General features: G+C 38.7%; 1 long non-coding RNA gene across 4 annotated transcripts; it reads left to right on the forward strand.

Moving 5' to 3' along the window:
- The first annotated feature begins 12,517 nt into the window (after positions 1-12,517).
- LOC132077124 (uncharacterized) lies at positions 12,518-49,494 on the forward strand. 4 transcript variants are annotated; one of them, XR_009419001.1, is made up of 4 exons: positions 12,526-12,592; positions 35,170-35,217; positions 36,241-36,303; positions 39,327-39,572. It is a non-coding gene; the product is annotated as an uncharacterized LOC132077124 (long non-coding RNA). The 4 variants fall into 4 exon arrangements; XR_009419003.1 differs by lacking the exons at positions 36,241-36,303; positions 39,327-39,572 and adding an exon at positions 48,888-49,494 and having other exon boundaries at positions 12,518-12,592; XR_009419002.1 differs by lacking the exons at positions 36,241-36,303; positions 39,327-39,572 and adding an exon at positions 48,598-48,855 and having other exon boundaries at positions 12,521-12,592.
- Positions 49,495-72,089: the final 22,595 nt, after the last annotated feature.

Here is a 72,089-nt window from a genome sequence, read left to right on the forward strand (position 1 = left end):
GGAAGCACTTTCTCAGGTTCTCTTGTCTACTGCAACCTCACCCCAAAACAAAAAGGGCTGTATTACAAATAGCCAGATGTGCAAAAGTTATGCTTGCTACCTCAGAACCACTGAGATGTCAACGGGAGGTCACAGACAGGAATGACCTCTTCCAAAATTAGCCGTGGCAGTATAGAATGTAGCAGGTCCCTCTTGTTGGTACCTGCCAGACAGTATTACTCTCTATGGGAAGAATCATGTTAGTGCTGCCCAAAGGCAGTGGCTGTCATTGTAAATAGTCAGTGATTTCAGTAAAAAACCCCACCATGGCCAGCCTTGCCTTGTCAGAGGGACCTGAGTGGGGGTTGGAGTGCCAGACCTTGCTGGAACTGTGGCCTCAGTTCTCCCCTCCGTTCCTCAGTGGTGATTTCTGCGCCGGTATGAACAAAATGCCAAGGCAAGCACATCCTTGACAGGTGCTATTAGGACCGGGGAATGTTTCACCTGTTGCAATTACACCTTGAAACTTTTCTACACTTTTCTGCAGAGGTGGAATTTCCCAAATGAAATTATATTTTCCAACTGTATTGCAAGTTTGAGGCATTTCACCCATTTACATACTCCTTCAATCTGTCATCATTGATGCTAGAAGGGAAAAACCTGAAATAGAGAGGGAAAGCTGACAAGTCCTAAAATTAAAAAGTTATTGATTAAGCCATTTGACTTGTTCTTTCATTCCAGTATTGTACTCCAGGAAACAAATGTTTAATTTATTTTGGATAAAGGGATTCAATTTGTGATAATGCCATGGAAATATAATTTCCTTACAAACTCAGATTTCTCATAGAAAAATATTAATGAGTCTTTTCCATTACACTAAAAATACCATGTACAAGAGCTGGTTGAATAGTGCCCAGACAATGTTTTTGAACATTTGTCAGAATTGTGCTCCTTTCAAGAAAATTCATGTCCCATTGTACTATTTGCCAACATTTACATGAACAGTTTTTGTTTAGGTAAAGATTGGCTGATTCCCTAAAAATTATCAGTCCATTTAAAACCAAAGAATAGACAGTATCAGGTCATTAAATGGCCAAGCACAATCTTCATTGCTAATAATAAATATTTTACTTTGCAAGCAACTTTTAAGATCAAAATTGTTCATTAAAAATGCAAACGTACTTGATATTATGCAAAGCATAATTTAGGTATTATTCATCTTCAGAAAGAGTATCAATGCCTCTTTGCATTGATAAATTTGATTATTAAATATATTGCCAGAACTCTGACTTTGTCCACAAATACTCATTAAAAGGAAAAAATTCAGAACATTATCACAAATCCTTCCCTGCAATTAATGAAACATCATGTATTGTTTAAGAACTTTTTTTCTCACTCCAAAATGTTTTATTTTCAAAACACAAGGAAACAGAAAGACCTTAGTATTATCCTATTTATGCCTATTGCAATGGCAACATTACAGTAGTAATCAGAGTGCTCAGTCATAATTGGGCCTTCTTTGTACATAGTGCTAGTAAAAGACATTAATTTCATGAAGTACATAACCTAAAGTTATTTCAACAAAATAAATGCCTTTGAAATTGTGAGAACATAGTTCATCAACTCTTCCCTAAATTACATAGTACAGTTTACCAGCAAGTGCTGCATTCTCTATTAAAATTTGACATATTATAATTTCATAATTAGTGGTTCTTTTAGGCTGGAGGAATTGCTGTTTGTTTTTTTTTAAAGTATCATAACGCTTTTCAAAAATTATTTTACCTTGTTTTTTTTTAAAGAAGTTTTAAGGACTGGGGGAAAAACTTCTAAAATGAGGCATGAGTGTCACTGATGCAGTAAGTTACAGCTGAGTCTGTAAAAACTCTGAAACAGTACTCTTGAAAGGTAGGATTTGTAAAATAGTTTAGATGTCCCATGATAATAATCTGAAAAATTTAAATAACTGATTTTGTAATTATTTTATTAATGCTAAAATTGATTAGAAAAGAAAGGGATAGTAAAATATCAGTGGTCTCACAAGGTGGATTTAATAACAAAGTCTGATTTCAATAAGCAGGGAGGTGGGTTACCCCAAGTTCTAGGATTCAGCCATGGAGCTCGGCTCCACGTACACCAGGGATGTGACTTCACTCCCTCTGGCCCATGTTAAGACCTCCCCAATTAAAGATGCTCTCATGCTCCTCTGGCTGAGCAGCTGTCAAAGAAGGAGGTGGGCAGGACCAGCGGAAAGCAACCAGTGCACGTCATTCCACCCTGCTCGGCAGCCTCCTCTGGGAAAGAGAGCTGCTGATCAAACACAGAACAGCTCTAGCAAGCTCCCAGTTTATGGTTCACTGTGGACTGGTCACTGCTCTCAGCCCAGGCTTGCCATAGCCACTCTCCTGTTAGCTTGCAGGGAGGAGGCATCAAACCCAGCTCCTTGATATTCTGCTCTACAAAGTGAAGGAAAATATTTTCCATATCACTGCAACTTTGTTCTCAAGAACAACAGATCTGGACAAACCCAACTCTAAAACTGAATGAAAGTTCTGGATTCAAATAGTTATTTTGGATGAAGTTCCAGCTAAGGGCCATATAACTTTGATGATAGTTGCCTATGTGCTCGAATGAAATTCTAAATATAAACCCCCTTAAACACTGAGACAGTTCAGCTTGATTTTCCTGTGTCTTTCCAGTGAACCCAACAGTAGTTTTAAGTTTATAATGAATTTTAGATTTGGTTGTAAACATTTTCACCATGTTTCTTGTGCATTATTTCATTTTCTATGAACTTAGTAATTAATTGTTGGGGATTTTAGTAAATCTGTTGGAGGTTTCTTGTAAAACCTCCAATTTTAGCTATGTTTGTTTTTAGAGCCAATAAATCCCTACTGTGTTTTATAAGACAGATTACTCAAGCTAAGATATTTATTAATATGTTGAACTGTGTTGGTGTTTTGTTTTATTTTATTTCTTGAAGAACTGTCATAAAAGTTGTAGATATTCAGTCATATTAATTAAAAAGCATAGTACTCATCAGGTCAAGCCAGTAGTTTCCTTTACCTACAATCATCCAAAACATATTCTTATTCCTTTCCTTCTTTTTCACTCAGCCTCCTAATATTGTCAGGATTGATGTCATCATTTATCCACTCCAGAATGCTCAATTCCCTGGAAACGAATTGGTGGGAGAGAGACATTTGCAACAAGAAGCCAAATTTATTTTAACAATTTTGGGTTTTATAAAAAACAGTATGTTTCATGAAACAGTGGTACCTAATATTTCTTTACACTGGTAGTTTTCTCCTTGTTGACTCGTCCTTCATTCATTCTCCCGCCCCCTTAGCAAAATAAGAAAAACAGATTACTGTAAATTTTGGCACAGAAGGATATTTGCATCATTTTCTTAGAAGTCACGTGCTTTGGATTTCCTCTTGTTTATGATATATTGAAATGCCTTCCAGATGTTCTTAATTATAAAAAGTTTTCAGGAAAGCAAAGTAATCCGTAATAAAATTTCCTCTACATTTTTTAAAATAGCCAATAAATTAGTGTACTGTAGCTTATCAAACTGCCACATAATTCTGCATTTGACCCCAGCACAGTAAGGTCTGGCATTTCCTTAAGACAGCTAGTTTGGGCAGAGGCAAAGCAGGCATAGTTTCAGTTCCTCTTCCTGGGGCCAAGCCAGCTGGGCGAGTGCTCATTGGTGCGAGTGGCTCCGGCTTCCTCCACAAACACAGCCACCTCTGCTGCACTTGGAGAAGCAGATGTGTGACATGGGGGATGCCAAAGCTTGGAGTCAGGACAGAGACAAAGAGAAAACATTTTAGCTGCTTCTTTGTGTTGCTGATGCTGTGCTGCATGAGATTTTCATTTATACATTTTGGGCAGGTGCCCAGATTGCTGTGGTGAAATCTAAGTGAAAACACAATAAAAATAAGATTTGTTCAATTTTCAAGGACATCTATATGTGGAGGGGGGAAGGTTTTAATCATAAAAGGCATTTTTAAATGGTTCAAGAACTAAATGAATGGCAACAGTTCTGAATTCTTAAAAATCTTTCTGGAAGCTACCTCTTGTATACAGTCATCTGTTTATTTATCCTAATGACACACCTGGTGAAGGTGCTTACTCTAAGCCTGTATTTGTATAAGGACTTAAGGTAGGAACAGTAATGGGAAATAGAAACCAACTTTGCCATTTCTGTGATTTTTCAAGCTCTGTGTGTATGTGTGTGTGGTAGGTTTCTTTTCTCAGAAATAATCAAGATCTGAAAGAAAGTTATAGTTCCACAAATATTTGATGAAAGAGTTATTAGGCTGTTGGATCACAGGTTTAGTGGCCCGCACATATCTTTAAATTTGTTCTGCCAAAAGATCTCGCTCTGAGAAACAGGAATTTAAGCACACGTCCTGAAAGACAGAAAAGAGTAAGCATGTGCATTTGGTTCCAGCCAGGTATAGGAATTCTGTAGCCCTCTGAGGTGAATGTGAAGCATTAGGTCTAGGAATATGATATAGAAGCTCTAAAAGTGGGAAAGCATACAGCATTCTAATGGACTAGATCCTCTTGCCTGACAGAATCACTTCTCTTCCAGAGGTGGGAAGGGAAGGAATCAAGCAAAAAAGAGGTTTGTATATTTGGGGGATTATTTTTCCCAGAGTGTCTAAACACAGCAGGACTTGTAATAAAAGGAAATTACTGTTAATGTAGCTATTCCACTCTCAGGTGGCATAAATGTTGTCTGAATGGTGAAAGTGATCTCTGTTGGCTTCCACCACTCGAGGCTCTTGCCTTTTCTCACTAATTTTCCTTGAGTACTATTTCATCAGCCAGATTTGCAAGGAACAGTAAATAACCATGCAAAGCTCCAAGCTTTTTTTTTTTTTTTTTGCATTAAAAGAGTAAAAGCAAATATTTCACCTTGCTATTGAATCTATTTGTATTTGTTGTAAAAGCAGCACAGCGCAGAATTTGGACCCAGTTTTAGCAGAGAGGAGACAGAATGCTAAGAAATATGTTAAGACAAATTTCCTTTGTGTGCCTATTAAAAACAGTAACTAATGGTAATCTTGCCATCAAACTAGAAAATGACAATCAATGATAAACAAGCTGAATTTTTTAAATGCTCATGGAAGTAAGATAAATGTGATTTAGAGCTTATCTGTGTAAGGGTGGTGGAAGAACATAAGAAGGAAGGAGGCAACCACAGACCTCACTACAGTGGCAACCATGGCTGAGAACTTTGACCAAATCTTGAAAGGGATATAAAATGCTAGTGCCACCACCCCTCAAAAAATCACCCCCAAGAATTATCCCATGTTTTCAGATGTCAGAACCTGTTGGTTTTCATTCTTAGAGTACTTTAAGAGCTGTAGATCCATTTATTTTTTGGGAAGAGTCAGGTGGCACTGCCAATGTTGTCATCCATTCCTCCTCTGCCTGCCCTCCATGAATGCTGTTGTCCATACTCAGGCAAAGCTGCCACTGAGACAGCTTTAAAGTGAAGTTTAGGCTTGAGTTTGGCTGAGATGAAGAGTATCACTTACCTAACAATGTCTCATCTGCTGCAGTAAGTTTCTGTGGTATTTGACTCTTTTTTTTTTTTTTTTAATGGTAAGGCAGGAAAATCTCTTGTCCTTCAGATACAGTGGCAGTGAAGACCCTTAAAGAAAGCAGTGAAGTTGAGATGAACCACATTTTTAGAAAACAACAAATTATTAAATATTTGACTGCATTTGTTTATTTGCTGAACACTAGTAGTACCTGTAGTGCTAGAGTTACTGTGGAGTCAGTGTAAAGCTGGGTCTCTTCCCTCCTAAATATTTCCCACATAGGGAGTAAGAAAATTACATTGCTAAGGAGAATTTTCATGGGAGACAGAGCAACCTTGGTGATCACAGTCTGATGTCTGGTCTTGCTGTTACCAGCATTGGCAAGGTGGGGAGAATGGAGCTAGGTAAAAGCAGTCAAAGCCAATCAGACATTTCAATCAATCTGATAAAATTCTTTACTGATTCAACCTTTTGTTAAATCAGCCAGCTGTTACCTAATCGTGTTCTACAGTGAAAAGCTGGTGCTGTAGTGTCCAGTCTTGGTGTCTTTGAAGCAGCAGAGATTAGCAGTGCTAATTTTTTTTTAATGAGGTTTTGCTCAGATTCCTTTTTTTTCCACTACTCTTTTCTTTCCCTAGAGGTTTATCTCCTTCCCAGATGGGTGTCCTGCTCCCAGAGGAGTTTGCTGTCTGTCTTGGTTTGAAAGAAAGGCATCTCCTAAGGAAGGTGGTAACCTACTCTGGAATAGAAAATGGGACCCCCTTCCCTCAAAATTGTTATAACCCCGAAATTATGGGGCTTTCAGGCAAACATATGGGTAAAGGAATAACAGTTCTTTACTAGTGTGTATATAGTGTGTATATGTACATAACAATACATATACAATACAATAACAAGGTAAACAAACAACAGCGAACAAACACAGAGACCCAGTCCCAAAGGCAGAGACCCGGCCCCAGCCTTCCTTCAGTGCAGTTCCGGTCACAGCCTGCGGGGGCGCTGCTGGCTCCCGGCCGGGCAGGGCCGGTGCGATTCCCCCACACCTCTAGGGGGCGCTGTGGCGCGAGCTCAGCCCTGTCTTTCTCACAGGGTAATGGTGGGTGGGTTGGTGGAAGGGATGGAAAAGGGGCTTCGTTTACAAACTCACAGCAGGCAGCAGGTCCCAGTGCCCGTGCAGATAGGGAAATGAGCTGTAGCAGGAACCTCAGAAGCAGGAAGAGTAGGAGAAGACAGGATGGAACCCCGTGGTGGTGGTGAATTCTCCCCACAGTGATCACAATCGGTCTCCCCTCCGATGTCCAGAGTGAGAGCGCTAGAAGCTGGGCCCAGCTCCTTCCCTCCAGCCTAAAATCTCCAGGTAACTCTGCCCTTCCCCACAGAACCCCCCCCCCCCCCCCCCCCCAAGATAAGAGAGTAGCCAGCTGCACCCTTGTCCCTCCTCTTTCTCCCAGTGACATCTTTTGTTCTCCTAAGTATGCATAGTTATTGTCTCTTAGCAACAAATGGGAGAAAATTCCCTAAGAGAAAGAAAAAAAAAGAAAGGAAAAATCTTAATTCCCAACACTGTCCCTGCAGGATGTCACTGGCAGAACTGTCCCACTGAGGGGGAAGTGGTGGCACTGCTCTGCGAAGCGACGGTGGGTCCTTCTCAGCTGTGATGTGTCAGCAGCAGTTTTTCAGCAGGGCCTGTCCTGTAGGCACAGTTTCACAGGCACAGATGGGCTCCAACTATGAGTGTACAAACTTGTTCTCTCACAGTGCTGAGCTGGCCACCCAGGGCCTCGGACCCCAGGTGTTTCACAGAGAAACCTGAGGAACTCGTCAGAGAAAAGCTGAGCTACAGGTAACAGAGAAGTTGTTGCTTTCTCTGGAGAAAGGATTTATAGTATTTTCTGTTGTTTTTGCTGAACTAGAGCTGTAGAAGCCACATACTGAGGGCAGTGAGGGGGGCAGAATCAATGCGAGTGTCTTGGTCTCTGGATGTGTTCAGTGGTCTAAAGCACCTAGAAACTGGCATTTATTTTCATATTTCATTTGCCCTTTGCAGCTGCAAAAGGCAGCAGAGCAAAGGAGCAATGGGCTCAAAGCCTTTTGCAGTGTTTGTGGGAGTGTGCTTAAGAGTCCTTAGCCTACCTGTGGGAATAGGGCTGGGGAGGAACTTGTGGGATATTTGCTGTCTGGCTCATCCATCAAGGAATGTTTATTTGTTCATTAATTGCTTTTATGAAGATTGTATGGACTGCACATGCAGTTCCTCACTGCTCAGTCTTTGTTCAGAGTTTACAAGCCATGACTTGATGGCAGTACAACAGCATAGCCTGCCTCCTGCTCTTTGAGCTCATGGTGTACAGCAGGGTGCTGCAGGAGACTCTGTAAGGACAAGATACAGCACTGTGCCTTTGTAGGAACAGTTTTATGCTTTTGGTTGGTTGTGTGGGTTTTTTCTTTATTTAAATTTTTTGAAGTGTATAAATAGGACTTTGATATTTTCATTGCAATGTACTAGAAAAGCAATTGCATTAAGGGGACTGTCCACACAAAATTACAAAATTGCATGCTGGTGTAGCTTTCTGTGTGCATTAAATTTCTGTTAAAAAAGAAACAAAGATGCATACAAGAGGTGAAAAGAGTCACCCAGGAGGACTTCAGAGGTACAAGGATGGACTGAGGAAAGCTAAAGCCCTTGGGGACTTGGATCTCTAAAGGGTGGCAAGAAAGGCTCCTGCAGGTGCATTGTCAGCACAAAGAAGGCAAAATAAAACGTGGGCCCCCTGCTCAGGAGGGTATGAAGGATAAAGAGCCAGGCTCTTCTCAGAACCGTGCAGGCAAAAAAACAAGTGACAAAAGGTACAAACTGAAATACAGAAAATTCTGCTTAAATGGAAAAAGAAAATGTTTTTAATTGTAAGGATGATTGAACCTGAAACAGATTGCCAAAAAATATTGCGGAGTCTCTGTCCTTGGAGACATTCAAAACTGGACTAGACACAGCCATGAGCAACCTGTTCTTGTTGACCCTACTTTGAGCAGGGGTTTCAACTGAGCAGTCTCCAAAGGTACCCTCCAGCCTCAATAATTTTGTAACTCTGTGAAATTCTATAATTTGCAATTTTAACAAATTGCTGTACTAACACTTTGGACTAAATTAATTTCTCTGTAAATCAATTGAGTATTTGTTATCAAAACTCTGTCAACTTAATTTCACCTAGACCTAAGTGTTCCATAAACATTTTATTGAATGAGAGGTCAACAGTAATGTGTGCTGCTTTTGATTCCAATGAAATCGACCTGTGGGGGTTTTTTTTAATAAATAAATAGTCTTTTCTGAATGTGAAACTGGCTGGAAGCAAAAGTGAAACTTGCTTTATTGCTTTTCATTGTTCAAACTGAGAGAAACAGCAAAAGTAAATGGAGGTCATAGGTAGTTCTAAGTAAATTGAATTAAAAATATATTAATTTGTTTACCATAGCAACGCCACTTCCAGTAATATGATGAAGAAATTAGAGTGTTTACTGTCACACCTATTACATTGGCAGAGCCCTTTGATCTTTTGTTTGAGCTTTCTGTAGCTTTTCTTCTTTTTGTCACGATTCCCTTACCCAACTCCAGTACTTCATGGTTGTAAATACCTGTAAGATGCAAGTTGCTGAAATTTGTGACTGTAAGAGGTTGACTTGTGTAAATTATGCAAAGAAAGGGAGTAATTTACTTTGGAATGAATGCAGCCCTGTGCTGTCATTGGCTCCAGGAAGGATGCTCATTTGTGCCCGTGTGTGCTGAGAAGGGTGAAGGCTGAGTTAAAGCAGATCAGGCCTGCTTTATTTTACACACTCCTGTTGTCTTACTGAAAATTCTGCCTGATCCTGCAGTCCATTTGTATTGTTTGGTTTCTAACTTGTACACATTTCTTTTGCTGCTCCCACCCACCGGAGCCACGTTCCTGGCTGCAGCTGCTGGCCAGTAGCAGTGCCTGACTCCTGGGAGCCAGGACCTGTTTTGCCAGCCCTCGCTTTGGTTGGGCTCATTTTAGGTAGCAAATTGTGCAGTGCAGGTTAAATGAATGGATATTACGTAGACTAGTGATACTTCATGGACTTAGAGAGAATCCTGCCCACCAGGCATCTCCCCATCTGCGTGTGGACAGCTGACAGCGGGTTTTAATCACTCCTAAACTGAAAGAGAAGAGGTCTGTGACCCTCTGCATTCCTTACAGAGTGTACAGGAGTGTGTCTCATGTTCTCATGTAGTTCCTTTGGTTGCAGGCTTCCTCCATGCTCTTCATACATGACCTATGGATATTCCCTCATATACTTATTCCATGGACTCCCTCTTCCTTCCCTTGGCAGCGGTGCTGATACTTGGCAGGACCTTTTCTTGCCCCTCTTATTATAAGTGAACTCCCAGTACATGAACAGATTCTTTTTTAACTAATTTACTATGTACAATTTTATCTTATTTGTTTTGTCTTTCTTCCAGCTGCGTCTTGAAAATGATTGACTGTAAAAGGCTTATTTAAAATTTTGAAGTTCCTTTTTAAAGCAACCTCTGGTTCAGCAGTGCATGATGCTATAGTACAACAATACTAAGTCTTTTCTTAATTCTTACATGTTTCTCTTCCTAGTTTCCTTGTGGACTAGGTAAAAAAAAACAATTGCCTCTACTACTTAATGCCTCACAACTCCAAGAAATCACTCCTTCACTGTAATTTTGAATCCCAGCCCAGCTGGTGGTTCTTAGATTTCAGGTTCAGGTTATGAGTTCAGTACTTTCAAATGAATCACTGAGAGCAGTACTTCTGTCTAAGAGTTGTCTTTTTTTTCCTGGAAGGTTTTCCTGGTTTTACGGATGCAGATCCTGAGAAAAGAACATTCTCCTAGAAGTACCAAATAAAAAGAAAAATATTAAAATTTTCAAATTTTCCCCCCTGTTTCTTTAAAGTGCTTGTTCTCTTCTGTTGTTCTATAGTGCAACAAAGATGTGTGGTATATGCTGCCTGTGCATGTAATTGGCCTATTGGTCTTGTTCTTACTTATTTTTGATTTCATCAAGATTTTAATTGAAACTTCAGTGTTTTTGTGAAGGCCTGTATTTTGAGGAGCACTTTTTACCTTTTTTAATGAGCAGTTAGTGGGGTAAAGATTTTCCTTTTTGTCTGCTGTCTGTGGACAGTTCTCTTCAGAAACAAGTTAATGGATAATGTCCCAGTGCTCACCAGGAAGTTTGGGTTTTAATAACCTGCCTGCTTATGAAAACATATTATCAACTCTGAAGACAGAAACAGTGAAAATGTTTAATGAATTGGGATACATTTTCAGCTTTGGTCATTAGCACACAGCCCTGATCTTCATCCTTAGTTTCTTACTGATGCTAGCTGAATTGATGAAGAAGGCTGTGGATTGATTAAATAGGATATAAAGGCAATCACGTAGTTTTTTTTTCTTTATATTTATTCCCAAAGGTGTTTGTTGAGGGCCATGCTGCTTCCTTCCACAGAGGCAGACAGAGGTTCTAAGGTGGTGGTTCCTTTGTTGAACTCTGAAGGGCAGAAATGCTCTTCTGGATAAACTGGCTGAGGATTGTTGCAATTTAATGTAGATAGTTAAACAGGAAACTACCAAGGGAGGCTTTTGAAAAAATCTCCCCTATATGATTACAAATTTAAAAAAGTCAAAATAAATATGGGAAGCATCATCATTTACTTCCAATATTTCACCGATAGTAGTATTCACATCTTAAAAAGATAAAAAATGCAGACAATAATTTTGCGGTCAGATCAATTACTTGCATTGAGTTGACTAAGAGTGAGTATGATTTCAGTGAAAAGTCTTAACTTTAAATTGTTCATATTGAAGCATATAAAGAAGCTTCTCTTTTTTGGATAATAGTGCACACTCTGAAACAAATTTGGCATACTAAAAATATTACTGGAAAGAGTTCACTCTTTTTAGACATATTTAAATGAATCACAGAGTAGTAGATATCTCACATTGGATGTGGAGATTTTGTTTAGTTTTTTTTCAAACCTTAACTTCCTGTGGAGAAAAAGGGTCCAACAAAGAAACAGTGAAAATAAAAACCAGCAGGAACATAAAAAGAAAATTTTGAAAAACTGTCAGCCATCTTCATTCACAAACAGTGAGCCCTGTGCCAGAGAGATTTGATACTCCTCATTTCTGGGAGAACAAACATGGAAAGGAAAGAAAAGACATGTCTGTAGTCTGTTCTGTCTTTCCAGATGGTTGTCACATCCCTACTCCAGAATGGTTACTGAGCTGCTCAGATGAGAACCCTTAACCTGTATTCCTCAAAAAGTGTCTCAATTGATTTAAATAATACTGTCACTATAAGTAGGATTTGTTTTCACTAAAACAGGTGGGGGCATAAAGAAACAGTTCTAGTTAACAGATTTCATATGAGCCCCAGCAATGGGGCAATGACAAGTTGCTGAGGATAGAAACCTTTTCAGCCTATAGAGCTGTGAGGGGAGGAGGATCTGTGTACGCAATTTAGTTGGTGACACTGAAAGGCAAATGATTGAGAAAGGATATGAGATGAGCCATATTAGACCCAAAAGCTCATCTAGCCCCGTTCTTGTCTTGGGTATCATCAGAAGTTGAAGAATGTAGCTATTACCCTCTGAAGTACTATTCTGAACACAAACACACTGTTCTAGCCCTGCTGGGCCAGAAGAGAGGTTTTTCTCCTTGGGATACCTTCACAATTTTTTCCTCAAGAATCCTGTCACAGAACTTGTTTAAACCTTTGCATCCACTGTAGCATTCTTATTCAAGGTGTTCCACTGTAGCTGGATAGAACATAAGAAAATAAAGATAGTGTAGAAAATAATCTTACCCCTAAGGAGCTGCAGCTGGGCCAATTAGCAAAGATTAGGAACAGGCCTGACTTTAACAGGCCACAGCTGTAACCAATGAGAAGAAGATGCTATAAAAGAGTGGGGGTGGCTGGGTGAGAAGGGAATTGGAGTTAGTTGGCTGCTTTGTGAAGAAGAAGGAGTCAGTGCTCTGAGGAGATGTCCATGAGAAACACCAAGAAGGTATGAAAGTTTTGTGATAAAGAGACAATAGTATGGAACCCTTGTGATAAGATGACAGTGTTCCACAGCTTGACTGTACATTACTGTGGTTAGAGTCTGAAATCTGTTTATGTTAGTTGATGCTTCTGAGCTCTTGTGTGGGAAGAAGCAGTGAATGGATCCTCTGTTACTGTTGCTATGCCACTTCCAATTTGATAGGTGTCTATCTTTTCCTCCCTATGGCACGTCTTCCATACTGGACCATGCCAACACATTTGATTGTTTCCTGTCCAGTAGTCGTTCTGCAGATTTTATTATCCTTGACATTCTTCTCCATGCCTTTTCTATTTGTATATCCATTTGAGAAATGGGATCAGAACCAGATAAAAGGGCTCTGTGGGTTTATGCACTGATGCAGTCATGCTCTCTGCTTTCACAGCGACTCCTAAAATTTAATTCACTGTTTTCTTGTCAACTGTTCTTTTAGCTGAGGCTTTCATTATCTGTTATGTTATCTGCATTACTTGTCTGGCTAGTTTGTTACCTACATTGGGCTATCGAGATCTTCCTCTTGGTGCTGTAATGAGCTTGGAAACCATCATTTTAAATGCATAGTCATAATTGTTGATTCCATATGTTTCCCTTTACATTTGCTTGCATTAAATTTCATTGATCAGTTTGTCATGCAGCAATTTGTCTCATAAAGTCCTTTTGCATGTATTCATAGGCAGCCCATGTCTTTGCTTTCTTTAGTCCAGTTTGCTCCAGGCTCTGGGTAAAGTATCTGAATCCCCAGCCTTACTTCTGGAACCCCTTTAAAAGCAGATTTCCTAAAAGCTCCTGCTGGATGATGCTAACTGATGCTGAGAGTGTTAAGTTCTGTGCAGCAGAGTGAAAAGAAGGTGTTGGAGTCAGGTTCCTGAAGGTGGAAAGCTGATGTACTTGTGTATTGTGCAGCTTTAGTAAGTGATAGAAGTTAAAACAGAGCTCTTGAATGTCTGTGCAGGGTGCTGAAGAATATTTTTCCCTGGTTGGCCTCCTCACCATATATGCAGTATTATTACTGTAACCGTGCTGTACTATATAAATGAATGACTTAGTGATTTACCCACTCTGCCATGACTATGTGACCAATATCCATTTCTTGTTAATTCTCAAACCTTTAAAATGGCAGTATCTTAAGCTCTGTATTCCAGAGCATTACCTGCTCTTTAGGCAAGAAAACCTGATGGGGTGTATGTTATTGGCCACTGGACCATGCCTTCATGTATCCATCAAGCTCAAGGCTGGTGGGAAGAGTCTGGGTCTTCATCCTGGGAAGAATGGGCTTCCAGGGTGGCTATAAAGTCCCAAAATTGCTTTCCTGGGTTGAAAATGAAAATTCAGTTTGTTTTACTTTATTACAATTTTTTCTAGATAAAGGAAAATAGTAAAAGGTGGGTAGAGTCATTCAAATGACAATCATTTCTCATCTGGGTTCTAGCCAATGGTTCAGGTGTTCAGACTGGTTATGCTGTGGTATGTTCTGCTATTGATACAGATGGTGCTGTGAAATTCTTTGTTTCCTTTTGATTTTGAGCCAGTTCCCCATCATGTTGGCTTACCTGGCAACTGAGTCATCTTGATCTTTTGTGACAGAAGAACTGTGGGAGAAAAAGCAATGGATAGAAGTGGTGTTTTAAAATGATCACCAGAGTAAAATTAAAGTTGCTGTTGTCTGTGACCTACCTGGTGTCCCAGTGCCTTCAGAGGCACAGTGGCATTTGACTGTACAGGTAGGATCTTCCACAGGAAGCTGCATCTTGGGGCTTAGGCTTCACTATGGATAATTTGAGGAATCTTGCTCTGAGGTGGTGAGAAAAAGGTACTTACACTTTGACTGAGGGAAAAGCCATTCTGTTGGTTTGACAATTCAACAGTGGGCTCTCACTGGGGAGGAAGAACTAGATCCTGTCTACTACTTCCAGTTAATTCTTTTTAAAAGAAAATGAAAGATCAAAACAGTCCAGCTGCCAATGAAATGAAACATAAGTAGTGATTTGTCTGACAGACTTCTAAATCTGTTCCCCTTGACATTTTATTTTGTCAGTGATTTAGCCCTGACAGACTTATGTCCCATACAGCTTTTCCAAGGGCTGGACTTTATTTACTCATTTAGCCTCTTTTTCTTAAAAGAGACACTGGAAACATAAATGCATTTGATATACATTGTTTGTAACAAACTGGAAAAGATCCAAGATGTCCAACTGCCAGAAAAAGTTTGCTGGAAGGGCAATGTTAGCCACAATGCCACACGTATTATCCCAAGGGAAGGTAAGTGGGAAAGGTTTGGAGCACAGTGACGAGCCAGAGAAAGAGACAAGGGTGGTCTTGGACGTGCAGCAGAGCATCCTTCACAGGAATTGCAGCTTAAGTCACTTTGCTGCTTGAAATCTTTGTTCAGAATTACATAATGCAATGTGATAGAATCATGCCTTCTGTATCACAGAGTCCCTGACTCTGCTTCCCAGTTGAGGAAGAAAAATCCCTTCCAAGGAAGTAGCTCTATCCTGTCCTGTGTTATAGGGAACTTTCTAAAGTTCTCCAAAAACTCTGCTTAAGCAGCTGCTTGGTTTATGGTATCAGTATATATATCTGGACGCCCAATTGCTCCTACACAGATTCTATACAGATGCTTATCCTGAAATTCTCCTGAGTCCCTGAGGACTGGATAAATCCTGCCTTAGATCAGAAGAATTCTTAATGTCCTTTTTTTGCTTCTGGAACAATGGAATCATTATCACTGCTGTAATGACTTCACACTTCTACAGCCAATGATGTAACATTTTAAACTTGGCTTGCAGAGCAATTGTTTTGCTCCTCTGAATTTTGTTTATTACTGACATATGGATACAAAAGGGTATAATTTAGTAGCTAGATCTAATCAGCACTTTGTATATAAAATGCATCAAAACCAGACATCAATAGCAGTCCATCTTAGTGTGTCTGCATTCCAGATCATTGTGTAGTGTAAGTTAACTGTTCCTTTCATTTCTCCTGGAGCCCAGCTGGTCTTGCTTAATTTCACACTATTTTATATTCTGTTTATTACTGAGGCCAACAAGTATTTTATTTTAGCTGTTTGTACATGTTAAACAAACATGGGATCTGGGTGGAATGTCTCTGGCAGAAACATGCTAATTCCTCATACCCTCAGAGTCCATTCCACACTTGAAGGAGTGGACTCAGCCAATTAAATTAGGCACCCAAACAGGAAAACCACAGACACACGATTACATGTTCAGCCAAAGCTAAATGGTGCAGCATGGAAAGTCGTGTTGTTGTTTAGCTTTTTCACAGTGAGGCCTGTGTGAACAGAGACAGTTGGCAAGGACTCTGTCAGAGCCTGCCCATGGGACACAGGAGAAAGGCAATTCCTGCTTCATGGAGCTGGCAGAATTGGTTTAGCTCTTCTTCATGAAAAGATTGTCGTAGGTATGCAGTAATAGAACAACACCACATTTCAGCTTCCAGGTAGTGTCTTTGGTGTCCAGAGACTAGAAAAGTCCTAAAGGATTTTTGGCTTCATTTTTTTGCAGACTTCTGCCCTGGTTGAGGTTACCAGGCCCTGAACACTATTCACAACATTCACGAATCACAGAGTTGCTGATGAGATATGGTGAGTCCCTGTCCCGTGCTGGCTGTCTGATGGCCTAGTGGTTAGGAAACATGCACAGGAAATACTCATTTGGGCATTTGTAGGAACATTTCAAATCTTGTCTGGTTATATTTAAAAAGAAAGGGTGCTGCTATAAAGCTGCATTTAAAATAAGAGGCCTACTGTTTTCATTGAAATGCTTGTGGTGCAGAAAATTCTGTGATGTAGCTCCAGGATAGCTGGAGATACCTTGTTTGGTCTATTCAGTTGCCTGAGCATCTTTCATTCAGAGAGATAGAGACTTAGATCCAGCCTGTATTCATGCATCTTCCTGGCCAGTTCTCATGATTCCTCCTGAGAGCCCTGTGCCAAACTGTTACTGCCAGCACTTCCCAAAGCACTCATTCTTCGCTGAGGAAAAATAACCAGTTTTGTTATGTACCACTTCCATGCTGGATGTCCAAAAATCAGGTGTACTAATGCACAACTTGCATTGCTTCATTTACATAGCCCTTGGCTACTAGGATGGTGTGTACCTTAGGAATCCTTGAGAGCGGTCAAAATCTGAATATAGGCTGCCAGGCCAGTGGGGAGTGACAGTGAATGACCATTGTGATTGTGGTCTGTCATGGTGAAACACAGCTCTGCTACTTTATTTAATAGAGTCCAAGCTACTTATTGTGTTCTGATGCTGCCATTGCCAGACTACAGCTGGAGTGTGTGGGCACTATGAACTGTGTCCTTTGTGGAGTGTGTTAGACTGTGAGCTGTGATGATTTTTTTTTTTATTTTTTTTTTTTTTACTTCTGAGGAAAGCTGTTTGGTCCTTTGGACCTTGTTCACTCCATGGGATGCTGCAGTGATTTAGGTTGGCTGCAGTAACCAAGCTAGCAGTACCTTCATTTAACTGGGAAGGAGCTTGTTACTGTCTTCCTTTAAAATTCTTCAGATCTGAAAATTATTTTCCAGCTCTTTGGTCCAGAATAGACGAGGCTTCTTGCTTTAGCCCATGCATCTAACAGTGGCTATTTCATTTTTTTGATTTATAAAAGAACTAAGCCAAGTTGCATGCAAACATATTTTTGCATGATGGATCTTTTTTCTGATGTTTTGATGGTATTGTAGGTATGGATTTCTAGTTTAGTATTGTTCCCTCAGTAAAAATTACTGGGGCATTGTATTTAGAGTGAAATAACAGTGATCAAAGGTGTGCAACTCCTGTTTTCTCTCTGAGCTGAAATTTTGTTAGTCTTTTCTCAGGCTGGTGGGAGGAAAAGGCCAAGGCATGGTTGTTTGCCTAATGAGGGCGGGATACAGCTGGGAGGAAGCTTGAAACTCCATCACAGAGTCTGCAAACAGTCTAGTCTCATCAAATAGATGCCCACTGTTTGCCAAAATTCAGTGAAATTGGGAGATAATGAGGATAATGAAATAAAGAAAAAGAGAACACTGTTGTTCTTTAATGCTGTGACCTTTTGTGAGATGTGTGGCTTGCACGGGTGTTTGTGTGAGTGCTGGCCCATGCTGATTTTACAGTGCTTAGCTGTGTGATGGCCGCTTACCAAAGCTGCGGAAGCGCCCTGTGGCCGCCCTCTCTCTGGGCTCGATAAGCTCCTGCAGTAACGCTGCAGTTAATAGTTTCTGGAAAAGCGGATATCTATCTGGATTTGAACGAGCGCATTTTGGGCTAAATATTGAAGTTACAGGTATGTTATACAAATCCTGGGTGTGCCAGCCAAGCCTGTAAAAAAAGCTCATTAGGATTAATCTCTAGCAGGGTGACTAATGCAAAGGGAATGAGGTACTTCCCTCCCTGAGTCAGCAGAGATTTGACACAGCTTTCAAAGGGGCTTCACTGGAATGCAGTCGATTGCTTTGTGCAGTAGGTATGCTCGTTTATTTAATTTGGAACTGCTTGCTTTAGACCAGAGAATACTATACAAAATTGGGAGAGACACATAGCCAGATATTCTATGAATAGATTTAAACCAACGTAACTCAGTTTGGAAGACATGAAGTACATAATTATCCAATGTACATTAAAAGCACTAAAGACAGCAGCATATGAAATCTATCTTACCTCCTGCTCTGCTCTTTGAGCTTTGCCAGATTTTTATGTTTGAAGAACCATATTTACAAGTGAGGTTTTGTTACATCCTATCTCAGTTTAATTTTCACAGTGACTTCCACGTGTAATATCAGGAAAATTAGTTGCAGCTCAAGATTACAAAATGTGGTATTTTAGGAAGGAGTAGCTAAAGAAGGCTCATTAGCAGTTCTCCAAAGCTTTCCTTAGGTGGTAGCTTACTGGTAACATTTGTGTAAGGCAACGGAATTTTTTTCCTTGTAAGTGCTGTAGTCAGCTAATAGCAGTCAGATTCTTTTGAGTGGTGCGTAATTGTTAGCCCCATAAAAAGAAAAATAAATTGCTCATTTTATCAATAAAGATATACAGAGCCAAATACCAACACAAAGAAAATTTCAGTATGATTTAAAATGCTTGCTTATGTTTCATTCCCAAGTAACCCACTATTTGTAATTTCAGACTGAGAACTTTATTTTGCCTCTACGTTTTCTTAATTTTCATCTGCAATACGTGTTTCATTGCGGATAATTTATCAGGCGCGGTGAGGATATTTGGAGATCCTTTCTAAAACACCTAATCGTTTTTCAAAGAAAGTTAACGGAAAGAGTAGATTTTCTTGATAATCCTTTCAAAATTAAAATACAACACAAAACCACTATGTTTAAGTGACATTAAGGGTCTCACTTAAACTAGCTAAAGCTGGGAAATTCGAAGTGAATAACTAACACTGTTGTAAACTGCCCTCATGTATTGCAGCTGACAGTGCGGAAGCAGAGGTTCAGAGAGCAGTTCAGATAATGATCTTAAGAGTCTGAATATTGCCTGTGCCTCAGCAGTCCCGCGAGCAGGATAGATGCCTTTCAAGATCATTCTTTCTCATGAAAGATACGGCATTTCCTTTCCATGGTCATACTGAACATGATTTTCCTCTGGCCAATTTATGCTTCATTCCCTGGTTAACAGCAAGGGCTAAGTAGCGCACAAGCAGTTTCCAACAGAGAAATCTGTAATATTACTCTTAGTTTTACTGAAGCCTGAAGAGTCCTAATCCTAGCCTCGCTTTCTCTCCAATCTTCACTAAAAAGAGACCCCAACTAGCCAGAAGTATCAGAAGAATCTGGATCCCCCCCCTGTTTTTGTTTGAGGTCCAGTTTCACCTTTTCTCCACTGCAAACAGTTCAGTATGCTGTATTCACACACTTCATTAGCTTCATATTGCCAGTATATCAGATAAGCATTTAGTTAGGCACAGCAGGACTTCTTAGGGAGAGAACCTATTGTAGAGCTTCCATGATTCATGGAATTTGTACATCATTTTAGGAGTTTATTAAAATTTTCCAAATATTCTGACATACCTAAGGAAGGGGAAGTATTACAGTGTCATAGTGCTCTTTCTTGAAGCTGAATGGCAGAATTTTGTGCAGAAAAGGGAAGTTAGTATTCTTGGTGCTTCTTTTCTAAATAAACTAAAGGTACAGTTAATTTGAGGCAGGAAAAACCTTTGCCTTTCAGCCACTAACTTTAATGTTAGCCCGTATTTTGCAGAATTCTTGCAAGTAGAACCTGCAGTGTTTGATTAATGTCAGAATTTCCTTTCAGTCTTTCTCTGAACACATTCCTTGAAAATTTGCTTAATTGTTTAAAGTTGCCCATACTTTACTGCCCGTACTAAATGATACAAGAAAACACAGCATCACATTGCATTACCAACAGGGCCAAAACAGAAAGTCACACTTTTATGCAGTTGTGTATTTTGTGAATCAGGGGTAATTGGAACATATTAACGATTTTCTTGACTCCTCCTTATTCTGCTCTGCCCCTGCTCCCCCTGCAACCATCCATATAAACTCTAAGGATATTTAACACATTTAAAGCTGTCCAGCTCTATGTAGCTCCTTGTAAAGTAATTCGGAATGATGATTCCTAGTGGGTGAGTCGTGCTCAGACATCAACTCACACATACACATAGCAGCGCGGAAAGCATGAACCTGTTAAGGATTTCACCTTTTAAGAAATGACAGAATAATTACAGGACAACATGTCCTTCATGAGTAAAAACAACTAAGCTAAAGTGCTTTCAAGGCTGGTGTGGCCTACTTCTCTTCTAGCAAGTTGCATAATCATAAATTGCTAAGGGATTGATTCATACACTGAGTGGTAACAGGAGTCTGTATAAAGGTGTATATAAATGTGTGGATAACACAGATGAAGGCTGAACTGAGTTCAGTTCTTCAGTACAGCTTGGCAACAGAACTGAGTTGATAGAGCCAAAACCTGGACTTCATATACAGATACAGAAAATGCAGAGGATAAACCATGTGTTACCTTAATGAAGGGTAAATAAGATGTTCCATTTTCAGACCTCTTCAGGAGGTGATTGTGATAGTTGGTAAATTGGCCTGAGGCAAAACTTAGGTGTAAGAAGTACTCAGTCCTAGAATTAATGTTCCTGGATTTCAAAAAGAAGGAAAAAAGGGGGGGGGGGGTCTGCCATCTAATTTTATCTGGATGTGGGTGAATAGACATAAAAATGTTGCCATTTGCATCATTTAAAAGAAAACATGCCTTAGTTAAAAATTAAAATGACCACAAACCAGAAATATCATCTTGCTTTTCAAGTTCTCACGTATCTATCACAGTGTCTTCCTGGTGAACCAGTTGTTAAACTTCTTTGTATGTTTTTATGACTTGAAATCATAAAAGTTAATTTCAGTTAATCTATATTAGTGGGATGTTGTTTCTTTGTCTGAACACTTTAACTGGACAGATTGCACATACACTACAGTATCACCAAATGCCAGGTGAATCTTGCAGAGCTATGAGCAAGGGTAACTCAGCCTCTGAAGGTTTTCCAGAGATTTAAGCTGCATGAAAAAAATTATACTTGTTGAAAATACCTACTCTTTACAGACAGGGATGCTTCTTTTTCCTGAGCATAGTTTTAGGGCCACAGTTTCAAAGGTCCACTTAATAGGCTTCTCCTTCTGTACAAAAAACCTTTGCCCCTTAATACACAATGGCACATTGGTTGATCTGGATAGGTAACATTTGCATGCATAGGCAGTAGATTCTGTCATTTATGCTTGTAGATAATAGAACTTGCATGCACAAGACTCATTTGGATTTGGCCTCAGAACAGATTGGGAGGACAGATATTTAAGATTTGAGGGATAGATGCACAGTAGGGGACTGCTGGGGTAAATGATGGTTGAGTCTGGAATATCGAAATGGGGATGCTAAGGAAAGAATGAAAACAGTGCTCATCTGTTTGAGTAGTACTGAAAGCAAAAGGAGTTTATACAAAGAGCAAGGCAAGAGTGATATCAAAGGTCACCTTTCATTGTGAAGAGAATTTGAAACATGAAATTTTCTTTTCTGAAATATGTTTTTGCCCTATGGTCTCTGTCCAGTGAAGGCCTTTAATCCATCTTTCATGAAATTTCAGCCAGAGCCTAGTGCTTCATGTCACTGATACCAAGTAATTTAACAGAGATTGTAGATATGTAAGGGTCAATCCTTCAACTCAGGTGAGATTTTTAGGCTCGCTGAAGTAATGTTAGTTTTGTGCTGGCTGATAAAATGTGCTTGGATGGTTAGATTCTTTCAAAATTACTATAATTGTAGAATATCCCTCTATTTGACTTTGGTCAGCCAAGACTAACGTTCTGGGTCTGAATTTCAGGGACGTCATTTACAATATAAGAGGAAGCTGGTATCCCGATCTAAATGTTTACATTTGAAATCCCAACGAAACAAAGCTTTGTGCCTACTCCAGGGCCATAACACAGGGGATGGTATAATCTGAAACCAGACTGTGAAAAGCCTATTACATTTTAATATCACAGTGGTCACTCAACCTAGCGCAGACTCACTCTTTGCTTAAATAAGATCTCACTGAAATAAATGAGTCATGCTGGAGTCAGTAGTATTTTTCTTGTGGCTCTGTTTTGGTGCACTGACTGTGTAATATCAAGGCCTCTGCAGCAATGCACTTAAACACAAGTGGGTGAAATATGGGGAGAGCAGGAGTCCTAATTTCAAATTTCTTGGGTTTGTCAGATTATGTTGTATTGTATCAGATTTTTCTGTGAAAGCTGAGGCCACAGGAGTCCCATTACACTTTCTGGGCAAGATCCTCAGATGATGTAAATTGGTTCAGTGCTGCTAGACTAAGTGGAACAGTGTTGAATTCAGTGGCTCAGGATTTAGCCCAGTAGGTCTGAGATAGCTATAAAACCTCACTCTGTGCTTGGAAAGTCATACCCTATAAATGCTTCCACAGTGCAGTTTTTTATAGTGTCTATAGGAAGCTCACTTTGTCTCTGTGACTTAAAAACACTAACTAGGCAAGGTCAAATTTCTGTTGTTCTCACACTATAACTGTTAATACTAATAAGTGAAGGTTTAAGTGTACTGTCTCTTAGTGGTTTTGATCTTTTTTTATTCTGAGTTTGTCGCTCTGAGCTATTTGTATCTTGGGCCATTTTATAAGTACACAAACATAAAGAGAATATTGCTAGCAGGGACTGGCTTGGTGTCCTGCGTAGTAGAGTATCCTTCTGACAATGCCTGTGTTTACTTGCACAAAAGTACCAGGTATATAAATAGCATGCAGGTGCAGTTAGTCTACCCTAAGTTTCCTCAAGCACTCACATTCCTTTTTCACATGGTAACTAATGAAATGACATTTTTGGAAGAAAGTGTTATGTCTCATTGTGTTAGCTGTTTCAGGGTCTAGCCTGAACTCCATCGCATTCACTGAGTGTGCTCCTGCTTTGGCATTAAGAGCTGAGGTGGCAGTCATTTGAAAGTATTTTGCAACAATTACCTTATAAGTAGATTTGCTTCTGCAAAGGGAAGGAGATTGTATTAAGTGAGCTACAGAAGCAGGCATTTATGTGCTTCTGTGTTAGTATACAGCAGCCCTTATTTTGTAAACACAAAGATAATATAAGATAATCCATTTCTTCAGTTGCACAAACAGTTCAAAAGAGATTTGTAATGAAATGGCTTCTAGCAATCTTTAATATTTCATGGTCATTTTTTGGGATGGTGGGGGGAAACCCCCAGCTTGACTCCCCTGTTTATCTTTTTCACTTGAGAGGCTTCAGGCTCTGGTTCTGATTTCAGTGTGTATTAGGCTGTGGGTAGGTTGGGCCTTGAGTGTCTTCAGAAACGAAGGAGAACAATAGAAGCTTCACACTGTGTTGTGCTTCAGCTCCAGTGAGTAATGCTAAATTGCTTGCTTTGTCACAACCACATGCTTCCCTTCATGATCCTAATGGGTCCCTGCAGATCCAGTGGGGATCACAACGCTGGCTGCATACATTTTTTAAGATTGTTTCAAGATATCATGGAATACATCCAGAACCCAGATTGATGTTTTCTTTGGGGCCCCAGAGCATGGAATTTTCAATTACTAAAAATAGCAATAGGAAAAACAGCTTAATCTTTTAGAGAAATGTTTGGGGAATGAGGGTTAGGACAACTTGTTTCAGAGCATCATTTCCCTCAAGGATAAAATTTATATCATTATACTAAAATTATAAAAAAAGTTGTCTATCTGTGTTCTTGTCTTCAGACAGTGGGCACATTGTACCCTTAAGTGGACATTGCTGTTTCTAACTCATATTTTTCTTAGCCCTTTCACTTCATACACTAATCTTTACCTACCTTGTAAAGTTTGTTTGGGTGTTTGGTGCCACTTTCAGAGGTGGCATGTAGTTGGATTTCCTTGCACGTGCTCGGACATAATGAACCCAAATTATGGCTAGTAGGATTTGTAGGCATATTGTGATCTGGGAAAGAATCTAAGGCAGTAAGTGTAAGGCTGTCCAGAAGGGATCACACTTGAATGCAGTGAATACTGAGGGCATGCTCTAATCTAACTGTGACTCCAAGACTCTGCTGAACTTTTAAGTTAATTAGGGTCACAATGACCACTAGATTTTTATATCTCTTTTCTCTTGAAGCTCAAATATTTGTCTTGGGACACCTTTTCATATTGACTTGCTCATCCACACTTTAAATTACACAGTTTGTAGCAATAATTAGATTTTTATATTACTGAAAATGGATTTGTGTGCCAGAACACTCAAGAATATCAGACAAAATGAATTTTTTAAATGAGGCAACAACTGAAGAAGTGGAAGTAGCCCTAGTGACCTAGTAATATGTATCCACATCTCTAAAAGTTTTTTGATAACTTGGAAAATTCAAACTGCAACTGAAAAGCACTGTGTATCCCCAGGCAGGCTTAATTTGCATGATCAGCACTTACTCAGCAGAGTACCATGAGTATGTGAGACCTTGGTGTATTAAATGGGTCACATTTAACTGTCCTTGAACAATTCCTCCTATGTATTAAACATAAACAAGCTTTTTGTCATATTCAGCATCACTGTTCTTTTTTCTCCACACTTTCTTTGATACAGAATAATTTTTCTATAGGAAATTTTAGAGACACACAGTCTATATGTTATGCCACTTTCCTCCCATAGTCTTGCTTAAAAAGTCTGCACTTCTCTCATTTTGTGTTCCTTGTTTTTTGGTTTTTTTTTTTTTTTTTCCAACAGCTGGAGAATTCCATCTGAGCAAAAATTTAAATTAAAGTTGGTTTTTATAGTTGAGAATTGTTGGGCAAATTGCAGTCTGTCTTAGTTTTCCAAATAGCCTTTAGAGACAGACTGTTCTTTTCTTGTCATATAAATCCACTGAGCATGGGTCAAGGTGTCTGTTGGTAACTGGAAAGAAGAGGCAAGACACTACTGGACTTCACAAGCTGTGGAAGGAAATGGGTAGCAGTGTTCAAATGTAAATAAAGATGGCAGGAAAATGGTTTTTTCCTTTTTCACAATAAAACCCAAACAAGTTCTTCTTTAACACCCTTTGGTGTTTCCCTATGATTTATTAAATAAAAGACTACTTCTTTGTTACAGGAGATACCTTTCTGTTCATTAAATATTTTTTTAATGGTATCCAGTAAACCTTTCTCAAAGGTTGTGAGTGGTTTTACACCCTGAACAGTTTTGAAAAGAACTCCATGAAGTCACTGTCTGCTATGCCAAAATGTAAATCCTGCATTCAGTGAAGATAAAGAAGAGAATGGGGGAAAAACCCTTTTAAGTTGCATTACACAAAGAAAGCTTTAAAAAGCATTGGTTTTAAGCATGCTACTAGCTTTGATGTAATTAGCTTGATGTTAAAACTGTGGTACACTAATGTCTGAATGAAAGGTACTATAATTAAATTATACATTCTATTTGCAGTGCTTTTCTATTTCACAGATTTGTAAGTTTAGACTCCTGCATGTACAAAAAGTCTCTGTTTAGATCACCCATTTTCCAAATTCTATGCCAAGCTGGATGTCCTAATGGAGCACTATTTTATGTAAAATATGGGGTGACATGTCAGCAAAAAAATCAGGTTTGTTCAGGATTATTTTAAATTTGGCCCACTCAGTGTGAAAATCTAAACACATTAGAAGATTCAACCCTAGGGGAAATGAGCAGTCCTTATATATACAGGACCTAATGAGCCCTGAAGGTAAAAATTTGAATTACGTTGTCTAAGTTTTAAATAACTTCTTTTAGAAAAATCTTCATTATTTCAATTTTAATTTTTTTTATAACAGAGGCCTTAGCACTATTCTCATTCTTCAATAGAGGGTTCATAGGACACTTTTACTGACAAATTGCCTTTAAGGACTTTTTTGAATATTACCTTCGCAGTGTTCTTAAATTTGACTGTCTTAAAATAGTCAAATAAGGTGGATAACTCCCTTCAATGTGTTTTCAATTGTAGATCATGGCACTTTCATCCAACAATTTTGTAGAGATAACTTTTAATTACAGTAATAAGAACCACATGGGCAATGATTGATGCAAACCTGATGTGTTCTCTTACTTTATTAATCTTTTTAATTTGAGACAAAAGAAAGCTTTATCTTTTGAGAAGAAGAGATGTGATATTCTGTTGTACTTTTGTAACTTAAAACAATTTGATTGCTTACCAGAAGTTTTTTGCTTGGATGCAAATGGCAAGAGGAATTTGCACATTTTCTCTTCCAGTTTGCTTACCTTCAACACTGTGTGCTGCCCCATATGGCACCAGACTGCTGAGAGTATGGAACTCTTCCCTTAGTTTTACTTCAATTCTACAAATTTCTTATAAGCAGAGTTTACAAACTCAATTAGAGAGCAAGAAAATGAGAGGCAGTTAAACACACCATACGTCAGGGCAGTTGATTGCCAAAGGCTAGCTTGAGTGAGATGTTAAGACCTATGAGATATCTTGTTCTTTAACTCTTTAGCTTTAGGAGCTGAGACATCTTAACGTCTCTTAGGTCCACTGTGGCTATGGTTTCAAACAGCTGTAGTTTAAAATGGCACACAAACAAGATGATGTTGATTCAGGTGCTAATGCAGGTCTTTGAAAGAGACACTGTAAATATTTTACCTGAACTGGTTTAAAGGATTCACTTCCCTTGAGTATGCTGAAGGTTAGATTTAGTTCCTTCTCTGGCTTGAGATACTTCAAAAACTTATGGGTAAAGTTTAGTTTGCACATGTTTGCCTAGAGTTTTTTGTGATGAAAGTACTCGGAGTAACACTAATGGATGTGGTGGAAAAATAGCACAGTGGCTTTTCCTATTTACTATTGTTCAAATTTTTTCATATTATGTAATGCCAATAGTGTTCCAAGTGAGTTACTAACAGGTAAAGGCAGGGTTTCTGCTCTAGAAGGTTCATATTCTAACTAAAAATATGACATCTCAGGGCTTTACAGAGAGGCATGAACAACCTATTGTGCATATAGGATGTCAAAAGCAAAGCCAGCCTGTGATACCTGTATTCTGTGGTTCAGATAAAAACCCTGTAAATTAACCTATATCAGCACACTTCACAAAATGTTCTGTAAAGTAACAATGAAAGAACAGCACATGCTTTTGGAGACCTGAAGTTCTGTAAGCTTCCTGCACTGCTTCAGCAATAGCATATAAATAGCCCAGATTCCATCCAGCGCTGTGGCTTGGTAGTCTGTGCTCACACGTTGGGATGCTGACTTTGAGCCTGATCCAAATGCCTTTGAAGTCAGTGGAAGACTTTCAACTTCAGTGAGTGAACTGCAGAGGTGTTTTGTGGTGCTTTCTTGTGCCAGCCAATTTAGAAATGTCAGTGGGAACAGGGAAGAGGAGAAGTTCAGTTTCCTGTACCAACTCAAAGGTAAAAGGAATTGGTTTTTTAATTGTTATTATTTTTAAAGAACATTTGCCAAAATATGTTTGTGCCTGTCGCCACATAAAATGGACTGGGTTTGTAATAGATGATGATAATAGAGAGAGAATGGCAGTTTGTTAAATTCACTGTGAATCTTTATTTGTGTGGTAGAAGTGGATGCACAGCTCACTGTTTATATAAATGCTAAGTTAGATATGGTCTGTTTTAAAGGCATTCCAGACAACTTTTAAGAGGACCTACTAGCACTCAGTGCCAGTCAAACTGTGTCCTTGCCTGCAAATTAGTTCCATGTGATTGCTTAAGTCGTGATACTTGGACCACAGAATTGGGAAAGTTAGGCCTTAAAAAATATATATTAGGCTTGCATTACACACACTAAGAAAACTGTTTTAGCCAAGCCCATTGATTCATCCTGGGTCTGGAGACACAGTAACTCTAGAATCCCCCTGTAATGTAGCAAGGGTGGCAGGAGGGAATTGAAGTGCTCAGGAAGCTTACATTTGTTTCAAGCTGTCACACTCAGTGTGAGGATGTCTGGTGAAAGCATGGAAGAAGTATTGCATTTTGGGATTCCTAGAAAGGTGCCCTGGCCTATATTCCTACACACATTTGTCATATCTAAATTATTGAGCAATTGAGTTTAGTAATAATGACCGTGAATTAACCATTTGTCAAAGAGAAGGAATATTTACTTTAACCCTCAGGCTGCCACACATGCCTTTGTGTTGCACACAGCATTCCTTTGATTGCCAGAGTGGAAGTGTGGCAGTAGACCAAAAGTAAACATGGAGAGATAGGGATACATTCCCTTACGTTTTCTGAGAAATAATTATAATTTTGCTCATTTGTTTCAGCCAAACTTTAGCAATATCAGAATTCTTTCTGCAGATTGATTTGATTTTGAAAAAGAGTGACTGCTTCATGCTGCAGTACATTTCAGCTTTGGATCTTTTAAAATTATCTTTGATGTTACCTGAAAAGACATGTCCATTGCATAGAAGACTTAAAACTGAAAACTATTGGATTTTCTACTTAAATTGCCCTCCATATTCCACTTCAATTCATCTTCTAAATGAGACTGTGTATATCTTTAAAAATATTGTACTACTGTATCTTCAGAGTTCAGAGTAGTTCAGAGGCCATTTGCCAAACTTACTTCCTTGCTGTGTACTGTGTAAAAAAACAGATTGAATTCTCAACATCCAGCCCAAAGTTTATAAAGAAATAAATGTAACAACTAATTTAGAAAGTTAGCAGGTTATCTGGTAACATCTGTGTGGTGGAATTATTTGGTTTGGTTTTCCCTCCTTGGATTGAGCTGGTTTCTGAGATCTGTTCTTCCAGACATTACTAGTCTCTATTAGTTTTTCTGTAAGTACTAGTTAAAAATACAATGACAGTCCCATTTATTCCATTTTGAGAACTGACTGGATCATATTATATGAATGTAACTATTTGGCCTATTTTAAAAATTATATGTAATTATTTGAGGCAAGATTTTCAACCAAACCTATCCATTTGTTTGCTGAGACTTTGAAACAACTTTCATGAAGGCTTGTAGTAGCCTAGGAAATGGATGCCTGTAGAATGTTGGAAAATGCAACTTGTCCCTGGATAAGTGAAGTTTGAGGGTGGGCTTTTGGGGTTTTTGTTTTTTTGGTTTGGTTTTTTTTGGAGGGGTTTGTTTTTGTTTATTCCTTTTATAAAATTGCTGCTTTCCCTGCTGCCTTTCTCCTTTTAAGTATTTTCTGATGATTTTAAGTTCTCCTAACTGATCCACTTCAACCTTATAACTTGTAGAAACATACATATGGAAAACATCAAGATACTTAATGACTTTCATGATTTCTTTGGGATAGGAAGAGGGAGCAGGGGAAGCAAAGGTCATTGGTCGCACAGTGAACTCATTGGTACAACTGAAGTGATCAGTCTACTCACCTGTCTCTCGCAGTAGCTGCCTCCTTTCTGCTTGGGAGTTAACAGCTGATGGTACTGAGGTGAAAGCTTCCTCATCCCTTGCCATGTGCTGTAAAAAGCTGAGCAGCTAAATGGCTGCTGATAGTTTTACCAAATTGAACTTTTGTAGATCTCCAGCTCCATGCATCATCTTTGTAAGAATCACCTTCTGTCTGTTTGGAGCAGTTTCATGGCCATTGTGCACAGTCTGGACTGATGATCGAAGGCCAGGCAGCTACCAATACCTTGTAGTACTTTCTTGTACCATAATGAAAGATTGTAAATGTGCTGTCATCTGCGTTTTGCAGTCTTCTCAGTGGCTATCTAGAACTACCCTCAGGCTGAGATCAGACTTTCTCCATTTCCCCTTTGTAAGGCTGCATTGCTTCTAATATCTGAAAAAAATTCTGAAATGGAAAGAAATACAGGCAAAGAGAAATGGAACTTTTCAGTATCAGCTGAAGTAATCATATGGTATAAAGTATGTTTTCCAAAGATTTCTCCTATTTGTTTCATGAAGAGTCACATTCTGTGGGTGGTTAATTTGAGCCACACTGTGTCTTATATTTCAACAATAGTTTGTGTTTATATGCAAGTATGTACCTTTGTCCTGCAAAATATTGTACAATGCCATCTTTAAACAGTCTTTATCTTGCAGTTCTAGCTTCCCCCTGCCTCCCTTGAAACGTAGGTGGTCACCCAAAGTAAATAGAATTCCTTCTACTCCCTCCACATCTGCTATGTGTTATCTGGCACTCACCTCTGACCCTGATATTCATCATAAGAATAAGAATTGCATCCTATTCAGCTGCTTGTGTGCACTTTAACTCCAGTGATCACTGACTGTTGAAATAGTATGTGCTGGGAGGAGAAATTGCTGAGACATCATCAGGGTTCAGACTGGACTTTCTGTTTTCTTGTGCACTTTTGGATAATTAAACAGAAGTCTAGGGATAAGCAGGTCAGCATAATACACCAGGGAAAAAAGCTTGGTATAATTCAGGATTGTAGTGGCTGGTGAATGTGACCAAACAAGTTCAATGCTAACTCTTAGTGAGGAGGACTTCTGAGTTCTGTTTGTAAGCTGCTGGATCAAATTATATTGTGCATTTGCATAGAGAGACAGTATCCTCTATGGAAGCAGTAAGTTTAAATGTATGTCTGTGATGCAAACAGTTAGTGATCCTCTTCCTTTCATTTAATAACACCACCCTCCATGACCTGGTGGTATCATTCAGGGAACAAAGTAAATTTTTTTTGTGAGTAACAGTTTTAAAATCTGGTCTTATATGTGAGGATCTGTATGTTAGGATGAACAAAGATCTTTCCTCTGCCACCCCACTAAATAGAAACCATCTGAAATTTTCCTTTTTTCACAAGGATGGACAGAATTATTTTTTGGACACTGTGGAGGAAGAAATAAAACTGCCAATTTGCTTGCCAAGGATGAATCAATTAAAGTTTTGGGAAATTTACCAATTCTTTGATTACTGAAGACTTTTTGCTACTTGCTCTCTTCTTTCATGGCAAAGGTGTGAAGGAGGAACCCTTTGCTGGCCCCTAATCTTCACACTCATATCTTCAACTGAATTATGATGATAGTCATAGAGCAGTGGGAGCTAAATGTGAATTTGGACTGTGAAATAAACTGCAAAATCTTAAGGGCTTTTAGCTGTCAACTTTATCTCCCTCTCTCCATCCACCCACCCCATCCACAATCCTTTTGATTTTCAGAGAAAGGATTTGGGAACCAATAGTTTTATGTGACCAGTGTGGTTTATCAACTGCCACTCCTGCTCTTTTGGTGCTACAAGCCTCAACACTGCTTACAGAAAAACAAAGCCAAGACCTCCTTGTACCCACACTTCGAGGTGATCTCTGTCAGTCCAGCAAAAGCAGTTCTTGCATGTGCACTTCCAGTCAGAAGGCCATCATGTGATTACTAGCACCTAGTAGTGCTCAGTTATGCATACCAATTATCAGGATGTGGATAGATTTCTTTCCTTTTAAATTGTTTATGCTTCTTCACTTGCCAAGTTTGTTTCCTTGAGCATGTCTGTTTTTATATTTAGCAAAATTAACAAGGGATGAAATAGGTGCTGAGGATGTTAATTATGTAATTATATGAGCAAAGACATACTGTGTAATGGACAGGGAAGAAAAATAACAAAGACCTTACATGAGGAAATTAAATCTCATGTTAGGTTTTTGATTAAGGTTCTGATTTTTACTGTGTTGCCAGTGGCCACTGGTGACCTCAAATGTGAAGGTGAAGAGTTTTATTTCTTGTTTGCATTTATTTAAGTGTGCACATGTGCATCTGCTATATAGTCACATTAGTGGGTGGGTGGAAGGGGGAACTTATCAGCAGATTAAAATATGGGAGGCAGGATTCTCATCCAGGAAATCATCTGTTTGAAAGAGACTGTAAAATGAAATGAAAAGGATCGTATGAACCTTAGTGGTACCTAAGTGGTTTCAGTTTGCGTGTTGTTAGAAATCATGCAGCGTCCTTTGGTGCCCTTTTCATCTTGATCGTCTTAATAAAGAAGACCAGTTAGTTTGAAAGGTAGTTCTCAATTGGAATTGACTTCTGATCACCCTATCACTTCACAATCCTTTATACATCAGGAACACTTGAAAGTATATGAACATGTTTGTGGGGGTTTTTCTTTTCCTCCGGAGAGATTCAATTATTTATGCTAGAATTATTGTGAGTTATTTTTATAATTGAATCAAAACTGTGTAGGCTGATACAGCCCCAAGTCACTGTTGTGATCTGAAAAATCCTCAAAATAGCTGAGTAGAATAACTTTGTCACTTGTTTGTCATACCAGTTATGACAATGGGTCATTCCATGGATGTCTAAAATGATCTTTAGCCACATTTTATGAAGCCAGAACTGTAATCCAATAACAATTTTCTGGCTAAGTGCTTCTCAGTTGCCACTGGGGACTATCTGCATCATTGTTGATGCTCTTAAAATGAGTTTAAGTTAAAAGGACACAAATTTCATATATCTTTCCTTATTTTCTTGAGAGTAATCTAAGAAAATAATACTTTAAATAATTGCATTCTGGTTCCTGAGGGATATCAGCATAATTGCATTGAGGATACCTTTATTTTTATGCATTTATTTATTAACAAAGAACTACATTCCATCTGTAAACCAAATGATTGGTCCAGTGGCACAAAACAATAAAGTAATGTAACCTCTGGTTCATTAAATTGGAATATAGGGATTGAATTACTAATTTGTGTTGGTTTGAATTTCTTGCTATAAATTTTACGATTCTAAGATGTAAGGGAAAAATATATCTCATGATGTAGGCTACCTGTAGTTCCAGTCAGGAAAATTTATATCAGACTCATGGATGGTGAAGACTGGCATGGTTCATCTAGTACTTTGGTGGGCACTTCACAGAAGGCACAGCTGAAAAAAAACCAAAACAAACCAAGAAAGCACAAACTCTTATTTAAACTGAAAATATTCTGTAGGGGTCACTTTTAAATATGGATCGTGTGAAATGCTGGTTTCTGAAACTCTGCAACATGAAGGTCGTATAGCAAAAGAAATGAACAATGAGAGAGATGCTTCATAAACCTTTAGTGGTTTCATTTCATTTCTGTGTTGTCTCTCCTGCAATCCACTCTAGTGTTTTATTCACTGTAATCTTGAATTCAAAACTTTTGTACAAATTTCAATCTGCTATTAAGTTTGCTCTATTCTGATCATTTCAGTTTGATTTCTGTGTTTAACAGTCTCTGGAGCTGTTTGTAGAAGCAAATGTAAAATCCATATAAGACAATATGTTCTCTTCAGTGTTATGCTGACTGGATTCCTACTGGGACCTAATCCTCTGTTATCACAGGTTGAAGTGTGAACTGGCTCTTATTTCAACCTGCACGGCCACAGACAAGTCACTTTCTGTGAACAGTGTCTGCCTCAGTGTTGTACTTCTTCAAAAGTTGTGTTCATTTCCTTCCTGAGTAACACAAAGTATTTCACAAAGGCTGCCCTCAGATTTTTGGGGGCAATATTAGCTAAGCTTTCCCTTTCTTACAAAGAATGGGTAATCTAAGCCACCTGTATGGCAATCTGTCATGAATATTTAGGAACTGAAAATTGATTCAATGAATTTGAGATGATGTGATGTTTCCAGAATTTTGGCAGTAAAGCCACGCTTACTGTGAGCTTTAACTGCCTCCCCCCTTCTCCACCCTGGGTTTTTGTTTGGAAACCAGATAGGCACAGCAGGGTGCTTGTCTCTATTCTGTACCAAATCTCACTTTTTACTGGGTTTTGAGGAAGCCACAACAGGAAGTAGTTGAATACATCTATGAAATAGCACGTGACTTGCTTGTTTCACAGTGGTTTCCAGGTGCAAGATGCCATTATGATGGGGCAGTTTGCCTGCTGGAAGTCTGGGCTTTCTCTGCAAAAAACTTACCAGTTATTTGGTTACTCATTAACGCACTGTGAACCACCATTAATTTTGATACACAAAACAAAAGATCAAGGTTCTTCCAGCTTAAAATTTGCACTTGCTTGATGGTAGAGATTTCAGTCTCTTCTGACCACAAGGAGGGCCTGCTCCTCTCCACCCTGGTGTCAGGTGAAGGCTATGAGCCCTCAGGCAGGTCAGCAACAATTGCTGCTCTCAGGTCAGAGCAAGGCCAGCTTGGATCAGGTTCCTCAGTGCTGGTCCTGTCAAGTTTTGAGCATCTCCAGTGGCAGGGATTACACAGTGTCTCTGCCCTATATGTTAGTTTTTTACTGTCCTGATGATTTTTTTCCCACTTTAACAATATTTTATTGTAAAATTCCTTCTTGCAGCTTGGTGTTGATTATTTCCCATCCTGTCACTGGTGCACCTCTTTAGAAGAGATTGGCACTCTGTCTCTCTCTTTCTTTCTCTCTCTCTCTGCCTCCCTCCCTCCCCCTCTCTCCTACTTCAGACTGTTTGAGACCAGCTGAAGTTGCCCTTTGCTGAATCTTCTCTGTCTTGCAGAGCTTCAGAATTTTCAAGGAATAGTGTTCTGCCTTTCATAGTTGGACCTTTATTGAACTTCATTTGAACTTGATTGATAAACAAATTCTTATACTCTTGTGTAAGAATAAGGTTTTCTATTTCAGAGTCTGAAATGTGGGCACATTTGGGGTCTGTAAAGTGTATAATCTGGATTTGATAATCATGCTATTGAAAGCTGGTTTATGAAGGACAGGTATTTGCAGGTCATACTTTTGCTACAAAGACTCATATCACTTTGTGTGCATTATGTCACTGAAACTGTGTGTTTCCCTTGAGGCAATGGCTGAACACCATGAACCTTGATTGTTTCCAAGGGCTCAGGGAGACCCAGGCATCCTGAGCCCTAGTCTATGCTGATTGTCCGTAATGCACTTGAAGCTTATCTTTCTATACTTCATTGATTCACAGTATATAAGCATTTGCATAATATGAAAAATCCAAATGGAAGAAATGTGCCAATTATCAAATATGAAATAGATTTCAGGATGCTCAGGCATTCACTTTTCATTATAGATGTGTCCTTGCTATTCTTGAATTCTGTCCGGAGGATGATACTAGAAAGTTTATGTGTACTTGGCTGGAAAAGATATGATTTAAATAAGTCTAATTACTAACTATCTGTTTTGTTTGTGTGGGTTTTTTTCTAGAGTTCTTGAACAGGAGGTGATCTGACAAAAAGCATATTTGCACCACAGGTAAGTGACACAACTGATTATATGCATTTTTTTGACAGTAGTTATTGAACTGAAATTGGTAGTCAGTTAGGAGATCTGTGGGCATTTGCTGTCCCTGAAACTGCCTCTGTTCTCTCTAATTTCCCTATGGGCTGTGTGTACAGTGTGAGATCTGTGGGGACTCTGGAGGAGATGGGGTGTTGGCCTCCTAAATGCTGTCATAGGCTGCATGCCAGTATATCTGATCTGTTCACACTTCCAGGAATTTAAACCAAGTCCTCTTTTGATCCTTACATGGCATTGCATGATGGGTTTCAGGGCATCAGAATTGTTACTTAGACAACGGGATTTGGTATCAAAATACAGGAGAAGTAAAGATAAAGTAAGATAGCTAGGGAAGAAAAAGTGAAAGTATGGAAAGGACATTGCAAATATTAATTTAAATTTTGGGGAGATTGCTTTCTAGATTGAGTAGCCAGCACTAGGGTAGGAAGGAGATGCAAGAAGTTGGGCTTGATATACACATAAGAACCATTCTTAACAACTTCAAAGAACAAGTGGTTTCTGCCTTAGCACACCTAAACCAGATTGTTTCAGCACACTGAAAAAAGGTTGCATCCTCTTTCATGTTGCAAGTAACATAATGTTTGGGATTTTTTTTTTTTTTACCCCTTTAACAGTAAATGCTGTTCCACGCACCTGTTTTATAAAGTCTGGTTGTAGGGCACTGGATGTCCGTTTTTCTGTGTTGGTGTTGGGGGAGCTGCAGTTCTAGTTTTAGCTCCAGCCCCTTATAAACCATATGAGCCAAATGTTGTTCCGCACAAAACCAGCCATTGCTTTGGTACTTTTAAAGCAAATTAAACAAGTGGAAGTAAAGCAGACAATAGTTTTTTCTGAGTCACGTTTTTAGAAATGCATTTGATGGCCTCACTGTTATAGTAAAGACCAGCAGCCCTGTGGTTCTATCATTTTTATTAAATGGCATTGCTTTAGACTAACTGGCAGTAGGCTTTTTTCTACTCACCAACCTGTTTCATTCAGATAACTCCTCAGTCATCAAAGGCTCCTTCTTTGGTTGCACCACAATCATTGTGACAGTTCCAGGTAAGAGTATTTGGCAGGGATAGCTTAAGGGTTCATTCTTTTCAGAATGTTTACTTTACCTGACATATCTTTCCTGGGTGCCACAGTGATTAGTAATCTGTATATTATTTAAGGGAAGCTAAGGAATAATATTCTTCCCTAGAAGAGTATTCTTCCCTAGAAACAGATAGAGTGTATAATAAAAATCATAAATAGCAAAACCCTCTCAGTACTGAAGATGTGCTAGGAGAGATGCTTGCACAGCAAGCAAAAGACTGTGTAGAACAGTATGAGCATGTGTATTCTAGATAGGGCAGAGAATATTGACTGTCATAAAGATTAACTGAAAATCCTCATTTATAAATTACTGTAAACAGGAATTTTAAATTCATTTCTTCTCAAACTTTAAATATTTGGGTTGATAACATCCACATTGGGCCTCCTCTTGGGGCAAAACATTTGGAAAGACTGATCAAAATGGTTTGGTTATTTCTGGAGAGGAAGTGAATATGTATTGTTCTGTGTAAAATTTTGAGCACATTTTCTCCCCTGAATTGCACCTTTCTTTTGCTGTTTCAGTATACCATCAAAATCTCTTGTTAAAGTGTGATCTTTCCTTTAAGTACTAGTGTCTGTTGAGAAAGAGGCTATTGTTGCCTTATTTCATGAGCTGAAATGATTAAGATCTGTAGAGCGACTCTAAATGTTCCTAGTGATGCTACTGAGTCACAGGCTTCTCAGTAGAATTCTGCGCTATGGTATTTGTGGGGAGCTGGATAGATCCAAATTTTTAGAAACATGGTAATAAAAATAAAGGCTGAGATTATGAGTTTAAAATCAGGATGAAATCTGCTGGATAATCCAAGTACAGCACTCACTCATTGAGCAGTTCAAGTATATAAAATCCAATATTTTACTTTTTCTTCAGTTACATGTGTGCCTTCAGGCCCTTTTTATTGCATGTTTTTCAGAACTTGCTCCAGAGACAACTATTAATTTCCTCCTAGGTTTCTGCATAGCACTCAACACTACAGTGCTTCAGGAACCATTAATGAAGTTATTTTCACAACACCTCCATGAAATGAGGAGAGATTATTGTCCTCATTTGACAGATGGTGACAGGCAGAGTAAATCCAAGTTGAAAGCACCTACTAATTTGGGAATCTAGTTTGAGACATCCTGCTTCTATCTTTTCCACAATATTTAACATTGGGTAGTAAGCTGAAAGCACAGTTCCCTTTAATTTCAGCTGCATTTATGAGTGATCAGCACTTCAAGCAAGGCAGACCCCAGGGTTCAAGTCAGGCATTGAGCACCTGAGGAACATAAGTTGATAGATGACCTTGAGTAAAAAGCTTGGCTTTAGGAAACTTGTCCTGTATCTCATAGACTTATATGAAAAAAACTAGATGTAGACTCCAAACTATTTGAGGAAACTTTATAATTACCTGAAGTAGAAAATTGTCTTTTTTTTTTTCTTTTGTTTCCTCTACCTTCCTCACTCATTACATAGCTCTGAATGTCAGCAATGCATGGGGCAGCCCATCTCATCCTTGGACAGCAGCCTTCTGCCCTGCATTATTTATCCCACAGACAAGTCCACGCCTCACATTGTAGAAAACAGTGGTGTTGTGGAAAACTCACTTTGCAATTATGCAAATGTACTGGTTATAGCTCGGGTAGAGTTAATGTTCTTCACAGTAGCTAGTATGGGACTGGTTGCATGATGTGTTTAACCAAATGCCAAACTCTTGTCTTTGATCATAAACACTAACGTTTGAGATGTATCACCAGGGAGAGCTACAGGGTACTAATGAGATAAGGAGTATACTGATCTAGAGTAGCTCTGCATAGGTTTCTGTAGGCAGATGCAGTATGAGCAGGGATGATTGCTTTTTAACTGTACTGATTTCCTCCCATTCCCCATCTCTTACCCCTCGGTGTCATACCTAGATCCCCAACATTGTAGGGTGAGGAGTACTGTGTTTTGCTTGTGTAGAATTTAGTATATTGTGGTCATGATCAAGAACTTCAGTTGTTTTGGTAGAGTTTCTCTGCTTTTGTGTTATTCATGTTATCACCAGAAAAACAATGAGTCTCAAGTAGATAATTGAAATATTTTCTCTGTGGACCTCTGAGGTGGTGATCACTGACAGTCCCTAGAATGTTATAGGGAGAATTGTGATTTTTTTTCACTAACTTTTGTTTCTCTTAAGTGATTTTAATGTGCTCTATACTTTTCAATTTACTAAAGTACTAGTAGTTTATTAAAAGAGGACATCAAATTGACCTGTATATCTGTATCACAGGACTGTTGTGAAGATTAATAATTAGATAATGTTTATAAAGCACTTTTTATAAGTGAGAAGTGCTGTAAAGTGCTAAGTATTATTATTGCAGCATGATAGAGATCACAGAACACAAGTGAATCAGCTCTAGGTTTAATCCTTATAAGGCAAAGCATACCAGGGGCAAAATAACATTGCAGTTATTTTTCTTACATCCAGCACTTCATTAGCTACCACATAGGGTTATATAACTTTGTGAGAGTCTAACTTAGTAAAATCTATAATCATAGCAGGAAAAGTTCTCACGGGTTTTGCAGGCAAGACTTGTATGTACAGCCTTGAAGGTCACACACAGTTACTCCAGCAATGCTGCACCAGTGCCTCCAGTTGCATGTAGGGACATCACTGCGCCATTTGGCACCCTCCACATTAACCCCATCATGCAATGCTCTGTCTAGGCTGCATAATACATGGCACAAATACAGGTCTTCCCTACATATAAAATGGCATAATGCCAATAAATGCATACAGACATCTGCATCTTCTCAAGATTTTACTATGCTTTCTCTCACCAGCTCTTTTCTGTACTCCATAATCTCTGCTTTTACTCTAAATTTTTACAGAAGATGTGTGAAAGACACCCCAGCAAATCCATCACTTTTTTTCTGGCTCCAGTCAAGTCTTCAATGTCTTTGAGAAAATCAGTCAGCATTTTCTTTCCTCTTTAATTCTCACTGACTGCTTATCTTGCTGCAGGTGGCCTACTACTACTGCTGCAGTCATTGCTTTTCCCGAGGATGCCATAAACATAGAATATTTTCTCAAGTCAGATTCTGGTGCTGCCTGTTTTCTGCCTCATCCTCTGTAGGACATTCTTGAGCCAAAACCTTGAGAAGCAGCATTTATTACTTGGTACAGCTACCTACTGAGAAGAGGAATGTGAAATAGACTCCCTAGAGAAGTGGTGTGCCAAAACTATTGAAGATAATCCATTAAGAAAAATCATGTGCCTCTTTCAATTGGATTTAACTTCTCCTAGGTGCTTTTTGGGGGAGGGGGGAGGTGTTTTGTTTCAGTTGGGGTTTTTTGTTTGTTTGGGTTTTTTTTTCTCGTTGTTATAGGGGTTTTTTGTTTTTGTTTGTTCTGGTTTTTGTAGTCTTTTTTTGGTTGGTTTTTGTTTTATGGTTTTGGGGTTTTTTTGCAGGGCTGGGTGGGATGGGATGTTTCTTGTTTGGTTTTCCTCTCTCCCTTCTTCCTATAGCAATTGCCAATAGACAGCCTCTTAAATCCTGGCTGCTGGTATGTGGACTGCCTTCCTCTTAACTTTACACTGGCAAACCTAGTCTGACTAAAGAATTCCTGAATCTTATTTTTTTTTAAAAGGCAAGCAAGTAAAGGTACATCAAGGTACCATGTTCCTCAGTACAGTACACAAGCAAACTTCTGAGATGAGTTTAATGCATTTCTTTGCTTCTGAAATGTGCAAAATGTGTATTAAAATGTCAGGTCTTATATGAGAAGTTCTGAAGAGAAAGCAGTTTCCTTGAGCGCCAGATAAATGAGCTTCAGGGGAAGAGTTTCTGGATACCTCAGACAGATGTTTGTCAGGACCTAACTGCAGCTCATTGAGTAAAACTGCAAAACATCTGTGCTGAGAGAAACCTACAGTCACAAGAACTCACAAGATCATGGATACCTGTCCACATAATTTAGATATCCTCAACAAACCCTGCTTCAGGGAGTCTCTGGAAAGCTATATTGGGGTAATTTCTAAGAAGGGCACCCATCTGCCTTCATGTCCAGACACTGACTGTGGCACATACAGAGGCTCTGTGGTCTAGAACAGATGGAGGCGGATGAGAACTACAGCCCTGTGACCTGCCAGGTCACATAGGCACAAGGTAGGTAGCTGAGGGTGCCCTGTAGGACTTGTCCACAAAGTAGACCTGTTGGGCCTCCTGTGGAAAGCAAGGTAAGCAGAGGTCAGCTTGACCATAAGCACAGCCCGGTGTCTCTTGTACATATTGGTACTGTAACTTTGACATGTGAGAAGTGCTAGAATGAAAATGTAGATGAACAGGCAAAAGACTTGACTTAGGGACCTACCAATACATTTCTATACTTGTGAGTTTGTGCAGTGATAGCATTTCTGTGTGGGTAACACAATGAAGAGAAGGAATGCTAACTCTGTGAAGGAAAGGGAAGCTCCACCTTGTCTAAATTGGAACCAGCTGACTCCAAAACCCAATAGGGTGGGGAGGGGATTATTAATAGTCAAACCAGCAAGGGGGAGGATTATTTATAGCCAAACCTGGAAGCAAGGCGACAGGTGGTGAGGAGCACTTGGGTCAGACAAAGACATCTGCTGGGAATATCAGCAATACAAAGGTAACTCTGTATCCAGTAGTAAATGATAGGACAGAAATTACAGCTAACCTGGAGGAAGAAAGGTTGCAGAGGCACATTTGAGAGAAGTAACAACATGTCAGACAAAGGAATTAACTAAAAGTAGGCATGCTGCCAAAAATAAAACCTATGCACCATTGAGAGACCTAAAGCAAAAAGCGGGTGAACTGAGTGCCTGGGGATGAAAGAGGACTGACCTTCACCACATAAATGTGACTCAAACAGTTGATACTAATGCAATGTTGCAGTACATAATTGTTACCTGGACAAGGAAATCAGATGTGGGAGTACTTCAGTCTAGGGCTATAAATGCCATAGAAGAGACCAGCCATGACGATGGGGTGTAGATTTCTGTGGTCCAACCACGTACTATTTCTCAGTGAAAAGGTATACAGTAACTTGACTGGGAACTGCTGTTCTTGTGCAGTGTTATAAAATATTTTAGAATATCTAATGTTTGTGTAAGTTTTTTGGTGTGGAGTTGTTTGTTTTTTTTTTTAATTAGACGAAAACTCACGAGAAATAGAAGGTAGCCTTATACTACTTGCTGCCTGCTTAATGAAATGGTGAAGACCTGATTTTTGTTCATGTTGCTCACTGTTACTGTGGCTTTATATAACAGTCAGAAGTACATAGAGACTGACTGTTTGAGTGTAAAGGTGTAAAAAAAGGTAGTGTAAATGAAAATTGTTCCCTGCCTGTGTGGCTGTGAGAAGTATTAATGAGGTAGCATTTACCCATTTATAAATGGCTTTGCGTGTCAACAGGCCAAAGTTCAAAGAAGCTGTTTCTTGACAATTCACAAGATTGGGCTGAAGATCAGGTCTTCAGACAGGCACAAATGGAGAGCTCTCAGTCATACATTAATTGCCTCAAGGTATCTATCTTCTATCTATACTTAGTGATAGCCAGAGTATAATTAGGTTACATGTCTGTGTGTGAGAGAGCATAATAACCTTTGTGATTCAACACTGGGTATCTACTGCTGGACTCTAAGTGTTCTAAAATGTGCTTTTGGGATGTTTGCAGTGTCTAAACCAAATTCAATGGGCTAGAATAATCTCTTACACTATCTTGTGTTTATTTTCTATTTTAAAAAGAAATAATGAAAAAATATAAAATAGAAGAAATGTCGATATCGTCAAAGAAAGACTACTGTTGGAGAGACTTGGATTTGTAATTCAAAGTGGGGAAAGTTGCTAAATAAGGAAGTCTCAAATGGAGAGGAATTTTTGGGAAAGAGAATGACTTGATAAGCAAGAGATAGAGAACTGGTCAAAAGAAATTTTATGCAACTTTTAATTAGCATATAGAACTCATTGGCACAAAATATGGGAGTGGAGGGTTGGAGGGGTGGAATTTAAGAGGGTTGAAAAAGATCAGGCATTTGTATGGATAATGAGAAAATCTAAATTACGTTGATTAGAATAAAAACATTAATAAAGATGTAAAACTTAATGCTTGTGGGCAGGAGCCAAACACATATGAATGGGATTCCAGGGAAACTTCTTGCTTGAGGTGATTATTCCGTAATATTTCCATATTCCCTTTGGACATTTTTTTTCTTTCCTTTGTAGCAATAGGTACTGATGCAACTGAGGATCTGCTAAGAGACTCTTTCTTTGCATTTATGCCTATGTAGGAGGGAAGAAAAGGGTGGCCCAAGAATATGCTCCTATTCAGTGCTTCTCTGAAGGAAATAACCTTTAGACACTTGTAGAGAACATAAGCAAAGTAACCTTGCTCTAATTGTCATTAGGGCTGGCTCCTGAGTTATGTGGAAGAAAGACCTGTTCAATTTTTCCTTAGCTCTCATGCCTTCCATCTGCTGGTTGAGCCAGGGGTTGAATTCTGAGCAATGCAGAGTATAGATGACTCTCTGAAAACCCATTGTGATTTTACCCCCCTCTTCTCCTTCAAAGTGAGTTTATTATTCGAAGTATATACAGAGATTATTCCTGCTTAAAAGGGATATTTCCTCCTATGAAATCTGCCTCCTACCAGCACTCTACAGGTCACAGGATGCGAGTGGTCTGTCGGTGGCAGTGCATGTTAGGTCTGTGGCCTGGGGGCCTCAGGGCAGCCCCCAGCCTTCCAGGTGAGCCAGCAGAGCAGATGTGCTTTCCACCCTGCCCTCCATCAAGCTGGGACTGCATCTAGCCACATGGTGGTTTGCTTCCCTGGCCTCTGTTCTGCATGGTGAGATAGAAGACTCAGGGAATAACTGAAAGAATCTTACCAATTAGAAATGGCAGTAGATTGGTGCTAATGTTTTAGTAATTTCTAAATGTAATGCATTTAATTCTGCCTTTTGCTGTTGCTTGACCCTATGGCTGCTGTAGCCACTTCCAGGCACTGAATTAATCTGAATGGAAATATGAGTGGAAAAGCACACTGTATTTATTATGAATTTGAGAAGGAAGAAGAAATTGCTTCAGCACTGCCTCCTTTTCATACTTCATATCTCTAAAAGTAGCCAGTTAATTACATTCCATGGTTACTGCTATTGTAATGTGTGCTTATTTGAAGTGCAAAGATAATAATCGATTGTATACTCTTGACTACACTATTAATGGTTTCAATACCCACATTGTGTTTACATTTTACTTTATAACTAACACTTAGCCATTCTGGTTTTAACATGTAGTAATTCAGTGAATTCTGTCTCCATGTAATGCCCTTGCCATTTCATTCTGCAGTATTAAGTGTTGTTTTTCTAGGAAGGTCTTGAAATGTGGGGCATTATGTATGAGTTATGCTAATTTGTTAGGGCAATGAATACATTAATTTCATTAGTAAATGGCCTCAAAGCAATAATTACCAGTGTAGGTGTGTCAGAAACGATCATGTTCAGTTTTGCCAGTTAATTATTAAGATTTTGTTCTAAGGGACCCAGATTTGACATCCAGCTTCAATTTAGCCATAAATAAAAGTATGAAGTATATTGGGCTGAAGAAATCTAGCCAAGAACTTATTTTGCTCTTAGAAATTCTTGCATTTTGTCTAATTGTGACTGCCAATAAGATGCCAAAATAATTAGTGCCAGTGCTATGAGGTTTATACTATACCTCCCAAAAAGGCACATCATAGTGAAAATAGCAATTGTGCTTTCTCATTCCTCTCATCTTGCCTTATGTTACAGAATGTTGAATTATTCAATGGCAGTATTACTTGCTAGTGCAGTATTAAATTTGAAATGGCTGCAGTTTATCGTTAAAGCTTACGGGTGGTTTTTAATAGAGTTTACTTCTAATGGCCTAATTAGGTTTCTAAGTTATATCTGTGCACTTCTTGAACTTTACATGACTATCTCCATGTAAAGGAGACAAATGGAGGCCCTTGTTCACCTGGATTACTTTCCTTAGATGTGACCTTATTTTTAATTACAGTCACCTGTTGGGAGCACCTAATAAACCATTGTTCAGTCATAATGTGCTTTTAGACACCTTAGAACTGTATTTTTTCCAAAGGAAACTTGAAATTGAAGAAAGCCCATGTCATTCTGTCTTGTATCAAGAAAAGTGTGGCCAGCAGGACCGGGGGCAGTCTTTGTTCCCCTCTGCTCAGTCTGCTCAGCACTGGTGAGGTTCTGCCTCAAGTGCTGTGTCCAGTTCTGGGCCCCTGACTGCAGGGAAGGTATTTGAGGGGCTGGAGTGAGCCCAGAGAAGGTCAGCAGAGCTTGGGAAGGGTCTGGAGCACAGGTTCTGTGAGGAGCAGCTGGGGGAGCTTGCCCAGGAGAAAAGGAGGTTCAGGGGGAACCTATTCATCTCTACAACTGCCTGAAAGGGGATTGTAGCCAGGTGAGGGTCAGATTTTTCTCCGAGGTAGCAAGTGATGGGACAAGAGGACAGGGCCTCAAGTTGTGCTAGGGAAAGTTCAGTTTGAACATCAGGAAGAATTTCTTCATGGAAAGGGTTGTTAAACATTGGAACGGACTGCCCAGGGAGGTGGTAGCATCACCATCCCTGGAGGTGTTCAAGAAATGACTGGACATGGTGCTTAGCACCATGGACTAGTTGGCAAGGTGTTGACCACTCAGTGTTTGGAGTTAAAAAGGCTCAGAGGCCTTTTCCAACTTAAACGGTTCTTTGGTTCTGTGAAAAATTGTGTACATGAGCTGAGATCCATTTCTCAATTACTAAAATGATAGCAAACAAGAATCTCGAATGTTTCATTTTTGTGACCTGCTTTGTAATATAGAATCAAAGAAGGAGGGACAGAGACCCTCTGTTCTCATCACTGCAGCTACTTACAGCTTCTTTCAAAACAGATTTATGTATCAATTTCAAGATTATTATAGAATAATACTGGAAAAAAACAGGACTGAAAATTGTTTCCCTTTTAGATATATCAGCAAACACACTGCATTACTCTGTTGCATCATAGGAAAATGCACCATATATGGAGGCAAAGGACATACAGAATTCCTTATATTTCCCATCAGTGGACATGAATAACAGGTGCTGACAGCAACTATTTCAGCTCTGAAATATGTTTGATGTTGAGTGCAAGACTCTAGCCAAGCTCTTCAGGTTTAGAGCATAGGCCATCATTAGTCTGGTCCAGTAAAGTATGGGCTTTGCAGAGTTTGCTTGCTGACCTTAGTTCTTAATCCCAAGCAGAGTCAGTGAATAATGATGTGACATCTCAGTTCATAGATTTACAGATACTAAGAGTGGTGTCTAATTGTGGCGATCTTATTTTGCATGATTGATAACTTTCCACTAGTTAAGCTGATATTTGGTTTGCCTTGGGAGAGAGGCAAAGAAATGCAACTTATCTCACAGTGAGTTTTGGTGTATATCTGAGCAGCCCGGTTACTTCTTTTCTGGTCAAGCTCCTGAGAATCCTAGGAAACCATGCAAGGAGAAATAAGTATTGTTCTACTACTGCAGTAATTGTAGGCCAGCATTTCTGTTTCTCTTGTTGGATGGCTTTTATTCTGGACTGCTTCTTTGCTTCTCTGGTATTTGTTTAGAAATTCAGAAGCCAAGAGAGTGAGTTCCTTTCTGTCTCAGATTGTGTTCTTCTCCCAAGATACTGTGAGGAAAATGAGTCTTCCTTGTTTATTGGGCAATTAAGAGAAACATATTGGCAATATTCCACCAAATCTAGAGTAGCACAAATCTATCAGAGTAACTCAGGAATACTTCTCACCACAGAGATTCTCAAATACATAGACAAAATCCCTTAAATTTTATTCCTAAAAAATAAATTCCCTGGGAGATCAAGTTTTGTAAAAAGCTGTCAGTAGCAAAGAATGTTTTTTCTCTCCCCATGATCAAGCATCCTAGTCTTTTATGGAATAGGTTGCCTACTTACATTTCCTATTTTTCACCCTTAGTATTGAATTTAAACATTTAATGATTGATTTAGTATTTATTGCATAGTTTAATAAAAGTTTAGTGATGTAACGGAGCTGGTTACAAAGATACACCCCACTAGAAACTCATTTACTTAGAATTTGATTTTGTAAGTAAAATAAACAGCTTGGCTTTCTACTCACATTTTATAGCCACCTTAAGGGAAAGGTGGTGATGGGGGTTGTGTTGCCATGTGGGTTTAATTCATGAACTTCCACTCAGAGTGCTCAAAGGCAATACAGTAGTTGAGCCAACTTTCTCTGTTAAATTACAAAAAGGGAGACTTTTTATTTTTTTTTTTACCAAATACAAGGGATCAACTCCAGCTGCAAAAAGGAAATTTAGAATTATCATCATACCAGTATCAGAAGGTCCTTTATATTTATAGCTTCATAAAAGTTCACAGCTAGAGTATTTGCTGCCAACTCATAAAAGAACTAATGAAAATTTCTGCAGATCTTTTTTCGTGGACAGTGATTTCTTAATCCCCTAAATCCTGATGAATTTTTATATTCAAAACATTTAAAAAAATGGATAGAAAAGGACCTTGTGATTCTTTAATAGGGTAGGTCACATTTAAACTCACTAAGGGACGAACTGTGCTACTGTCTTATTTGGGTGCTATCACCATACTCCGAGTGTATCCATTAACACCAAGACAACTGTGACAGTATTATTAAAAAAAATAAAGATAATTTTATGTGCCTTTTTTCTGAAGGCAAATTGCTCTATTGTTTGCGTAAACTTTAAAATATAATTTATAATAATAAAAATCATTACTGTTTCAACATTTTAAAAGTGTAATTAAGCAATAAGTTTCTTTGAGATAAATAGTATTTGGCAATAATGAAAACCTTGTGTTTTAATGTACCTCAAAGGGTGTTGTAACTCTAAGCTCTTGTGTCTAAGAGCACAAAGCTACTTCTAGTTACATTTCTAATAGTATGAAAATTAAATCAATGTTTTTATCTCCAGCTGTGGAAAACCATTGCCAAAAGAAAAACTAGTGATAGTAACAGGTTAGGTGAATAATTATAAAATTTGAGGGTAAAATGAGTTTTGGTGATATTTTTTTTTCCTAGCTATTGATCATTCCCCTCTCTCCCTCAACCCCTGTTGTTATCTGTTTGGAACATCAAGGCTGCCCTAAATTTGTCACTTCCATATCATTGCTTTCTTCTTCCCTGTAGCCTCATCTACTTGGAGAGAGTCTGTCCCACCAGGAATTGTGTATTGTCATGGTTTAATGCCAGCGGGCAACTAAGTACCATGCAGCCACTCACTCACTGCCCATTCCTCCCGCCTTGGTGCGGAGGAGAACTGGGGCCAAAACCATGTAATCCTTGGGGTTAAGAATAGTTTAATAACTGAAAGAAAGCTAGTAATAACTGTACTGGAAGGAGAGATGGAAGGATGGACAAATGGACATGCAATGAAACTGCTCACCACTCCCTAACTGATGTCCAGCCTGTTCCCCAGCAATGTTCAGCAACTTCTGGCCAGCTACTCCCAGTTGATGTACTGGGCTCATGATGTTCTATGGTGTGGAATATCCCTCTTGCCAGTTCAGGTCACCTGGCTGCGTTTTTATCAAGTTTTTTGTGCACCTGCTTGCTGGCAGAGCATGGGAAAGTGTAAAACTCTTGATTTAGGGTAAACACAATTAAGCAATAACTAAAACATGGTTGTGTTATCAACATTATTTTCCTACTAAATTCAAATCACTACCCTGTACCAGCAACTAAGAAGAAACTTAACCCTATCTGAGCTTAAACCAGGGACTGTATTTTTGAAGTTGCTTCCAAGTTTAACTTTTATGTAGTGAGAAGTGTTCTGGATTATGATAATAATAAGCTGTCTCTTGATGCCAACAGAATAGAGAGGCTGTATTTCAGAACCAGAAAGTTTCCAGACCTACTGCTGTAAAAGGATTTCTCTCTTAGAAAGAGGAGTTTCTTTATTTTAACATACTTTCCTTTAGGAGTAAAATTACTTGTGTAAGTGTGGCAGTGGTAACTAGAGGAAAATCACAACAGATTTTGAAGCTCTCTAAAGAGGAGAATCATTTAGGAGCTGCCCTTTTTGGGTAGAAATGAGGAGAAGAAGAGTGGAAAATGATGGGGAAGAAAAGCTCTGTTAGTTTCACCATGCTGGTTCTTTAGGTTTCTGAGCTGGTGAATAAGGGCAATGTCTGTATTTTCATCTGTGTAGTTGTGAAAACTTGTGAAAAAAGCTTATTGTCTTTTTTTCTGCCAAAGGTTAATAGTGAAGTCTGACCTCTTCCATAGATCCCTCTGAGACACACCTACCAGAGCCGAGCCATTCAGGCTGTCCTCACAGCCTGAGCCATTTTATCATTTTGCATGCAATGTGTCTCAAGCTGTCAAGTTATTTGTTGAACTAGGCCGTGCTACTGTTTGACTGAGAGAAAGACAAATTGTCCATATTATTCCATATTACCCTTAATTTCCATATAATTGTTTTAATCTTTGTTTTATAATAAATGCATGAAAGTGTCCTGAGGGTATCTTTTTGTTTGCTATTGTAGGTGTCTCATTTAGAGTCCAAGCAAGATGGAAATGTTCAGGGCTGCTCTTTCTTCCTCTCACCTGAATGGTTCACAAGACACACTCTAAAACTAAGATATCAGTCATTCTCACTGCAGAACTCTATTCCCAGCAAGTGAAGTTGTGTTTCCCATCCATGTCATTCTAAAAATGTTTAGCAACTTGGATTAGGACAAGTGATAGTTTTGGTTGGAGAGATGTGTTATGCAAAGCCCACAGAACATCTAGCTGTTGCTGGGGGATCATATGTTCCAGGTTAAAAGGAGCTGGGGATGAGGAGAGAAGGAATATCTTACCTGAGACTAACCACTGCTTCCCAACTTGCATCTCGACTGCGTGTTTATTTAAAGAGGCTGAATGAGTAGTCTTACACAAAGAAAAGGACAGTCTCCAGAAGTTCTCATTGGTCAAGATTAATGAGAAAAACACACAAGAGTCTTCTCTGGAGTGCTTCCAGTTTGGCACTCTACCTGGGTGTTTTATGTGCAGCTAATAACAGCTTGTCTCCATTCTCAGTGGCCAGCCACTTGCTGCTTTCACTCCTGGACTCTTTAGTTCATGGTGGCACGTTCTGATGTATCTTTGTTCAGGAGTGGTTACTTTGTGGCACTGCCTATTCCTACACTTGAACTTCACTGGCAGGAATCTGCTAAATGGAGAACTCCCTTGGGAATATCCCAGCCGAAGAGCACACACTTGGACATAATTGCTCCACACCAGTCTAATGGGAGGGAGTGAGGCATTAACAAAACATAAACTGATAGGGGAGCAAAATAAGGTTCTGAAGAGTTTTTTTGTTCAATTCTGTAGAACTAATGACAACCTATCTGTGGAGCCTAATGAAATGCTATAATCCCCCTATAAAACACCTGTGAGACACCACAGAAAGTCTGTAGAAAGTGTAACATTGTATAATATATATCCATATGGGTATTCTTTTTTGGTTTTGATGGGAGATGGGACAGTGGCTGAATTTAGTGAGCTGGCAGAGTTATCTGTGCATGCCTGACAGAACAGAGAAATAAGGATACTTCATCTAGCTCTTTCACAAGTTGTTTTTAAGCCGGAAATAGAACTTAGTCTTTAGGGGGAACAAGCATCCTAATTTCACCAGATGTTAATGCTTAATTCTATGGTCCCTTTAAAAACAAGCCCAGTGTAAAGGGGAAAGCCATATGAATACATTTTTTGACATTTTGTTTATTAGCGTTTTATCTAGGCTAGTTGTAAATGAATAGACTTGTCAGCAGAAATCTCAGGGTGAAGCAAATAAAGAATGTTAATAGGCAGGGAGAAACAGAACTAACGGCAAATTCCTCACAAAGAGCCCTAATTTATTAGTTTCTCTTTCATGAAGATTCTGTTCTGGATTCTGGTTTTGTCAGAAGAAACAGCTGAATGATGACATGGATTCTCAGAAAAACTGTGTTGTCTGGTGGGAAAATAGGAAAAAAAGAGGAAAGAAAGTCTATTTCTTTTAACACTTTCTTCAAAATACTTCATACCACAGAGTGAAGCTTTCTTAGTTTGATTTGTTGATTTCAGTGAACTTGCTAAGTCTGAGTTTATAAAAGTGCTGTGAGGCCTGATTCTTGTTGTGACTGACTACAGTAAAACAATAAATGAGGGCTTCTCTGGGTCTCTGTTGTGCAAATGATGCAGAGCACTGGGTTCAGGATATGCAGCTAAGTTGGAACTGCTTCTGGCTTGCTATACACACCTGTACCCACTGGGACTAGTGTCACAGTGCTCTTTAGGCCAGTAGAGCTGCTGGGAGCTACAGCCCTGCCTCCTTTCCTCTGCTCACATTGGTTACACCAGCCTGTTCTCCCAAGCAAGAGAAGAAACTGCAAATTCCAGAGTTAAAATTATGACATTTTCTTGGAGTTTGCTTATTAGTTACAAGCTGGACATTTTCTATTGCTCTATAGACATACAACTAAATTAAGTTGTGTAGTTAGGAAAGTGTCATCTACACTTCTTTGCTCCCAAATTCCTTAGTGTGATTGAGAGTGTAGGTGTACAGCTCTTCAGCCAGGTGGGCATGAGGAGCTGTCATGTACATTAGAGTTGTCACAGTACATTAGAATTAGCTATGGACCCTTTTTCAACAGAAGTCATTATTTGCCAAGATGACTAAAACTTCTCTGACCCAACCCATTCAGCTTTCAGTTTTATGTTGACAGTATCAGAGAAAGTGCAGTGTTTTCAAAAAAGTAATTGCTGAGTGACCTCATAGGGCAAGTTCATCCTCATATTCCTTCCCTTGCCTTGGACAACAGAAAGGCACAGAATGTAAAGATGCATCCTTAAAAGTGCTTGAAGTCAAGATGGAGAAAGGAGAGGTAACGAATGAAGTAGAGCAAAACAAATGAAATAAATTTATGAAAATAGTCTGTTTCTTTGTTTAATTAAAATTCCTTTCCCAGTGTTAAACTCATTCTCTGAGCCTGTATCATTACCGCCTGACCTTGTCAGAGTGTCATTCTGAAGTATAGAGAAACACCCCCCAAAACCAAGAAAACAATAAAAAACAAAACAAAACAAAACAAAAAAAAAAACCACAGGGAAGAGAAAAGTGCTGAATCATGGCAATCTAGAAGTTGTAATATTTTTAATTTGGTACTTTGCTTGTATTTTATTTTATTGCTCTGTTGGAAACACTCCTGGCCTTTTTGATGGAAGGAAGAATGAAAGAACAGATTTAAGCCATGTAAAGGTAGTAAGACAGTAGAACTCATTTGATTGTGTAGACTAGTTGTATGTAGTTTGTTTTTCTTTCTCCTCTAACTATGTTCCTAAAATGAATTTCTTCCATAAATCCAGTACAATAACTTCTGTTTCAATAAATGCCTGTCAGGCTTTCTCTCCTGCTGGAGAAACAACCTTAGAAATCAAAACAACTGTTGTAGCAACTTAGGAAATGCACTTGTACTTTCTCTTGCATTTCACCTTTTCTTTGTCCCAGATCCTGAAGGAAGAAGACTCAGGGAATGTGGTCTAACAAGGTTCTAACTTACATTATATTTAAAGGAATTATCTGATCATTATTCATCCTGCATGGGTTATTCATCCTGTTGTAATCCACTTTGCAAAGGGCCCATGTCAGCTCTCTACCCCATTAACCAGGTGTAGCACCACTGCTTTCTCCTCCTGCAAGGCAGTGGGAATTGACTCCTGAGTGGTCGGGAGATTCAGAGTTTCAGCCCCATCCTTCAACTCCTGTTATTACGAAGTGCTTTCCCCTATACAGCTGCGGTTTTAGCTTTCTGAATGGACAAGAAGCCCTTTTGAAAAGTTCTGTACAAAGAGTTACTTGCTGAATTGCAACTCTCCTTTTCTCATCCCCTGAAGAGGAAAGAAAAAGAGATAACATGTTTGTTGCATTTGCTCACCATGAATATGCTTCTCTTCTTAGTTCCACGGAGACTGCATGATATGCATGGGGAGATTCTGAAGTGCAGTAATTGTACTGTGCTAAAGCTGTCATCATTTTTTAAGACTCAGTCTTCCAGATGGAAACTGAAGGCAAAAGGAAATGTTGATAGGTCTTTTGATTTAGTGTGGACAGGGAGGAGAATGGGAAGGGAAAAAGAAACTTGACTTCTACGACGCTCAGTGTCCTGACACAAATTCCTCTTTTAGGCCATGAGAACAGAGTTGCATTCTGCTCCCTTATAGTACCACTTTTTCATCCCAGACACAGCTTCTTCTCAGGCTGCCAGAAATGTGTTCTAACTTACTCAAGGCCCTTGAGTGCAACAGTGAAAACTGGATAGCTTGACACTGTTGTTTGGTTTTTTTATACATTTCTGAATGGCACATTAGCTTTATGAAATTGACATTAAAGGCAGCCTTATTTATCCACATTAACATGAAATTAATTTCATATTACTAAATTAATAGGGTGATGAAACATTTAGTTCCTTTCAATACACCAGTCTCTGAAGATTTAATTAAAAATATCCTTTTATATATCCCAATTTCCCAGTTGTTTCTCTATGAAGCAAAATGTGATCAAGATATTAAAGTCTTGTTCTTTTTTTTCCTGGACCACTTGTGTTTTGGTGTGGAAATGCATAGAACTTATATTCAAGAAGTTGCCTTCTCAAACTACCTTTTGTAATGTTATTTCATAAGATGATATTGATTTTCTGCATGACGTTATCTTTTCAAACTGATTTAGGACTGAAGTCTGATATTTGCATATTCAACATGAAACTGTGTAGCTTAACAGTGTTTCTGCTTATGAAAGGAATTTATTTTTTAATTATTATTTTTACTTAGCAGAAACTAAGAATCGAGTCCTTCCAAAGTATTTCTTGACGTTTTAGGTGACTTTGCTCTCATGTTTTTATTCAGGGAGGCTTTCACCAATCTGGTCTAAAATATAATATAGTATTAGCTAACATAGCTGTAGTAATATGATCAGGTGATAACTTGTACATACATTGGATATAATATCCTTGACTTGCAGGCATGTGATGTATGTTTCAAGGAGAAAGTGATGATAGCAGACAGGACAGGAACGGATTATCATTAGAAATGGGTGAGGGTGGGGTAGAGTGCCAGTGCTGTACTGCTTAGATTAATATTACTCAGCCCAAAGAGGTTACATTGGAAGAGATGCCATGCTGGATATCTCTAGGAGAGCTGTGAGAGTTGATCATTTAGTAGCTGAGCATTAGTGAAGTACTGTGAAGTACTTCCTGCTGGAATATAAACAACCTGCCACGCAGATGTCATGTTTCTGTTCCATTTCTCTCTTCCCTTAATCTCACCACAATTAATTGAATCAAAGCCTAGTCAGAAGTGAAGCACTCCCTTTATGTCACTGTGCATACAAGGACTACATGAATTACACGACTACTGCATTCCACATTGGAATTTTCATGCTGCCCATCCCTTCAGTGACCAGAAACTGATTTTGTCAGTGATTGAGGACTCTCAGAACAGTGGTTTCCTTGTTTGCATCCTTGCTTGCTCCCATGACAGCCTCACATGCTCTAGTTTTTTGGCTTCCCCAGTTAACAGTAAACCTTGGTGGAAGTAGATGGTGGATTCTCTTGACTTCTGGTGCAGTACAGCAAACAACTTTCTGTTGTTTTTGGTTTTTTTTTTTTTTTTAATATATATATTGGTAAAATTCTGTAATAGAAAATCATATTTCTTGACTCTTTTTACTCTTTGAGTTTTATTTTTATAATCCCTGGGCACAAAGCTTTGGTGTCTTGGTTTCCACAGTATTCTGCCTGACATGTTTCACCATCACTTAGACCTGGGTGGGGAGTTGTGCTGATGCCTGCTTGGTATTGCTGGGTCTGCAATGACCCCGTGGCTTGGTCTCACTCACTGTTACATTTCAATTAAGCAATTTTACCCAGCTCATCAGGTTCTCAGAAATTGCATTTTTCTGTAAAGTCTGAACATGTGGCTAAAATACTCAAATTGCAGCTGTGTGTTGCTTTTTGGAGGACTCTTATTCCCACTTGCTCTTCTATCTCCTAGTATGTTTTACAAGTAGAGCTATACCGTGTTTTTTCCTACCACAGCCATAATGAAGTTTGCCACTTGTTGCCCATCTCAGTGGTGTATGTGGGAAGTGTTCTGGTGCAGGCTGTGGTCAGCAGAGCAGATCTATGTAATGATGTCTCACAATATAGGGAAAATCTGCAGAATCTGGTGCTTTTCCTTGCCCTTAGGAATCAGACTCTGTGAATAGGTACTTATACAGTGAATGGAAAGTGGAAAGATGTCCTAATTTCTTAATTCTTCTATGTGAATGATGTAGGTCACAAGTGAAATCTTTTTTATGACCTGCAATATTGGGATTGTATCTATTTCAAAGCTCATTAAGTTTTGATAACTAAGGTGATTTAATGACACACACTGTACTGTGGGCTTTCTTCTTCAATATGTATGTTTAACATGATGTTTTACATGTGTAATTCAGATGGTAAATACTGGAAGGAAAAATTAACTCTCTTATTTTCAAGCAGAGGACTGGGGACAATTATAATTTTAAAGGCAGACCTAAAATAATTCTTAATAGAATCTCAGTTTCATCTATGATACCTATTCTCTAAAATCATACCTTAAAAATTCAAAACTATTTTGTTTCTCTTCCCCTAGCTTTGTACAATGTAATTTTGAATTTGGTCTCAATTAGTCATGTCAGTGTAGTTTTCTGATCCCAGCATCCAAAATCCTATCATTTTAATGTGGATGGGAATTTGGATAGGAATTGCTGTGCAGCAGAATGGTGGGTTTTTCAAAAGACTTTTACTACAGACCATGATGAAATATTTTATGCCTGTCCTGTCTGCAATAAGGAGATATGGAATTAAGGAGAGCTTTAAGACATAAAAGCTCCATATGTGAATATGTTTATTTATGTTAAATTGAAATAAACTATCTTGCTCAATGAGAGAGTTTTTCAATTCGAAAGCAAGATATGTAGTGTTTCTCTGCATCCTTTAATTTGCATGTGAGGTACTGGCTGTGGAGGGAAGCATGGAGTAATGCTCTGGCCTTTCATCTCTGGAGAGAGTAGGATTTGTAAATTGGATAAAGGTCAGTGGGGAATATTAGTTTAGTTGGTGATGTCAGATGAGTTCCTCTCTAGATCACACAAACACTGTGCAATTGACAAAAGTATGGTAATAGGCTTTGGTCTGTCAATTTAATGAGATATCGAGGGGGATCAGAAGGATCTAGAGAGGTTTTTAGTATCCAATGCAATGCTGTGCAAAAATCTGTCACAGAAGAAGGGAGATACTTTAATTGTAGCCCTGAAAAGAAAATATGACTTATTCTGTGGAGCTCTGGTCTGAACACTGCTCTGATGTATCCAGACGTGAGAGTTTGTTCAGATCATTCCACAGAGGTCAGGATGCACCTTTCTAATCCCACCAATTTGCACCCTTGGTGCGCCTTCACCTTGGAGGGAAACAAATTACCAAAAGGCATGCAGATACCAGGATCCTGCTCCGTTCAAAAGCTGTTATGATGCTTTCAAGTGTGTTTGTGCTACAGGTGAAGACTGCCATCCTGGGATTTCAATGTTACCAGCAGACTCTTCCCAGACAGCAGAAGAAAACAGGGAAATTGCAGAGCTGTGTTAGTTTGCAGGCACTTTGTGTTTTCCTGCTAATAAGCAGTTAGACATAGCCTTTTTGTGATGATAGTATCATGCAGAGGGCTTTAAATTATTCACACAAGCAACTAACATGTTTTATGTCTTCTCAAATTGTCCAACAGCTCTGCAACATCTTTTTAAATACTTATTGTTTGGAATTTGCACTTTCTAAGAAAATAGTCTGGGTTTTACACAGGTTCTTTGAAAATACTGATTTTCATATTCTGAAAAGCACATACACATTTTGTTAGTCCCTTAGATTATATGGTGGTTTTCCTGTCCCTGGCTATACAAGGTTGATTCTTAGAGTGTTTTATTTTATTTTGGATGGGAAGTGTCCATTACATGTTTTCTATTTACTCATTAATTTGATGAGCATTTGTCACTCAGTGCATTTCCTTGTATAGATTTTTAGATTTTTTTTGGACAGCTAAAATAAAGCTACAAATGCAGGCACAAAAAGAGACTATTTCTTTGAAGCAAAAATTTAATTTGAAAGTTTTGAAATAATATGTATTGTGTAATATCCCAAGTGTTGACAGTGTGCTCTGGATACCTCTGTGTGTGCTGGCTCTGGCCTCCTCTGCATGCAGATCACAAGATGTGTTCACAAGCAGGCTGCACACACAAAATGTTACCATATTGCATCTTTCTACTATGGACATCAAGTAGGGATTTGCATATGCAGTTGCCTTTCAAAGTGAACAATACTGTCAGACCCTTACATGCAAGGACCTGGAAACTGCAAATCTTCATTTCATTCCTCCTGAGGCCCTTTGGTGAGAGTTGTTCTTTCTTTTCTTGCAAAATGACTGCAAATACAAAGGTGTGAGTGCTTTATCAGCATTGTAACTATTCTGTAGAAGATTCCTCACATCTTAAATGCTAAAGCTATGGAAAAGAAATTCATATTTTTGGTATCAATTTTTCCTTTTGCCTATTTTAAAATGATTTATTGAAGTAGAAAGTTAGATGATGATAAGATAACGCTGTTTAGAGGTCATTAAAGAGTTTTCAGGAAGTTTCTACAAAGGTACTGGTTTTATATTGTCAGTATGATAAGAAAACTAACAATTTATGTCAAAGTTTGCAAAATGTGTTTGTCTGATAAACAGTCTACTCAAGGGAAATCAATCATATTTCCTTCCCAGAGTGTATTGTATTTTTCATGAAGTGAACTTCAACAACTCTGCACATTCATGTGTTTGGTATTGTAGCATCTTAAGAAGCATCTTTTCTTGTTGCAGTGCTGTGTGTGGCTTGGCACCACATGTGGTACCATGCAGTAATAACCAGAAGCTAGGGATTATATGTTCTTCTTTAGCCAGGTGAGATCCTCAGAGTGTGTTTCTTCCCTCAAAGGAAAGATGTTTCTGTGAAACAAAAATTTAGTGTGGGAGATGGTCAGAGAGAGTTATAACACGAAGCTTCGTAGAATACTGTTCTGAAGAGACATTCTGCATTAATATAACTGAGAAGTATATTTGGCTAAAAACAACTAAAATATAGACTGCATAATCTACCTTCTCGCTGTTTTTCTTAATGTGCATTTCAGCTTATTACAGCAGAAATCACTTCTCAATTGCCTTGAGCTGAAACAATGCATCTGAGCTTGGGTTAAAAGCCTATAAGTACTTCTTTACTTGAAAAAAGTGAAATCGCATTACATTAATAGAAGTATTAATTAATCTGGCTTCATTTTTCAGTAGAATTAGCATTATTGAAAAGTCTTTGCCATCTTTAAGTTAAACTGTGCTTAGTTAAGTGGCAGAGTTTCATCTGTAACACCTAGTGATTGTCAGATAGTGTAGAAAATTATTGTCCAATTTGGAAACCTGAGACGTTACTGAGAAATGCTGTGGGGTGTATTATAATGAAAATACCAATCCACATTAACCATGGTTGCCATAAGCAAAAATCTTAATATCTTGGCCAAACCTACTTAAGGTTCATGTAATAAACTCACATTCCTAATTTTATTAGGGATGTGCCAAGTTAAGCACTTTGCTGGCCTTTGGACAGATTTATAGCTTGACTTCTGCTGAATTAGTGTTGACTGACAAGAGGGCATTGTTTTATAGGATGCTATTTAAATAAAAACCTTCAGGGTATTTCTGTAATGTTGTCACTTCAAGCCTGAACTGGAAAAAAGAAATGTGTATTAAGGAGGACTCTTCATTAGTTTTCAGGAGTTTAATGTAAGGCTGTCAAATACTTCCTTATAAGGTAAGATATTGTAAGGCAATGAACAAACCCCATCTTTGTTCCAGGTTTTAGTAGGAAAGCAGTCTACTGGACTTCCTGGAAATTGTGAAGGTAAAAAGTTATTGTTCATTTTCCCTTGAAACAGTTGTGTGTAAAAAAAGACTGTAATCCTCCTTGCCTCTGAATATCAAAAAGGCAGTTGATGATAACTGTTTACTTTGTAACTTTATTATGGTACGTCCCTTGTTTCTGGCAAAATGTGTCATCTTGTATTTGTTCACTGAATATCCTGGGCCCAGAAGCATTCCAACATTTTCATGTGTAAAGCACCCTAATTATAGACTAGAAAAATGGTCCTTCCTTTTCAAATGTTACTTTGAACAGTCCTTCCTCTTTAGAAAATAAATAAATAGTTTTAAAAGGTGTATCTTTTAGATGCACCTTAGACTGTTTAACTGTTGTGACTCAGAGCAAAATATTGATCCAACTATTGATAAAATTATTATGACCTTTCAGTCCACTTTTGCCACATATTTTATAGTTTAGGACCATGCAGCTGGGATTCCATATTACTATGAATAAATTTCTCAGTGTCTTACCTGTGGTCACAGATTTGTATAGCTGATTTGACCATTTGTAAAAAAGAAGAGTTATTCCTGCCTCGCTGAGGGTCTGAAAGGTGCGTGGAATGGATACAACTGAACTATTATCTGACCATTAGAAAGCCTTACTTTTTACAATTAAATTCTGAAATATGTGAAGGAGGTATGATTAGCACCAAAATGTCCCTACTTGGTCCATTTAAAAAGACATGTAAGGAATCAACTTCACTGAAGAGAATGACAAAAGGCACACAGTTACATGTGAAAGATTACAAAATGGATTTGCTTTAAAAAAAGAGATATTGTACATACTGATTAAAATCTATGTAAATGAAATATTGGAAATATGCCAGTCATATCTAGCAGTGCCACTCATGCAATGGATCTCATGTATTTTTAACTAATTTTCTTAAACTTTGTGGTAGCTATGGCACGCACTGACCCAAACAACTGCACAACCCAGCCAAGAGTATGGTGGGAGACTGAAGTCCTGAGAATTCAGCAACAAAATCAGGATGTGAGTTCTGACTAGTAGAAGAGCAGCTGAGGAATAACTGCTGTCAGTTATAGTAAACTCAGTGTAGTAAACTGATGCAGAGAATTTAGCGGGCTGTCTCACCTGTTTAAATATGAGTTTAACATGACAAAGTTTCCCTCACACATTATTTAAGCATCATTATGTATTACTTCTAAAGCTCCATCATGTGCGTGGTACTTTACCAAGTTAGTTTAATTAAAAGGTTCTACTTGGAGCTGATGAATGCAATAACGTAAGGTTTACAGAGCCTCATTCCACAAAAGTGATGATGAATGCACTAGAGCATCCATGTGACTGCTGGTCACTGATGGAACTGTTACAGTGTTACATGAGTATTCCTAGGATGATGTGGGGATGAATCCAACCACGTGTTCATTAATGTAGTAATCATAGCAGGTGATAATATAACTGGTTTAAGATCTGCTTGAAATTGTTCTTATTGAGAATTGATCTTCTCCATAAGGGAACACTTGAACTAGAAAAAGTGGTGGAAAATACGGTCTTAGATTTATTTTTTTTAGTTGTTTTACTTTTATGTTGATCTGTATAATTTAAATATCATTTAAATATCAAACAAACCTACTGTTAAGGGTAGCAATTAATGAACTATATGTTCAGTGTTTGAGCTGAGGGTCCTGATCCTTTTCCTAGTTCAGTTAATAGTAAAGTTAATTGGAGCTGGGTTGCATGCTACTGTAAATATTTTGTCTTTCAATAATAAGTCAGGAGGCTTGTCTGGATATGTGGTCAAGAATAAGTCTGAGCTTTGTGAGATAGCACTGTGTGTGTTCATTGGTTTTCATGCTGGAAAGATCACAGACTGACATTGTCCAGGCTCGTGTTGTTGGTTTAGCCACCTCTTCCTTCTGCACATCAGAGGATAGTGGGTACTTCTATTGTTTATGTGCCAGTTAATGTATTCCATTGGCAGAGGTACTTCACTCCTCAGGACTAGAGCTGCCAATTCTACTCTAATTAGTAAGCATTAAAATTAACTCCCAACCACACAAATCTTTCCCTGACAACTTCACACCCTATTAAACCCTAACTTTCTTGCACCTTAAAAATACTTCTTTCCACAATTCAGTGCTTTGAGTATGCGCATTGCTCTTTGTAGAGTCTACCATATACCTGCTTAGCCTAAGAAATCTTGGCTTTCCCCAAAAAGAATTCAGAAATATTCAGAAGCAGAGGCTTAAATTAAAACAATAAAAGAATTATTATGCTTTAAAAGTATGCACATGTGCCTGTATAACCAAAACCTGAGCACACGGTTGGGCACTTGCCATGTAATTGTTTGGGTTTTGCAATTTAACTGTGTATTTGCACATTTCTGCCTTCACAGCCTTTAAAACATTCACCTCTTTATATGTGTGTTCTACAATGCTACACAGTACTTTCTTTTAGCACGAAGAAAGCTTTCTCTTTTTTGTCAAATGTGACATAGCTACATATATGATATTACATTGAAAATGGGCTGTAGATGACAATTAGATGCAACAAGCATATCCAAGCTCTGGTGGGTCTCATGTAATTTTCCCATCAATTTCAGAAGCTACATCAGGCTTAATGAGAAGAGATAGGAATCAAGGATGAAGAGGAGAGCTCTCCTCCCAAATGCTACAGATATTTGAGAGCAACTCTAAGCATTTGCTGTTAAATACCACCAAGTTAATCAGATTTCCAAAACAATGCATATAAATCAGGTTTTGAAACATATGGGTTTAGAAGCTACCACCTCAAGGAGAATGTGTGGGAAGCAGATCTTGGGAGCAGACTCCTATTCATGTTCTCTGTGTTCCTCCTGCTTTTAGCCAGGATCTCTAAATTAAAATGCATCAACACCCTGGCAGTAGGGATCAGAAATTAATAGCCAAAAGAACAGTCTGTGATTCCACATCTTTATTTCTCCTTTTACATTATTTTCTCTCTTATGCTGGCTGCTGGAAACTACAGCAAAACCATGTCCAAAATATCCTTACGTGTCTTGTTGGTTAGTACACTTCCACAAGTGCTGGCAGTTTGAGCTGCCCCAAGAAAAGGAGGGCCAATAATGGGATCCTCCCATTTCCCATCTGACTGGATTTTGTAAAAGAGGACCTGGCCTCTTTTTCGTCTGTCCTTGGTTAAAAACCTGCAATGGAAAAATGAATGGTGCTTTTTACTCACTCATCAACCTGGGAGATAAATCAGGTCTAAGTTACTCTGAAGGGCTAAACCCAAAGTCACCAGTCTTCTTGCAAAGGAAGTGTTAGTGAAGTCTTGCACTGATCCATATTTTTATTTCTAGGAGATACTTTTGATCTGTCCTTCTGTTTTTGTAGGCTATATTAAATGTGGGCTTGGTTTAGATTCAAACTTCAATACCTTTTGATAAAGAGAATGTCAGCCAGTCTTCCTGGCATGTTTCTTTCAGTGCTTTTGTTTCCCCAACAGGTATATAGCCTGGCTTTGCATAATCTGTTGGTCTCCCACTTTTTTCATCTGTCCCATTAAATTTGGGGTTCTTTCTCTGCATTCTGAAGATGCTTCTGCAAAAGTGATGTCATTTCTAATCCTGTTTTTCATTTGTATCAGGGTTGTTGCTAACCATTCTTTAAATAAAAATACAACATGATTCTTATATGCCAAGGAGCTCCATGGATAACCATATAATTTCAAAACGATACTGATTTTGTTTATATGCAACATAATCTTTTACAGTTCTTAGTCTTTATTTGAAGCATTGCAAAGTGGATTTTTATGAAAGGTATTATAAAGGACTCCTTGTTTTTTCATAACAGATTTGAACATTAACTGATCAGAGTTCAGATAAATAGTCTTTACTCTCCATTAAAATATTAAAAAGCCTTTGGAAGGAAACTGGCGTAAAGATCCTTCATTCTTGTTTAATGAACACTTGTTGGCAAGTATAACACTTTAATAGCTTTGCAGAATGAATTTTGTGTGTGCATCCTCCATTTCATTGTCAGACACTTGTCCAGGTGCTGGGAATTTATTGGGGCAAGCATATTTTTACTCATTAGTTCTGTATTTGATTACAGAACAGTAAAATATGAGCCACTAAGTCCCCGAGGCATAGCTGTGTACATTGAGATTAGTAATTGCATGTCATCGTGTTTTCCATTGGAATTTATATGAACAGATAGGATAGGTACTTCTTAAGTAGGTTTAAAAGCAAAGCAAATTTGTATTTAATCTTTTTTGCAGGCATATTTTCCCTAATGGAGTAAAGGTTAGGCTAGATGATATATTTTAAATATGGGTTTAATTTATTTCTCTCTTTTTTTTGCCTTTGTTGAAGTATGAGGTTTTCTTTCTGACAGATTAAAGGAAATATATTGTAGCTGAAAAATTTGACTCTGTATGTGCTAATATAAACACAACGACTGGTGTTGTTGTCAGCAATGAGCGTTTATGAATATATGTTTATATACAATATGTAGGCAACGTTTTTATCTTTAACCAGCTTTTAATGCTGTAGGTATGAATGAAAAACATATAGCAGCTCTAGGGATAAATTTTATTCCAACTGAATAAAAAAATGTCATTTTTTAAATGTCTTTAGGTTTCCTGTTTTTCAAGAACAGCTTAAATGCCTTTTATATTTTTGTATACTAAGAAAACTCTCAAAATAAAAATGGAAATTGTCCAAGAAAACCTTAATAAATTAGAAACAAAATCTTTTAGGTCACGTTGAAGGGTTAAACAATGCCAAATGTGCCGTTCTGTCCTGTATAAAAGTGCTCGTGAATGCGTTTTCAAAAACTGAATCTAACGAGGTACTTAATAGTCACAAAACTGGCACATTTGATAATTAATGTTCCTTACTGAATTTTTGCTGATGCAGTATAGTTTTAAATGGAGAGAAATGTTAACTCAACATGTACTTGAACCATCAGCTGTTTGGAAACTTCCCCTTTACTAATGTGAAATACCTGTGTAGGAGCACTCAGCCAAACACCTTCGTTAGCACATCTCCATTACGGTGTGAGGATTTACCTGTGTTTGTGCTTTGTGAGCACATGGATCTGTGCAAGGCCTAAAATAGTGTGATTGTGGTCAGTGGGGAGCCCCTTGTCCTGCTCCACTGGCAAATGAAGAAATCATTCTGCTTCCAGTGACTGAAAGAATGGGTGCTGAGCTGAGCTCCTGCCCTGCCATCCTGAGCAGCACACACAGGCTGAGTGCCACCAGAGCAGGGCACTGCAGGGGTGCTGCTCACAGGCCACCCATTCTTCAGTCATAGCAGCTGATGGAACTTGCATTAGTTCTCACTGCACTTGTCCATTGTTCCTGTTTGAGCAAAGTGGTCAGGGGATAATGATATTCTCATCCCCTGCAGGTAACTTGTGCAAAATAGAGATTTACAGGATTCAGGATTTAGAAGTGTCAATTTAAAACTAGAATGAGGAGCCTGTACCTTAACAATGTAGGCAAAATACAATTAAAACAGATATTTAAGCTCGAGAAATAAATGTTGAGAATAGGTAGTAAATATTGTTTTCTTTATTTTTCCGTCATATTCTTCAGCAGTAGTGGCAGTGTATTTCTTTGCTATTAACTTCCCACTGATTTCACAGTACACATATTGAATATACTACATGTTATAGAGCTGAGATTCAGAGGATTTTGAGAGAGAAAGAAATGTTGAAGGGTAATTGGAGCCACGTAGGAAGAGTGGAGAAGGGATCCAGTGTGGCAAAAGATGGCTCAGAGAGGAATGTAGAGGCTCAGGGGAAGCTGAAAGTGGATCAAAACAGGACAAATGGAGGTAGAAAGGATCAAAATACCAAGGAGAAAAGAGAGGATTGTAGGTATATACAACGTTGTTCAGAGAAAAATGTGTGATCAGACAGACTGAGACCAATTTTGTCCTGGCTGACACAAGGTCAGAGGAGCAGGAAATCAGAAGCACTAGAAGAGGTATTTGGATCCTAAGGATATGGAGAAGGTAGTAAAAGTGAAGCAGAGAAAGAACTACTGGAGTAAATATTAGAGCTGCATGAGAGATGGAGAAGACATGGTGTCAGGAGAGCTCAGTGGGGATCAGGAAAGGATTACATGTAAAGCTATCAGGAAAGCCAGGAGTGGGTCAGAAAAGCTTACAGAGATTTGGTCAGAGTGGCCAGAGGGGCAGAATGATGCTTATTGTTCAGCATACTGCAGTTAGTTCAGAAGCCCTTACAAAGCAACTCCAAGGGTGGAAGTACCGAGAATATTAGCATCTTATATGGCAGATCTGCTTCATTGGCAAAATCAAGGCTCTTGCTTAGTTTATATCCCATGAGGATTTGGTTTGTTGGATATTGTCCTAGCTGCTGCTTTGGAATCAGCAGTGATTTTTCAGGATAGCTGCTCTTGTAAGGCATAACTCCAGGATTTAAGGCAACTTACCTTCTGAACATCACAAATCAGGAGGTTTATGGCCAGGGTCTCAGCATGGTTATAATAATTTCTCTAAAAATAAACTGATGGCTTGAAGCAGGCAAATCTTTTGAGGAAGTCTTTATGCAGGAAAATTTTACCTGAAGAGCGTTATTTAATAAGTTCTTGCTGTTGTGGACTACAGTAACATAGGGGCTCTATCCTGGCTTTCGTTAGTGAATGTGCTCCTGCCTATCCAGGCTCCTATACAGACTTTGTCACTAAGCCACAAAGGTGATCCATTTCATAATTGTTTGCTTCAGATAGCTAATTCTGGCGGATGCCATCACTTGCCACTGCTGTGGCATATGTTTGTCAGTCCTCCCAGCACATAGCAAAGAAACCTTTTCAATAGGAAAGCATTGTCATTTTATCCTATTCATCCCTACTTGAAACCAAACTGAATGGCATTAATTATCACTTCAGGTAGTAAATCAGTTTCTCATTCGTGAAAGGAATGCTTCATCTTGAGTCCCTTTGTTTTGTATAGCCAGAGGGCTATTACAGATGGTATTGAACTCATAAGAACCATTTTAGTGTTATTCCAGCACAAAGCAGATAATAAATGGATAACCTTGTTTTCCTAAAAAGCCATGAATAACTGTGGCTTTAAATTCAATGATTCTTCTCTGCCATACTCCCTCCAACTCTAGAAACATGTATTCAGAATCTTACTTTAAAGTCAAGGCAAAGTGCTGATTGACTGTACTGACATAATTGTGTTAATGACAAGACACTGAGAGTACATTAGATATGTCGCTTATCATCACTTCTTATTTGGCTCTGATCTGCCAAGCTCAAGTTATACTTCTTATACATTGTGGTTTCAGTCAGTCACTTAAACTGCTTCAGTGTTGAAATAACATTTTTACAGGTCTTTTAGCTGTAGTTCAAGAGCAGGAATTCTTCCAGAGCATCATTAAATTGTTCAAAGTTTGTTCTCACGACAGGCTTGAAGTTTGTCCACTTAGCAAATGATTTCTTTGATCAGTAAAATGATTAATGAAACTACTCTTTTTTTAATACATGCATCCATTTTTTAATGCCAAATTAATACCAATAAAGTTTTTAATATACAAAATTTATCCTCTCTATTGTCACAACTAAGCTCCTGCAGGCATCATCTCAAACTTTTGAAATGTTCTGTTGTCTAATGGAGGAGCATGCAATGGGAAATGGAGACATTCTCATGCTATGTTGTGCTTGATGTGTGTGTAGTTCAGCAAATAGTAAAGTTTAAGCAATTCTATGGTATGGGAGGTATCATAAAAGGTTTACATTTAACTTGGTGTTATTCTTCCCTAGCTCATTCCATTGTAAGAAAAGTGTCATTGTTGAAAGGTGAGGAGCAAATGAAATATGAACAGTTAGAACTCATAAACAGGATGTGCTTATTCAGGGACAGACTATCTCAGAGCTGTAAATATTCTGCATTGTGTGGGGATGTACTTCTGTCTAACTAGTGCTAACTGGGAGGCATAAAGCTCATTCACCCATCCTGGTAAATTCAAGATAGAAGACATCTATTCAGTGTAGACTCATTTTGCTTGTTGTAAACCAAAACAGCAGATGAGAAAGTCAGTATTTGAAAAAGTTTGGATTCAGACCTGAAGCTGTTGAAATTTTAAATTAACTATTTTATGTTTGTCAAGATTATGATATCTTCATTATAGCACAGTTATCCTTCCTTGGAAAGGGTTCACCTCCTGTGTTAGTGATGTCAGGCTTGAAATAATAAAAAGGTTGGGCAGAATTTGTCAAGGCTTAATTACATCCAGAAAGGGCAGCTTTAAAAGGAATTCGTGATAACTATAGCTTCCATAATGTTGCTGAAGAATCACTCAGGTGATGATCTGACTATAATTAAATAATTTGTATATTCAATGCACATGTGAGCTTTCTTTTGTTGTGACTGGGAAATTCTCTCACACAAGTATTTCCAGGAACTGGGACTCCTACAGGCTATTTCAGTTGGAATAATTAATAATAATTGTTCTTATAGCAGCCATAAATGCCTTGAAAGATGTGTTAAATAGTTACAAAAATATCCTAAAAACATCAGTTACCGCTATTATAATCACGAGAGGAAAATTTACATTTGTGATCAGACTGATAGCAGTCAAGTTCAGTTATGCTGTCAGTGACTGGAGCAGTCAGTTATGATGCAATGTGTAAATGCATTTGGATTTACAGTCTAACTCACTAAGTCATTGCTTTAGACTAGCAGGAAATAAAGTATTGATAATACTGACTCAATACATATGACTATCATATGACAGTTTTATTTTCTTATTTTTACGGAACATTCTGACTGTAGAGATTCAACGAGCTTGTCAAGTTGTTCTGCAAAATGCTAGGATAACAAATCAGTCGAGTTATATTCTTGTTCTGTGATAGTATTAAGAAATTACAAAATTATGCATGCCTTCTCTGTCTCTGTGTATACATACACTCACCACCCCCACCCCCCCAAGTGTACAGTGTGTACACATAGATATAGGTATTTATTTGCCCATTGTGTGTGCTGGGCCATACACACATGCATGTACTTGTAATATTTGCTATTTTGCCAAAATAGCTACCTACTGCAATGTAGAGGTTTGAAAGGCTGCTGTAATGCCTCCTTTGCTGTTGTCTGGAATAGCCATTTTCTTTCTTTACAAAGTTAAAATCCTGGTTTGAACTTAGGCCTGCAAAGGAAATTATTACCTATAGTGATGGTCTGTTACAGAGTTAGAAGTAGGCTGCAAAGTTCAAATTTGGACTTTAAATACTCTGAGTCATCAGGTGCATGTACCCGGTACAGTAAGTACGGGTTTAAGTATGAATACAAATTTAAAGTTGCACTGCAGCCTCCTACCATGTGGGATACCAAAGATTGGAGAGATTGGGACTTGGGTTATCAGATCTTTGGGATAGTGAATGCATCTCAGGCTCTTGTATATGATGCTGACCTAACTCTGTACCTCAAATTTCAGATGTAATATAAGAGTGTTATTTTAATATGTAGCCTGTTTTCAGATAACCATTTGAAATGTCAAAGTCTAGGTCTACATTTTGTAAACTGAAACAGGCTGTTAACAAAGTGTCAGTGGGATGAAATTGATTCTCTGAAGAGAGCTACACTGGTGGCCCTTCTGGCTTGTTTGTTTTATTTTGTGTAAGTGTAGGCTTTGGTTCTGAAAACACAAGTACTTACCTCTTTGCATGTGTGTAGTTCCACTGAAGTCTGTGGGGCCTCTGATAATCATTAAATTAATTCTCATAAGTGCTTCCAGACTTAGAGACTTGGATGGGGAAAAAAGGCAGTAAGAGCAGATTCTCATTTCTGACTTTCCATTAAATCATCCTGTGTGATTTCTGCTCATCCCCATGACATAATTCTTGGGTTTTTTCTCCTCATTTAGATGTATTGCTTTTGGTTTTGTTTGTTTTTTGAGATGGAAGCTCTTTAAACTTTGCTAGTTTTTTACTTTGGGTCCAGTGTCCCTCACAAGGGAACTACCGATGTATTTTTTTCCCTTGGAAAAAAAAATTAATTTTTCAATTTTGGACTAAGGGTTCATGTCAAAGATGAAATAAAAAATAATTATTTGTAAGCCATATTAAACATTGGCCATTAAAAAGGAAATTGAAACATGTCATGTCAAATATCTTGAGAGAGAAAGAAACGAAGGGAGGGAGTTGAGAGGCACATTCCTTGAAGTAACTAGAAAGAGTCTCCTGGTGAAATGGAGGCATCCTGGGGATCACTGACTTTAATTAAGTAGAAATGATCAAGGCACCAGGGTACTTCCGGGGGATTAATGACTGACTGGGAGACTTGATGGCCTCAGGCAAAGCTGTAGGCCATTAACCCCAGCCAGTCCTCTGTTTTTCAGGAAGTGCCCTGTGCCAAGGTCATTTTTCCTATTATAGCTAAGGATGGATCTTTTCTGTAGTCTCATGAGAGTCATGGAGTCCATGATTTTTGTGTTGTTTTTTTCCTCTTTGTAATATCTGACTTATGACATATGGGGATATTTTTATTAAATTGCTTGTGCTGTAGTGAGTGAATATCTTGGTACTGTTGTAGTCCAAATTTTATGAAAATCAGCACATGAATAGCACACATGCATATTAGCCAAATGAGCATCAAAGGATTAATCAATACCACAATAGCACAAGGAGGTTGAGTACCATTGGATTATTAAATTTGATCCTAAGAATAACATTACAGTCTTGAATAAAAGTTTTGTTTAGTGAAAACAGTCTTGGATCTTTGTGGATGACTTGTACTTCTAGCATCCTGTGGCAGAGTTTCAGAAGTTGTATGTCTTTTCATTTCCCTTTCACCATTGTTTTTCACAGTCTGAGGGATTGTGAAATGTTATCAAAACTGCCCTTTTCCTGAACCATTTTTTCATCTGGGAGAAGGTACAACCAAGCAATATGTTTGTACTAGTAGCATGAACTGCCGTTCCTTCCCTCTCCATAGTTCTTGGATTCTTCATGCCCAGTAACTGCCTTGTCAAGGGCTTCCCATCCTAGCACCCTACACTATGAGCAGGGACATAGGAAAATGTTGTCAGGGCTGACAGCCATGTTTAGGAAAGCATAGGAACATTAATGTCCCACTCACACTGAATCCCACCACACTGATAAAAATTACATTAGATATTATTGGACATTTTTGCAACTGGAAGAAAAAATATTTCTATAAAATACAGCCCCTGTAGGGTTCCCAGACTCCAGTTCCTTAGTCCTGGTTATGGGGGAGAGAGGAGTTTAGTGTTGTGTGCATGTGACCAGGCTGTTCTGTATACCAGGCACGTCATTGCTGGGGGTCATGATTTTGTTCAGAAAGGGCTATTTCTCCTTGCTGTGGCAAAGTGATGGCAGTAACTCCTGCAGGCTCTGCCATCCCGCCAGTCCCACCTCCTCTTCTCTCCAGACAGCCCCTGTGGGCCGCTGGTGCTGAAAGAGGGATAGTGGTGAAAACTCGATCACTCCTAGTGCTGAGGCAGCAGTGCCAGCCAGGAGGCAGCTGGCAGGGCACTGGTGCTCTTTGCTGTTTGGGGCTGGGAAGTGTTCCCCACGTGAGTGAACTCCACCACCATATTGCCTTTGTTCCCAGAGGTGTGAGGGCGGTGGGCAGGAATGGTCACAGACTGCCTTTGTCTGGGGAAACCACGTAGGGGTGACCTGCACAGAGCAGCTGCTGTCTTGGTTTTGTTTACAGTGGTGAGTGGTGTTTTACCATTTTGTGGGTAAAACACCCCTTTTTTTCTGTACTCTTGCTATTAATATTGCCATATTAATTGTTTATAATTATTGTTAATATAACTATATTGAGCATGTCTTATTCCATTGCTTTGTGGTTTTAGTAAATTGTTATCTCAACCCATAGTCTCTCCTTTTTGTCCCTCCCTTATGGGAAAGGGAAGGGGAGTGGCTTTATTGTTTAATTTCCTGCTGGTGTAAAAAACCAGCACAATCTCATTTTACATCTTACTGAGCTGGGGACTTTGGGGTTGTGCATCTTGGGAGATGAGCCACATAGCTAACCAGACCCTCAACCACCCTATCTACCCACCCCTTTACTGGAAAAACATCTTAGAAACAACTGCTAAAAATAGAATTGTTGATTAAAATAAATTAAACTAAAAAGCTTTTAAGCAATAGATCAAACTCTCCAGCTTTATGAGCTAAAGGTAATTAGAAAGTGTCCACTTAATACTCTTGACACAGAATACTGTTGCAGCCATGTATAATTTTATTGCTTATCTACAGAGGTCAGAAGCAAGGAACAGACCTTGTGTCTCATTTAAACATTTCTACTTCAGCCACTGTTCCTATTCCATCTTGTCTTGAATAGCTCATGCTGAAATCAATTCATAATATTTTGCTTGTTACACTAAGAGACGTTATCACTTACAAAATGTGCCTTAATAGAAACTTGGAAAACTCTAACCAGCCTTCTGTACAATACACGTTTGTCCTCAGCTCAGAGAGCAGCTCACCTGGAGAGGAGCCAGCAGGGCTGTGTCAGAGGAGGCTGCACAGTGGCAGAGTGACAGATGCCTGCTCTTACCTGCCTGGAGCAGCCCAGCATCTGGGTGTCTCCCTGTCCCCTGTATTTGTCTTACCTTAACAGGCATGTTCTCTTTCTATGAGGCAGTGTATTCTTGGTCTCTTACTCTCTTTGGCCTTTCTTTCACATTTGCATCTATTTACAAATACCATCCTGGATGCTTCTGCAAAACCAAGAGTCTTTTTTTAGTGACTGCTTGAAGGTACAATGTTGGCAATCCATAAGGCCTAGTAGTTTAGCTATTTTAAAAATTATTGGTGACTTCCACAGATGGTTTCTATCTAAATCTTTCTGGTTAATTGGTTAGATAGATGCTGGACTTTGAATTATTATATGTAACTGTTGGTGGGAAAGAAAGAATTAGCACTGCTACCATGCCTGCCATTTTTTGGCAGGTGTGTGTCAGAGTAGAGAAGGAATCCTACTCCTTTTGTTTCTGAAAGAGCAGAGGCAGCAAGTGCCTGTGCTCTTCATAAGACCCATATCCAAGACACCAAGGGAGTTTTCTTGTTCTTTGTCTGGAGAGCCCCTGAGGATGCTCCTTGCATTCTTTCACCTGACTCCATGTCAGATGAGTGGGATGCTTGATTTTACATGTTAGGGTTGTGGAAGGCACAGACAAAGTTTTCTTAACAAGAGAAGTAATGGATAAATAGATACTTCCACTGTATTTAGGGGAGAGGATAGATGTGTGTGTGATGAGGGGGAAAAATAGTTGGATGCAGTAACATCAGAACAGTTACCTTTTAAGGTATCTTTAGTCTGAAGAGATCCAAAAGCTTTTCAGCCTGTTTGTCTGGTACTGAAATGAAACTTTTTGGACCAAAAGTTATGCTAGAAGCACCGCTATCTGCAATGTGTTTTTAGAGGGAAAGCAAAGAGTAACTTCTCCAGTTGAAACTGCGGGGGGAATTTTAGGTATGCAGGACGTAATTACCAGAGCTGGAATTTGGCTAGTTCTGTGATTAATTTAACACCCGTATTCTTGTTAAAATTGCCATGGAGGTTTTGATGATCAAAACTAGTTAGGAACGAGCTTTGGCTTTCTGTTTCACCTACCATAAGTAAATGCAAAATACCAAGAAAGTCACCTATGTTATTTCATTTGTTCAAATTTTGAACAAATTTTTCTTCATATTTGATTTGGCTGATTCTACCAGCCATTGATGCGGAATTGCCTTACAAACAATTCAAATATTT

This window comes from Ammospiza nelsoni, chromosome 9 (assembly GCF_027579445.1).
Source record: "Ammospiza nelsoni isolate bAmmNel1 chromosome 9, bAmmNel1.pri, whole genome shotgun sequence".
Lineage (NCBI taxonomy): Eukaryota > Metazoa > Chordata > Aves > Passeriformes > Passerellidae > Ammospiza > Ammospiza nelsoni.